Source organism: Chiloscyllium punctatum, chromosome 6 (assembly GCF_047496795.1).
Source record: "Chiloscyllium punctatum isolate Juve2018m chromosome 6, sChiPun1.3, whole genome shotgun sequence".
Lineage (NCBI taxonomy): Eukaryota > Metazoa > Chordata > Chondrichthyes > Orectolobiformes > Hemiscylliidae > Chiloscyllium > Chiloscyllium punctatum.
Genome location: NC_092744.1, coordinates 4,024,709 through 4,095,599, shown reverse-complemented (window position 1 = coordinate 4,095,599; position 70,891 = coordinate 4,024,709). Strand labels below are relative to the sequence as shown.

The window sequence follows — 70,891 nt, the reverse complement described above, 5'->3', positions numbered from 1 at the left end:
AGTATTGGGGTTATTAGAGTGTTAGGGTTGTTGGAGTATTTGGGTTGTTGGAGTATTGGGTTGTTGGAGTATTGGGTTGTTGGAGTATTGGGGTTATTAGAGTGTTGGGGGTGTTGGAGTATTGGAGTTATTCGAATATTGGGGTTATTGGAGTGTTGTTTGTGTTGGAGTGTGGGCTTACTGGAGTGAGGGTGAGGTTTGAGTATAGGGATTGTTGCGGTTATTGGAGTGTTGGGCGTGTTGGAGTGTTGGCGTTATTGGAGTGTTGTGGTTATTGAAGTGTTGGGTGTGTTGGATTATTGGGGTTATTGGAGTGTTGTGGTTATTGAAGTGTTGGGTGTGTTGGAGTATTGGGGTTATTGGAGTGTTGGGTGCGTTGGAGTGTTGGGGTTATTGGAGTGTTGGGGTTATTGGAGTGTTGGGGGTGTTGGAGTATTAGAGTGTTGGGGTTATTGAAGTGTTGGGTGTGTTGGATTATTGGGATTATTGGAGTGTTGTTGTTATTGAAGTGTTGGGTGTGTTGGAGTATTGGGGTTATTGGAGTGTTGGGTGCGTTGGAGTGTTGGGGTTATTGGAGTGTTGGGGTTATTGGAGTGTTGGGGGTGTTGGAGTATTAGAGTGTTGGGGTTATTGGAGTGTTGGGGGTGTTGGAGTATTGGGGTAATTGGATTGTTGGGGTTATTGGAGTGTTGGGGGTATTGGAGTATTTGTGTTATTGGAGTGTAGGGTTTTATTGTAGCATTGGGATTATTGGAGTGTTGGGTGCGTTGGAGTGTTGGGTTTTATTGTAGCATTGGGGTTATTGGAGTGTTGGGTGCGTTGGAGTGTTGGGGTTATTGGAGTGTTGGGGTGTTGGAGTATTAGGGTTATTGGAGTGTTTGTGTAATTGGAGTATTGGGGTTGTTGGAGTATTGGTTTTAATGGAGTGTTGGGGTTATTGGAGTATTGGGGTTGTTGGGGTATTGGAGGTGATGGAGTATTGGGGTTATTAGAGTGTTGGGGTTATTGGAGTGTTGGGATTGATGGAGAATTGGAATTATTGGAATGTTGGGGTTATTGGAGTGTTGGGGTGTTGGAATATTGGGGTTATTGGAGTATTATGATTATTGGAGTGTTGGGGTTGTTCGAGTTTTGGTATCATTTGAGTATTGGGGTTATTGGAGTGTTGGGGGTTTTGGAGTATTGGGGTTATTGCGGTGTTGGGGGTGTTGGAGTATTAGGGTTGTTGGAGTGTTGGGGTTTTTGGAGTATTAGGGTTGTTGGAGTATTGGGTTATTGGAGTGTTGGGTGTGTTGCGGAGTATTGGGGTAGTTGGAGTGTTGGGTTATTAGAGTGTTGGGGGTGTTGGAGTATAGGGGTTATTGGAGTGTTGGGGTTGTTGGAGTAATGGGGTTATTGGAGTGTTGTGGGTGTTGGAGTATTAGGGTTGTTGGAGTATTGAGGTTATTGGACTTTTGGGGTTATTGGCGTGTTGGGGCTGTTGGAGTATTGGGGTTATTGGAGTGATGGGTGCGTTGGAGTTGGGGTTATTGGAGTGTTGGGGTTATTGGAGTGTTGGGGGTGTTGGAGTATTGGGGTTATTGGAGTTTTGGGTGTGTTGGAGTGTTTCGGTTATTGGCGTGTTGGGAGTATTGGAGTGTTGGGGGTGTTGGAGTATTGGGGTTCTTGGAGTGTTGGGGTTGTTGGAGTATCGGGGTTATTGGAGCATTGGGGGTGTTGGAGTATTGGCGTTACTCGAGTGTTGGGGTTGTTAGAGTATTGGGGTTATTGGAGTGTTGGGGGTATTGGAGTGTTGGGGGAGTTGGAGTGTTGGCGTTATTGGAGTGTTGGGTGTGTTGGAGTATTGGGGTTCTTGGAGTGTTTGGGTTGTTGGAGTATTGGGGTTATTGGAGTATTGGGGGTTTGGAGTATTAGTGTTGTTGGACTATTGGGGTTGTTGGAGTGTGGCGTTGTTAGAGTGTTGGGGGTGTTGGAGTGTTGGGGTTATTTGCGTGTTGGGGGTCTTGGAGTATTGGGGCTATTGGAGTGTTGGGGTTATTGGCGTGTTGGGGGTCTTGGAGTATTGGGGCTATTGGAGTGTTGGGGTTATTGGAGTATTAGGGTTGTTGGAGTATTGGGTTATTGGAGTGTTGGGCGTGTTGCGGAGTATTGGGGTTGTTGGAGTGTTGGGACTATTGGAGTATTGGGACTATTGGAGTATTGGGGCTCTTGGAGTTTTGGGGTTATTGGAGTTTTGGGGTTGTTGGAGTGTTGGGGTTATTGGAGTTTTGGGGTTGTTGGAGTAATGGGGTTATTGGCGTGTTGGGGTTATTAGAGTATTAGGGCTATTGGAGTTTTGGGGTTATTGGAGTGTTGGGGGTGTTGGAGTATTGGGGTTATTGGAGTGTTGGGGGTGTTGGAGTATTGGGGTTATTGGAGTTTTGGGTGTGTTGGAGTGTTTCGGTTATTGGCGTGTTGGGAGTATTGGAGTGTTGGGGGTGTTGGAGTATTGGGGTTCTTGGAGTGTTGGGGTTGTTGGAGCATTGGGGTTATTGGAGCATTGGGGGTGTTGGAGTCTTGGCGTTACTCGAGTGTAGGGGTTGTTCGAGTATTGGGGTTATTGGAGTGTTGGGTGTGTTGGAGTATTGGTTTTATTGGAGAGTTGGGGTTGTGGGGTATTGGGGTTATTGGAGTATTGGGGGCTATTGGAGTATTGGGGTTGTTGGGGTATTGGAGGTGATGGAGCATTGGGGTTATTAGAGTGTTGGGGTTATTGGAGTGTTGGGATTGATGGAGAATTGGAATTATTGGAATGTTGGGGTTATTGGAGTGTTGGGGTGTTGGAATATTGGGGTTATTGGAGTATTGGGATTATTGGAGTGTTGGGGGTGTTGGAGTTTTGGTATTATTTGAGTATTGGGGTTATTGGAGTGTTGGGGGTGTTGGAGTATTGGGGTTATTAGAGTGTTGGGGTTTTTGGAGTATTAGGGTTGTTGGAGTATTGGGTTATTGGAGTGTTGGGTGTGTTGCGGAGTATTGGGGTAGTTGGAGTGTTGGGTTATTAGAGTGTTGGGGGTGTTGGAGTATAGGGGTTATTGGAGTGTTGGGGTTGTTGGAGTAATGGGGTTGTTGGAGTGTTGGGGTTGTTGGAGTATTGGGGTTATTAGAGTGTTGGGGTTTTTGGAGTATGAGGGTTGTTGGAGTTTTGAGTTATTGGAGTTTTGGGTGTGTTGCAGAGTATTGGGGTAGTTGGAGTGTTGGGTTATTAGAGTGTTGGGGGTGTTGGAGTATAGGGGTTATTGGAGTGTTGGGGTTGTTGGAGTAATGGGGTTATTGGAGTGTTGTGGGTGTTGGAGTATTAGGGTTGTTGGAGTATTGGGGTTATTGGACTTTTGGGGTTATTGGCGTGTTGGGGCTGTTGGAGTATTGGGGTTATTGGAGTGATGGGTGCGTTGGAGTGTTGGGGTTATTGGAGTGTTGGGATTATTGGAGTGTTGGGGTTATTGGAGTGTTGGGGGTGTTGGAGTATTGGGGCTATTGGAGTTTTGGGTGTGTTGGAGTGTTTCGGTTATTGGCGTGTTGGGAGTATTGGAGTGTTGGGGGTGTTGGAGTATTCGGGTTCTTGGAGTGTTGGGGTTGTTGGAGTATTGGGGTTATTGGAGCATTGGGGGTGTTGGAGTGTTGGCGTTACTCGAGTGTTGGGGTTGTTAGAGTATTGGGGTTATTGGAGTGTTGGGTGTGTTGGAGTATTGGTTTTATTGGAGAGTTGGGGTTGTGGAGTATTGGGGTTATTGGAGTATTGGGGGCTATTGGAGTATTGGGGTTATTGGAGTGTTGGGTGTGTTGCGGAGTATTGGGGTTGTTGGAGTGTTGGGTTATTAGAGTGTTGGGGGTGTTGGAGTAGAGGGGTTATTGGAGTGTTGGGGTTGTTGGAGTAATGGGGTTATTGGAGTGTTGTGGGTGTTGGAGTATTAGGGTTGTTGGAGTATTGGGGTTATTGGAGTTTTGGGGTTATTGGCATGTTGGGGCTGTTGGAGTATTGGGGTTATTGGAGTATTAGTGGTCTTGGAGTTTTGGAATTATTGGAGTGTTGGGGTTATTGGAGTATTAGTGCTCTTGGAGTTTTGGAATTATTGGAGTGTTCGGGGTGTTGGAGTATTGGGGTTATTGGAGTGATGGGTGCATTGGAGTGTTGGGGTTATTGGAGTGTTGGGGTTATTGGAGTGTTGGGGGTGTTGGAGTATTGGGGTTATTGGAGTGTTGGGTGCGTTGGAGTGTTGGGGTTATTGGAGTGTTGGGGGTGTTGGAGTATTGGAGTGTTGGGGTTATTGGAGTGTTGGGGTTATTGGAGTATTAGTGCTATTGGAGTTTTGGGATTTTTGGAGTGTTCGGGGTGTTGGAGTATTGGGGTTATTGGAGTGTTGGGTGCGTTGGAGTGTTGGGGTTATTGGAGTGTTGGGGGTGTTGGAGTATTGGGGTATTGGAGTACTGGAGTGTTGGGGGTGTTGGAGTATTGGGGTAATTGGATTGTTGGGGTTATTGGAGTGTTGGGGGTATTGGAGTATTTGTGTTATTGGAGTGTAGGGTTTTATTGTAGCATTGGGGTTATTGGAGTGTTGGGTGCATTGGAGTGTTGCGGTTATTGGAGTGTTGGGGTGTTGGAGTATTAGGGTTATTGGAGTGTTTGTGTAATTGGAGTAATGGGGTTGTTGGAGTATTGGTTTTATTGGAGTGTTGGGGTATTGGAGTGTTGGGGTTATTGGAGTGTTGGGGTGTTGGAGTATTGGGGTTATTGGAGTGTTGCAGTTATTGGAGAGTTGGGGCTATTGGAGTATTGGGTTTATTGGAGTATTGGGGTTATTGGAGTTTTGGGGTTATTGGCATGTTGGGGTGTTGGAGTATTGGGTTATTTGAGTATTGGGGTGATTGGAGTGTTGGGGGTGTTGGGGTATTGGGGTTACTGGAGTATTGGGGTTATTGGAGTTAGGGGTGCCTTCGAGTATTGGGATTGTTGGGGTTATTGGAGTGTTGGGGGTGTTAGGGTATTGGGGTTATTGGAGTGTTGTGCTGTTGTAGTGTTGGGGTTATGGGAGTGTTGGGGGTGCGGGAGTGTTGGGGCTATTGGAGTAATGGGATTGTTGGAGTATTGGGGTTGTTGGAGAATTGGGTTTATTGGAGTGTTGGGGTTATTGGAGTGTTGGGGGTGTTGGAGTATTGGAGTTAATGGAGTGTTGGGGTTGTTGGAGTATTGGGGCTATTGGAGTATTGGGGTTATTGGTGTGTTGGGGGTGTTGGAGTATTGGAGTTAATGGAGTGTTGGGGGTGTTGGAGTATTGGGGTTAATGAAATGTTGGGGCTATTGGAGTGTTGGGTGTGTTGGAGTATTGGGGTTATTGGAGTATTGGGGTGTTGGAGTATTGGGGTTATTGGAGTGTTTGGGTAATTGGAGTATTGGGGGTGTTGGAGTATTAGGGTTGTTGGAGTGTTGGGGCTATTGGAGTTTTGGTGTTATTTGCGTGTTGGGGGTGTTGGAGTATTGGGGTTATTGGAGTGTTGGGGTTATTGGAGTATTGGGGCTATTGGAGCTTTGGGGTTATTGGAGTGTTGGGGGTGTTGGAGTGTTGGGGTTATTGGAGTATTTGGGTTATTGGAGTTTTGGGTGTATTGGAATGTTGGGGTTATTGGTGTGTTGGGTTTATTGGAGTGTTGGGGTTATTGGAGTGTTGGGGTTATTGGAGTATTGGGGTTATTGGAGTATTGGGGTTATTGGAGTGTTGGGGTTATTGGAGTGTTGGGATTATTGGAGTGTTGGGGTTGTTGGAGTATTGGGGTTGTTGGAGTATTGGGGCTATTGGAGTTTTGGGTGTGTTGGAGTGTTTCGGTTATTGGCGTGTTGGGTGTATTGGAGTGTTGGGGGTGTTGGAGTATTCGGGTTCTTGGAGTGTTGGGGTTGTTGGAGTATTGGGGTTATTGGAGCATTGGGGGTGTTGGAGTGTTGGCGTTACTCGAGTGTTGGGGTTGTTAGAGTATTGGGGTTATTGGAGTGTTGGGTGTGTTGGAGTATTGGTTTTATTGGAGAGTTGGGGTTGTGGAGTATTGGGGTTATTGGAGTATTGGGGGCTATTGGAGTATTGGGGTTATTGGAGTGTTGGGTGTGTTGCGGAGTATTGGGGTTGTTGGAGTGTTGGGTTATTAGAGTGTTGGGGGTGTTGGAGTAGAGGGGTTATTGGAGTGTTGGGGTTGTTGGAGGAATGGGGTTATTGGAGTGTTGTGGGTGTTGGAGTATTAGGGTTGTTGGAGTATTGGGGTTATTGGAGTTTTGGGGTTATTGGCATGTTGGGGCTGTTGGAGTATTGGGGTTATTGGAGTATTAGTGCTCTTGGAGTTTTGGAATTATTGGAGTGTTGGGGTTATTGGAGTATTAGTGCTCTTGGAGTTTTGGAATTATTGGAGTGTTCGGGGTGTTGGAGTTTTGGGGTTATTGGAGTGATGGGTGCGTTGGAGTGTTGGGGTTATTGGAGTGTTGGGGTTATTGGAGTGTTGGGGGTGTTGGAGTATTGGGGTTATTGGAGTGTTGGGTGCGTTGGAGTGTTGGGGTTATTGGAGTGTTGGGGGTGTTGGAGTATTGGGGTATTGGAGTATTGGAGTGTTGGGGTTATTGGAGTGTTGGGGTTATTGGAGTATTAGTGCTATTGGAGTTTTGGGATTATTGGAGTGTTCGGGGTGTTGGAGTATTGGGGTTATTGGAGTGTTGGGTGCGTTGGAGTGTTGGGGTTATTGGAGTGTTGGGGGTGTTGGAGTATTGTGGTATTGGAGTACTGGAGTGTTGGGGTTATTGGAGTGTTGGGGGTGTTGGAGTATTGGGGTAATTGGATTGTTGGGGTTATTGGAGTGTTGGGGGTATTGGAGTATTTGTTTTATTGGAGTGTAGGGTTTTATTGTAGCATTGGGGTTATTGGAGTGTTGGGTGCATTGGAGTGTTGCGGTTATTGGAGTGTTGGGGTGTTGGAGTATTAGGGTTATTGGAGTGTTTGTGTAATTGGAGTAATGGGGTTGTTGGAGTATTGGTTTTATTGGAGTGTTGGGGTATTGGAGTGTTGGGGTTATTGGAGTGTTGGGGTGTTGGAGTATTGGGGTTATTGGAGTGTTGCAGTTATTGGAGAGTTGGGGCTATTGGAGTATTGGGTTTATTGGAGTATTGGGGTTATTGGAGTTTTGGGGTTATTGGCATGTTGGGGTGTTGGAGTATTGGGTTATTTGAGTATTGGGGTGATTGGAGTGTTGGGGGTGTTGGGGTATTGGGGTTACTGGAGTATTGGGGTTATTGGAGTTAGGGGTGCCTTCGAGTATTGGGATTGTTGGGGTTATTGGAGTGTTGGGGGTGTTAGGGTATTGGGGTTATTGGAGTGTTGTGCTGTTGTAGTGTTGGGGTTATGGGAGTGTTGGGGGTGCGGGAGTGTTGGGGCTATTGGAGTAATGGGATTGTTGGAGTATTGGGGTTGTTGGAGAATTGGGTTTATTGGAGTGTTGGGGTTATTGGAGTGTTGGGGGTGTTGGAGTATTGGAGTTAATGGAGTGTTGGGGTTGTTGGAGTATTGGGGCTATTGGAGTATTGGGGTTATTGGTGTGTTGGGGGTGTTGGAGTATTGGAGTTAATGGAGTGTTGGGGGTGTTGGAGTATTGGGGTTAATGAAATGTTGGGGCTATTGGAGTGTTGGGTGTGTTGGAGTATTGGGGTTATTGGAGTATTGGGGTGTTGGAGTATTGGGGTTATTGGAGTGTTTGGGTAATTGGAGTATTGGGGGTGTTGGAGTATTAGGGTTGTTGGAGTGTTGGGGCTATTGGAGTTTTGGTGTTATTTGCGTGTTGGGGGTGTTGGAGTATTGGGGTTATTGGAGTGTTGGGGTTATTGGAGTGTTGGGGGTGTTGGAGTGTTGGGGTTATTGGAGTATTTGGGTTATTGGAGTTTTGGGTGTATTGGAATGTTGGGGTTATTGGCGTGTTGGGGTTATTGGAGTGTTGGGGTTATTGGAGTGTTGGGGTTATTGGAGTATTGGGGTTATTGGAGTGTTGGGGTTATTGGAGTGTTGGGGTTATTGGAGTGTTGGGATTATTGGAGTGTTGGGGTTGTTGGAGTATTGGGGTTGTTGGAGTATTGGGGTTATTGGAGTGTTGGGTGTGTTGGAGTATTGGTTTTATTGGAGAGTTGGGGTTGTGGAGTATTGGGGTTATTGGTGTATTGGGGGTTATTGGAGTATTGGGGTTGTTGGGGTATTGGAGGTGATGGAGTATTGGGGTTATTACAGTGTTGGGGTTATTGGAGTGTTGGGATTGATGGAGAATTGGAATTATTGGAGTGTTGCGGTTATTGGAGTGTTGGGGTGTTGGAATATTGGGGTTATTGGAGTATTGGGATTATAGGAGTGTTGGGGGTGTTGGAGTAATGCGATTATTTGAGTATTGGGGTTATTGGCGTGTTGGGGGTGTTGGAGTATTGGGGTTATTGCGGTGTTGGGGGTGTTGGAGTATTAGGGTTAGAGTGTTGGTTTTGTTGGAGTATTGGGGTTATTAGAGTGTTGGGGTTTTTGGAGTATTAGGGTTGTTGGAGTATTGAGTTATTGGAGTGTTGGGTGTGTTGCGGAGTATTGGGTTTGTTGGAGTGTTGGGTTATTAGAGTGTTGGGGGTGTTGGAGTATTGGGATTATTTGAGTATTGGGGTTATTGGAGTGTTGGGGAGTTGGAGTATTGGGATTATTGCGGTGCTGGGGGTGTTGGAGTATTAGGGTTGGAGTGTTGGGGTTGTTGGAGTATTGGGGTTATTAGAGTGTTGGGGGTTTTGGAGTATTAGGGTTGTTGGAGTATTGGGTTATTGGAGTGTTGGGCGTGTTGCGGAGTGTTGGGGTTGTTGGAGTGTTGGGTTATTAGAGTGTTGGGGGTGTTGGAGTATTGGGGTTATTGGAGTATTGGGGTTATTGGAGTTTTGGGGTTATTGGCATGTTGGGGCTGTTGGAGTATTGGGGTTATTGGAGTGTTGGGGTTATTGGAGTATTTGGGTTATTGGAGTGTTGGGTGTGTTGGAGTGTTGGGTTTATTGGAGTGTTGGGTTTATTGGAGTATTGGGGCTATTGGAGTTTTGGGGTTATTGGAGTGTTGGGGGTGTGGGGGTGTTGGGGTTATTGGAGTATTTGGGTTATTGGATTTTTGGGGCTCTTGGAGTATTGGGGGTGTTGGAGTATTGGAGTGTTGGGGGTGTTGGGGCTATTGGAGTTTTGGGGTGTAGGGGTTATTGGAGTTTCGGGGGTGTTGGAGTATTGGAGTATTGGGGGTGTTGGGGCTATTGGAGTATTGGGGGTGTTGCAGTATTGGAGTGTTGGGGGTGTTGGTGCTATTGGAGTTTCGGGGGTGTTGGAATATTGGGGGGTGTTGGGGTTACTGGAGTTTCGGGGGTGTTGGAATATTGGGGGGTGTTGGGGTTACTGGAGTTTCGGGGGTGTTGGAATATTGGGGGGTGTTGGGGTTATTGGAGTTTTTGGGGGTGTTGGGGTGTTGAGGTTATTGGAGTGTTTGGGGGTGTTGGGGTTATTGGAGTATTGGAGTTATCGGAGTATTGGGGGGTGTTGGGGTTTTTGGGGGTGTTGGAGTGTTGGGATTGTTGAGGTTATTGGAGTATTGGGGGGTGTTGAGGTTATTGGAGGTTTTGGGGGTGTTGGGGTTATTGGAGTATTGGAGTTATCGGAGTATTGGGGGTGTTGGGGTTATTGGGGGTGTTGGAGTGTTGGGAGTGTTGTGGTTATTGGAGTTTTGGGGGTGTTGGGGTTATTGGAGTGTTGGGGGTGTTGGGGTTATTGGAGTTTTGGGGGCGTTGGGGTTATTGGAGTTTTGGGGGTGTTGGGGCTATTGGAGTTTTGCGGGTGTTGGGGTTATTGGAGTTTCAGGGGTGTTGGGGTTATTGGAGTTTTTGGGGGTGTTGGAGTGTTGGGGTTATTGGAGTTTTGGGGGTGTTGGGGTTATTGGAGTTTCGGGAGGGTTGAGGTTATTGGAGTTTCGTGGGTGTTGGGGTTTTTGGAGTATTGGGGGTGTTGGGGTTATTGGAGTATTGGAGTTATCGGAGTGTTGGGGGGTGTTGGGGTTATTGGAGTTTCGGGGGTGTTGGAGTGTTGAGGTTGTTGGAGTTTCTGGGGTGTTGGAGTGTTGGGGTTATTTGGAGTTTCGGGGTGTTGGGGTTATTGGAGTGTTGGAAGTGTTGGAGTGTTGAGGTTATTGGAGTATTGGGGGTGTTGGGGTTATCGGAGTGTTGGGGTTATTGGAGTTTCTGGGGTGTTGGAGTATTGAGGTTATTGGAGTCTTGGGGGTGTTGGAGTATTGGGTTATCGGAGTGTTGGGGGTGTTGGGGTTATTGGAGTATTGAGGTTATTGGAGTATTGGGGTTATTTGGAGTTTCGGGGGTGTTGGAGTATTGGGTTATCGGAGAGTTGGGGGTGTTGGGGTTATTGGAGTATTGAGGTTATTGGAGTATTGGGGGTGTTGCGGTTTTTGGAGTTTCGGGGGTGTTGGAGTATTGGGTTATCGGGGTGTTGGGGTTTCTGGGGTGTTGGAGTGTTGGGGGTGTTGGGGTTATTGGAGTGTTGGGGTTATTGGAGTTTCGGGGGTGTTGGAGTGTTGGGGTTATTGGAGTGTTGGGGGTGTTGGGGTTATTGGAGTGTTGGGGTGATTGGAGTTTCGGGGGTGTTGGAGTGTTGGGGTTATTGGAGTGTTGGGGTTTCTGGGGTGTTGGAGTATTGGGGGTGTTGGGGTTATTGGAGTGTTGGGGTTATTGGAGTGTTGGGGTTATTGGAGTTTCGGGGGTGTTGGAGTGTTGGGGTTATTGGAGTGTTGGGGGTGTTGGGGTTTCTGGGGTGTTGGAGTATTGGGGGTGTTGGGGTTATTGGAGTCTTGGGGGTGTTGGAGTATTGGGTTATCGGAGTGTTGGGGGTGTTGGGGTTATTGGAGTATTGAGGTTATTGGAGTATTGGGGTTATTTGGAGTTTCGGGGGTGTTGGAGTATTGGGTTATCGGAGTGTTGGGGGTGTCGGGATTTTTGGGGGTGTTGGGGTTATTGGAGTGTTGTGGGGTGTCGGGGTTTTTGGGGGTGTTGGGGTTATTGGAGTTTCGGGGGTGTTGGAGTGTTGGGTTATCGGGGTGTTGGGGTTATTGGAGTCTTGGGGGGTGTTGGGGTTTTTGGAGTATTGGGGGGTGTTGGGGTTTTTGGAGTCTTGGGGGTGTTGGAGTATTGGGTTATTGGAGTGTTGGGGGGTGTTGGGGTTATTGGAGTGTTGGGGGGTGTTGGGGTTTTTGGGGGTGTTGGGGTTATCGGAGTGTTGGGGGGTGTTGGGGTTTTTGGGGGTGTTGGGGTTATCGGAGTGTTGGGGGTGTTGGGGTTATTGGAGTGTTGGGGGTGTTGGGGTTATTGGAGTCTTGGGGGTGTTGGAGTATTGGGTTATTGGAGTATTGGGGGGTGTTGGGGTTTTTGGGGGTGTCGGGGTTGGCCGGGGCTGGGTTTTCTCTGGTCGGGAAAAGCGAGACGCTCCCTGTGCGCGCGCAGCGGAAACCGGGAGCCCGCGCGCTCAGGGAGCGTCTCACAACAAGACCCGGAGCTGGGACAGAGGGAGCAGGCCTTCAGGCCGGGACACAGGCCCCTCACTGCCGCTTCACAGGCGGCCGCAGAGACCGAGACCGGGACCGGGACCAAGGGACAGCCGCCGGGAGCAGGGGCTCGGCCCAGGCCCAGGCCCAGGCCCGGAGCAAAGGGACAGCCGCAGGGAGCCGGGGCCTAGGCCCGGGGCCGAGGGACGGCAGCCGGGCCGCTCCGCCATGAGTGCGAATGGCCAAAGGAAGCGGAGGAAGAGTTTAAATCCCTCCCGTTACTCGGGTAATGAAGGAGGAGGCTGTGAGAGTGAGTTATACAGAAACTGGGGACGAGGCAGCAGCGCCAACCAACTCAATAACCAGGATACACCTTCACTAACCATAACACCGTGTAAATAACCAGGATACAGCTTCACTAACCATAATCACTGTGTAAATAACCAGGATACAGCTTCACTAACCATAACACCGTGTAAATAACCAGGATACAGCTTCACCAACTATAAACGCTGTAAATAACCAGGATACACCTTCACTAACCATAATCACTGTGTAAATAACCAGGATACAGCTTCACTAACTATCAACGCTGTAAATAACTAGGATACAGCTTTACTAACCATAAACACTGTGTAAATAACCAGAATACACCTTCACCAACTATAAACACTGTAAATAACTAGGATACAGCTTTACTAACCATAACACTGTGTAAATAACTAGGATACAGCTTTACTAACCATAAACACTGTGTAAATAACCAGGATACAGCTTCACTAACTATAAACGCTGTAAATAACCAGGATACACCTTCACTAACTATAAACGCTGTAAATAAACAGAATACAGCTTCAGTAACTGTAACACTGTAAATAACTAGGATACAGCTTCACTAACCCTAAACACTGTAAATAAACAGAATGTAGCTTCACTAACACCGTGTAAACAACCGGAATACAGCTTCACTAACCATAATCACTGTGTAAATAACCAGGATACAGCTTCACTAACACGAACACTGTAAATAACCAGAATACTGCTTCATTAACAATAACACTGTATAAATAAGATACCGACTAAATAACTGTAACATTGTCTCAATATCCCCAGCTCTGTCTAAACTATAAAACTGTAAATAACTAGGAAGACTGTGTAAGTAAGCATAATGCTGTCTACAGTAGCTATAACCCTGTATATAGCCAAAACACTGTGTAAATAACTGGGCAGCAAGGTAATTCAAGAAAAATAATGATATTAACATTTTCAGTGTGGTACTTTATTGTGTTTTCAAGTAGATGATTGAATTGTTGTGTTCATGTCTGCTGTTAGGATTGTTTTCATTTTTATTTGTCATTGGGGTAACTTAAGAGCTTTCCCACTTTTAAAACTGTGTAATGGTTTGTGAGAAAGGAGATGGAGTTGTAAAGTCAACATAAGATTCACAGTTCAACGTCAGTGTCTGCGGAATGTTCAATTGGTGTCGTGTATGAGCTTTGTAGCATGTTGTGGCAGCGATGACTTTGGCCTTATTGAATTGTGACTTGAGGACTTTGGATGTCAGAGAAGTCTGTTAGTGCTGAAGGGCTTTTGCCCGAAACGTTGATTTCGAAGCTACTTGGATGCTGCCTGAACTGCTGTGCTCTTCCAGCACCACTAATCCAGTCATTGTTTTTACCCTACTAAAATACTTGGGAGAGCTTTCAAAAGTTGATGTGGGGGTGGATATTTGCAGGTAAAGGGGTGGCTGGAGAATGGGAAGCTTTCGAAGTGAGAAAGCGAGAGTGCACAGACAGTATGTTTCTGTTAGGGTGCAGGGCTGGTAGGCGTAGGGGATGCTGGATAACTAGAGAAATTGAGGTTTTGGTTGAGAAAATGAAGGAAGCAGCTGTCAGGTAAAGACAGCAGAGATCGAGTGAATCCCTAGAAGAGCATAAAGGCAGTAAGAGTATACTTGAGAGAACTCACGAGAGCAAAAGGGACATGAGACTGCTTTGGCAAATAGGGTTAAGGCGAATCCAAAGGAATTTTATAGATATATTAAGGACAAAAAAGTAACTAGGGATTGAATAGGGTGCGTAAAGTTTATCAAGAAATTATGTGTGGAGTAGAAGATGGGGGCAATACTAAATGAATATTTTGCATCAGTGTTTACTGTGGAGAAGGATATGGAAGGTAAAAAATGTGGGAAAATAAATAACAACATCTTAAAAGATGTCCATATTACCTAGGAGGAGTTGTTGAATTTCTTAAAACACGTAAAGGTGGATAAATCCCCGTGACCTGATCAGGTGTACCCTAGAATTCTGTGGGAAGCTAGGGAAGTGATTGCTGGGCCCCTTGCTGAGATATTTATCTCATTGATAGTCACAAGTGAGGTGCCGGAAGACTGGAGGTTGGTTAACGTGGTGCCACTGTTTAAGAAAGGTAGTTAGGAAAAGCCAGGGAACTATAGACTGATGAGCCTGACATCGGTGGTGGTCAAGTTGTTGGAAGGGATCCTGAGGAATAGGATTTACATGTATTTGGAAAGTCAAAGACTGATTAGGGATAGTCAATAAGATTTAGTGCATAGGAAATAGTGTCTCTCAAACTTGAGTTTTTTGAAGTTGTAACGAAAAGGATTAATGAAGGCAAAATGGTGGATGTGATCTGTATGGACTTCAGTAAGGCGTTCGACAAGGTTCCTCATGGTAGACTGGTTAGCAAGGTTAGATCTCATGGAATACTGGGAGAACTAGCCGTTTGTATATAGAAATGGGTCAAAGGTAGAAGTCCAAGAATGGTGGTGGAGGGTTGCTTTTCAAAATGGAGGCCAGTGACCAGTGGTATGCCATAACGATCAGAACTGGATCCACAGCTTTTTGTCATTTATATACATGATTTGGATGTGAGCATAGGAGGTATGGTTGGTAAGTTTGCAGATGACACCAAAATTCGAGGTGTAGTGGACAGCGAAGGTTACCTTAGTGCAACAGGATTTTGATCAGATGGATTGAGGAGTGGAAGATGGAATTTAATTTAAATAAATGTGAGGTGCTGCATTTTGGAAAGGCAAATCAGGGCAGGGCTTATACAATTAGGATTAAGGTCCTGGGGAATGTTGCGAAACAAAGAGATCTTGGAGTGCAGGTTCATAGTTCCTTGAAAGTGGAGTCGCAGGTAGACAGGATATTGAAGGCAGCATTTGGTATGCTTATCTTTATTGGTCAGAGTATTGAGTACAGGAGTTGGGAGGTCATGTTGCGGCTGTACAGGACATTAGTTAGGCCACTTTTAGAATACTGCATTCAATTCTGATCTCCTTCCTATCGGAAAGATGTTGTGAAACTTGAAAGGGTTCAGAAAAGATTTCCAAGGATGTTGCCAGTGTTGGAGGGTTTGAGCTATAGGGATAGTCTGGTAGTGTGGCCGAGCAGTCCAAGGCGCTGGATTAAGGCTCCCATCTCTAAGGAGGTGTGAGTTCGAATCCCATCGCTGCCATTCCTGAGAGTCACAGGTTGCATTTCAGTGTGTTATTGAGAAACAAACTTGGAAGGAGCTATCTTACAAGTTATCTGTAAGAATAATAGGGTGGTTATGGTAGGGGATTTTAATTTTCCAAACATCTATGGGACTGCCATAGTGTTAAAGGTTTAGATGGAGAGGAATTTGTTAAGTGTGTACAAGACAATTTTCTGATTCAGCATGTGGATGTGCCTACTAGAGAAGGTGCAAACCTTGGGAAACCTTGGGACTGAGGTGTCAGTGGGGGAGCACTTTGGGGCCAGCGACCATAATTCTAAATAATTTTAAAATAGTGATGGAAAAGGATAGACTAGATCTAAAAGTTGAAGTTCCAAATTGGAGAAAGGCCAATTTTGACGGTATTAGGCAAGAACTTTCGAAAGCTGATTGGAGGCAGATGTTTGCAGGTAAAGGGATGGCTGGAAAATGGGAAGCCTTCAGAAATGAGATAACAAGAATCCAGAGAATGCATATTCCTGTCAGGGTGAAAGGGAAGGCTAGTAGGTATAAGGAATGCTGATGACTAAAGAAATTGAGGGTTTGGTTAAGAAAAAGAAGGAAGCATATGTCAGGTAGCGACAGGATAGATCGAATGAATCCTTAGAGTATAAAGAAAGTCGGAGTATACTTAAGAGGGAAATCAGGAGGGCAAAACGGGGACATGAGATAGCTTTGGCAAATAGAATTAAGGAGAATCCAAAGGGTTTTTACAAATATATTAAGGACAAAAGGGTAACTAGGGAGAGAATAGGGTCCCTCAAAGATCAGCAAGGCAGCCTTTGTGTGGAGCCACAGAAAATAGGGGAGAGACTAAATGAATATTTTGCATCAGTATTTACTGTGGAAAAGGATATGCAAGATATACACTATAGGGAAGCAAATGGTGACATCTTGCAAAATGTCTGGATTACAGAGGAGGAAGTGCTGGATGTCTTGAAATGGTTAAAAGTGGATAAATCCCCAGGACCTGATCAGGTGTATTTGAGACCTCTGTGGGAAGCTAGAGAAGTGATTGCTGGGCCTCTTGCTGAGATATTTGTATCATCGATAGTCACAGGTGAGGTGCCGGAAGACTGGAGGTTGGCAAACGTGGTGCCGCTGTTTAAGAAGGGCGGTAAAGACAAGCCAGGGAACGATAGACTGGTAAGCCTGACCTCGGTGGTGGGCAAGTTGTTGGAGGGAATCCTGAGGGACAGGATGTACATGTATTTGGAAAGGCAAGGACTTATTAGGGATAGTCAACGTGGCTTTGTGCTTGCTAAATCATGTCTCGCAAACTTGATTGAGTTTTTTTAGAAAAGTAACAAAGAAGATTGATGAGGGCAGAGCAGTAGATGTGATATATATGGCTTCAGTGAAGCGTTTGACAATGTTCCCCATGGGAGACTAATTAGCAAGGTTAGATCTCATGGAATACAGGGAGAACTGGCAATTTTGATACAGAACTGGCTCAAAGGTAGAAGACAGAGGATGGTGGTGGAGGGTTGTTTTTCAGACTGGAGGCCTGTGACCAATGGAGTGCCACAAGGATCGGTGTTGGGCCCTCTACTTTTTGTCATTTACATAAATGATTTGTATGCGAGCATAAAAGGTACAGTTAGTAAGTTTGCAGATGACACCAAAATTGGAGGTGTAGTGGACAATGAAGAGGGTTACCTCAGATTACAACAGGATCTGGACCAGATGGGCCAAAGGACTGAGAAGTGGCAGATGGGGTTTAATTGAGATAAATGTGAGGTGCTGCAGTTTGGGAAAGCAATCTTAGCAGGACTTCTACACTTAATGGTAAGGTCCTAGGGAGTGTTGCTGAACAAAGAGACCCCTTGGAGTGCAGGTTCATTGCTCCTTGAAAGTGGAATCGCAGGTAGATAGGATAGTGAAGAAGGTGTTTGGTATGCTTTCCTTTATTGGTCATAGTATTGAGTACAGGAGTTGGGAGGTCACGTTGCGGCTGTACAGGACATTGGTTAGGCCACTGTTGGAATATTCCGTGCAATTCAGGTCTCCTGCCTATTGGAAAGATGTTGTGAACCTTGAAAGGGTTCAGAAAAGATTTACAAGGATGTTGCCACGGTTGGAGGATCTGAGCTACAGGGAGAGGCTGAACAGGCTGGGGCTGTTTTCCCTGGAGCGTCGGAGGCTGAGGGGTGACCTTATAGAGGTTTACAAAATTGAGGGGCATGGATAGGATAAATAGACAAAGTCTTTTCCCTGGGGTTGGGGAGACCAGAACTAGAGGGCATAGGTTTACTGCGAGAGGGGAAAGATATAAAAGAGACATAAGGGGCAACTTTTTCACGCAGAGGGTGGAACGTGTATGGGATGAGCTGCCAGAGGAAGTGGTGGAGGCTGGTACAATTGCACCTTTTAAGAGGCATTTGGATAGGTCTATGAATAGGAAGAGGTTAAAAATGTGTTGCTGGAAAAGCGCAGCAGGTCAGGCAGCATCCAAGGAGAAGGAGAATCGACGTTTCGGGCATAAGCCCTTCTTCAGGAATGCCTAAAGAAGGGCTTATGCCCGAAACGTCAATTCTCCTTCTGCTTGGATGCTGCCTGACCTGCGCTTTTCCAGCAACACACTTTTAAACTCCAATCTCCAGCATCTGCAGTCCTCACTTTCTCCTAAATGAGTAGGAAGGGTTTAGAGGGATATGGGCCAGGTGCTGGCAGGTGGGGCTAGATTGGGTTGGCATATCTGGTCTGCATGCGCGTGTTGGACCGAAGGGTCTGTTTCCATGCTGTACATCTCTTTGACTCTGAGAGGCTGAACAGGTTGGGGCTGTTTTTCCTGGAGCATCGGAGGCTGAGGGGTGACTTTATAGAGGTTTATAAAATCATGAGGGGCATAGATAGGGTGAACAGACAAGGTATTTTCCCTGGGGTGAAGGAGTCCAGAACTAGAGGGCATGGGTTTAGGGTGAGAGGGGAAAGATTTAAAAGGGACCTAAGGGGCAAAGTTTTCACACAGTGGGTGGTGCATCTATGGAATGAGCTGACAGAGGAAGTAGTGGAGACTGGTACAATTGCAATATTTAAAAGGCATCTTGGTGGGTATATGAATAGGAAGGGTTTAAAGGGCTATGGTTCAAATGCTGGTACATGGGACTAGATTAATTTAGGATATCTGGTTGTCATGGTCGAGTTGGACCAAAGGGTCTGTTTCTGTGCTGTACATCTCTATGACTCTATAACTGCTGGGAGGGAGAGCTCGGTGTCACCATCACAGTTGGTAAGCTGGACTCCATGACATGATGTGACATGTGTGACGTGACATGTCAATGAGGTCTACAGGGAGTGCGCAGAATAGATAAAGATGGGGCCAAAAGTGAATCCTCTATCCCCCAGGCTATGATATAGAGTGTGAGAGATGGATTTCATGAATGAAATTATATTGAAAAAGGCAAAAAGAAAGGAATAACCTGCAGTATGTAGTACTTTTCATGATTCCCTAATGTTCCCAAGCACTTTACAATGTAGTCTAACCACTTATAATGTCGGAAGGTAAATGTATTAGCCAATTTCACACAATTTTTCAGCATTAGTGCAGTAAAATGCCCTCAGATGCTTTGTCAAAATAGTATCAAACCATTTTAAACTGAGACACGGGAGGACAGACGACCAAAAACCTTGACCCATGAGAGATTTTCCTCCTCTTCAAAATGTCTCTCCTTCTGGAAGTGTCAGATGGGGTCACTTTTTTGTTTCAGCAAGTAACTTTGATACTGGGGAATAAAACTAGGCAAAAGTGAGGACTGCAGATGCTGGAGATTAGAGTCAAGTGTGTGGTGCTGGAAAAGCACAGCAGGTCAGGCAGCATCCGAGGAGCAGGAGAATCAACGTTTCAGGCAAAAGCTCCGGAATAAAAGTAAAGAGTACAAGCCAATCAGCTATGAGCCTGTTGGTACAAGTTGTTTGGTCTACTCCAAGTTCTTCTGATCATTGTTATAAATTGTTATTATTGTTCTCTTTTCTTAATTCTTTCAAATTCACCTAGTTCTGCCAATTCTAAGTGTACATCCCTCTATTGTTTCTCTTGCATCTCCAGCATACCTACTCAGTTTGTAACAATCTGCTCCAGTCAAAGTCAGAACTGACTCCAATGACTTGAGCATAAAGTATAGGCTGAAGTATTGGAGGAATGCTGAACTGTCAGGGTAACATTTTTGGATGAGATGTGGGAATTGAGAATAGGCTGTTGAGGGATTAGTTGCATTGGCAGCAGTTCAGAAAGGGTTAATAAGATTTCCAGAGATGAGGTGTTTGTCTCATGAAGAGAGATTGAGCTGTTGAGGCCTATATTCTGGAGTTTAGGAGAATGAGAGGAGATCTAATTGTGCTACATAAAGTGTGTAAGGGGATTGACAAAGTAGACTTGGAAAGGGTGGTCCCTTGTGTGTGGGCAATCTTGAATGAGCGGTCATAGTTTTAGGGTAAGGATTGGCAGATTTCAACAGGGATAAGGAGGAATTACTTCTCTAAGGGTCATGAATCTGTGGAATTCACTCCCCCAAAGTGCAGTGGATGCTAGGGCACTGAGTAAGATTAAGGAGGTGATAGATGTTTAATTAGTAACGGATTGAAGGGTTATTGAGAGTGGTCATGAAAACAAAGTTGACGGTGGCTGGTACAATTACAACATTTAAAAGGCATTTGGATGGGTATATGAATAGGAAGGGATTAGAGGGATATGGGCCAAATGCTATCAAATGGGACTAGATTAGGTTAGGATATCTGGTTGGCATGGATGAGTTGGATTGAAGGAACTGCTTCCGTGCTATACATCTCTATGACTCTAAGATCAGTCATGGTTGTATTAAATGGTTGAGAAGGCTCAAGGGACTGAAGGGTCTCCTCCTGCTCCTCATTCTCATGTTGTTGTGTTACCTTTTATAGGGTCTGATTCCACAGTTGAAGACAAAGAAGAAAAAAGTCCTGAACACTGTAACAGTTCAAGCGATTCACAAGGTAATTTTTCTTTTTAGTAATGAATTCTCGTATCTGTAAATCTTACCTTGTAATATCTATTTACTGAGATGAAAATGATGTATTGACTCATTAATTTGTTTCTTGAAGGTTGCTAGCCTGAGTGTGATTTTTCTTTATTAATGACAAAATCAAAACTTGTATCTTAACTGCAACCATTTGATAGGATTAGTTGATTGTAATACTGATGGGGCTGCCCTACAGACTAGAAGAAATTAAGACAACTCTGCTTTATTTTCTTTATTTACTGTTATTTTGCTTTATTTGCTCTCCTGTCTTTTCTCAACAATTTTCTCATCGTACCCTCTCCTTTAAAGCAGTCAATTGTGTTTGAGTACAAGTTTCAGGTGGTAGCAGCTTTCTGGGTCCTTAACCAAGTGACTATTCTTTATCTGAGTATCTGGACAGTGAGGGCTAGATTTTCATCTTGCTGCCCAAGTTCAGAACCATCTGTCTAGAATGACAACCTGTTATCAAAATTTTAATTTCTTGTTTTCTTATCTTTGACCCATTCCCTTGTGCCTAGGCACTGGCATTTGCCAAGGGGATATGCTAGAAAATTGTGTTTTCACACACTTGGGAAAGAGAAAATATGGTGGTTTCCAAGAATGTCTTAAATGTGTCAGTGCACTCTTTAAATTCGCTTTTTTTTTTCAGACCTTTGCATGGCCTTGAGACCAATAAACTCTGTTTTGAAAGGAACTAGCAAGAGACAAAGTGAATTTGATAACTGGAGTCCTTTAAATCGCCAAGTGAACAGATTTAACACACATCATCCTGAACATGGAGTTTCAACGAACAATAAACACCAAGACAACGCAAACGAAAGTTCAGTTGGTGATAGTTTGGAAAATCGGACCAAGTCCCCTTGCTCAACGGTTCTCTATCAGCATAAGTGGCCTCTTCGAAAACCATCTTGTGATGGGCTGTATAGCTGTGAGCATTGTGACTTCAACAGCAAGTACCCATCAGAGCTGAAGCAGCATGTTATTCTCAGGCACACAAACACTCTGCCGAACATCTGTCCAGTTTGTAAACATGAATTTCTAACGTATGATCTACTTCATAAGCACATGCAGATCCATGAAACAGAAGAGCCAAATGCTTGCCAGTTGTGTAGCTACAGTGCAGAAAACCCGAAGGAGCTGGAGTTACACGTGGCGGATGTCCACAGCACTGAGTATCTGTACTGGTGTGAACAATGCAACATCCACTTCTGCAGTACCAGTGAGCTGCATCTTCACTTGCAGCAGCATGATGGCGATGAACAGTACCTCTGCCAGTTCTGTGAATATGGCACAGATGATGCTGCTGAGCTACATAGCCATGTCCTTGCTGAACATGCATACAGCCTCATGGAGATGAATGACAGCTCCGAAGATGGACTTCAGGGACCTGCAGGCTTCTTAAGTAAAGTGAGCTTTGACCGGGAGAGAAATTTCTTTATCTGTCAGTCCTGCGGCTACAGGAGCCGGTTGTACGGCAATGTAAACCGGCATGTGGCAATTGAGCATGCCCGTTTTTTTCCATACGTGTGTGATGATTGTGGGAAGGGATTTTGCAACACAGCCGAATATAACAAACATTTGAACTTGCACTCTTCTCAGGAGATCTACTTGTGTCAGTACTGTGATTATTCTACTGAGCAAATTGCAAACCTCCGATCCCATATCGACATAAGCCATGCTGCAGCGCTTCCATACAAATGCGAGATGTGTATGTTGAGGTTTGCAAATGATGGTGACCTTATGTGGCATCTTGCTAAACACAAACAGAATAATGAGCTGCTATGGTATCAGGGATATGATTATTAAACATAATTTTAAACTTTGTTTCTGTGGCTGTGTCTTGTAGAATTCCACGAGTGTGAAACTACATTGTTTTTTGATTATTTGGAAGATGTTCCTGTGGAAGAGTGCCATGTAAGTCCTCACAAGCCTATCTGTCTGACTATAGAGAATCCAAAGTGGCTTAACTGAGTGTGTGAAGCGTTTTCTGTTGCTGTTCTATTTCGCCGATTGTAGCACTATGTGTGTGATGGCTGAGAACCAAGCAAGAAAGCATTCCAAATTCCAACCTGTCACAAACATCAATATTTTAAAGTAGAATGTAAACCATGACTATAAATGGGGGAAACTGTAAAAGCACAGTCTGTGGCCTGGTACCTGAAAAGTTAAAACAGCAAAAGGTAGACCTTCCCATTTGGGTGTTATCTGAGATCTGTGCACAAATTGTTTCCAAAATTGAAACTAGGTTTCCCTCATGCTCCCCCTCTCGCACTACCTCCTCTCTAAGTTTCTAAACTGTCTTATTTAGCCAATGTTTTTAAAAAACTTTTAAAAAATTTTACTTTCAGAAAGGTCCTTGATTTATGAATAACAATCTTGTGCAACGTGATCCATACAGCCAACATGGGTATATCACAAACGATTAGAAAGTGAATTAATGTCTAGTTCACCACCTGTGAGTAGTCAGCTTTGCAAATAACTAATTACCTTTAAAACAATTGCATTTGGTATTTATAATGGTTTGCAGAATTCAGTTTCTTAGTAAGTTTAAAATTTTACACTCAAAGCTTTTGAAACATGTTTGTCAGCACCTGGCACCCAAAGAGCTTTCTTAAATTTAAAAGTCTCCATGAATTTTGCAAATTAATACTATTAATGGAAACTTAATTCAATCTGCAACGTGTCAGGGTCAGCTTCCACCACAATGTTTTTCAAACTAGCGCAGAAGATAGCAGGAATTTAGTTTAGATCTGGATTTTTTTTTAGTTTTCTAACTGACTTCCAGAGAATTTCCAGTGAAATGCCATTTGGTTGCATGGTGCCAGAAACTACAGACTCCTTGGCTAAAAATCTTGTTTTCTTCAAGATTATTATCTAATCATAATTTTTGCAATGGCATGCTGGCGTTTTACAAGTCATGGTTGTTGCAAGAGGACCCAAGATAACAGGAGAGAGAGGAGAATCTTCTGCATTTCTAAACAGATCATTGAGGTAATATTGGCTGCATGTGTTGTCCACAGACTAGGCTATCCTAACCAAACTAGGTGTTGGGACAAGAATAAATTTAGCAAAATTACAGAGCCGAATTAAATTTGAATGCATCTCAGCAAAGGATAAATATCTCAAGATGGGGAATCAAAGAAAACCTTACTGCAGAAAACAATCCACAGGCCAACAATGCTGTTCTTTTTTTCAGACTTTCTTACATTAAAGATGATTTAGGAATGGACCAATGGCTTGCAATGTTTCTACTAGGTGTACAAAGAGATGCACTTGTACCTGTACAAGTGTACATTATATAAATACAAAATTATGCTTTCTTAACACAATTCCACTATGTCAGAGTACCCTTCAAGGTTGGATGGATGTGATAGTAATGTATATACGCAGAAGATGGTTCATATATTCAGAGTGTCTATAGTGATTTTGTGGATATCACCTGAGCACTGAAATCAGATTTACTGACATTTTATAGTTCACTGACTGTTATTTAGTATTTATTTTGAAGGCATCTTATCCATGGGTATGGTGCAGTATGACGGATCTCTTACCAGCTTTCTTGAAAGTGGTTTGGGCAAAGTATAACTCCTTTCTTTATAATGTATATCAATATGATTACGTAGGCTATGTAGAGCTGATTGTGCTGAAGATTGTGTCAATGTTATGGAATAAGTGACATCAATTTTGAAAATTAAAATAAACTTTGTCAGCTCAGTTGGAAATTATGGTTATCTTGTTTTATTATAGTCAGTGCGTTTGTGTTCCTAAATATGCAAAAACTCATATTTGGATTCTCGTTCAGCTCCTTGGAAAAGTGTCTTAATAATTAGCCTTGTGCATTAAAAACTGCTTAATATACACAGTTATACATTTGAATTGAACAGAATGATGCCTACTTATAAGTCATACTTGCTAAACTGCAATATTACATTGTGGGGCAGTTCCACAATGGCTTTTCTTCTATATCCAGAAGTGCTCTTACATACAACTGAACGTTTCTTTTCCAAAACTATATCACTTTTATTTTAAATGCAGAAGTGCTTTTACACAACTGAAAAGCTTTCCACCACCAAATCACAGGGACCTGTTTTGTTTTTAACTATCGACTGCCACCATTAATTCATCCATTTGGCCAAATGATCCCATCATGCCTTTTAGAATATTGTTTTCGTTGGGAAAACCTGGGATTAAGTCCGAGGTCGACCACCTATTTTTATGCAAGCTACAGGATGTTTTGGAACAGCCTTATCCAGCTCTTTGCACAATCTGCTCATTGCACAAGCAGACTCAGCATCTAATTGACATTCTGTCAAAGAGGTCATAGGGTAGCTGGAATCAAACATTACAGGAGAAACCAGGAAAATGGGGTTGAAAAACCAATCAGCCATGATTGAATGGTGGAGCAGACTCAATGGGCTAAATGACCTGATTTCTGCTCCTATGTCTTGTGGTCTTATAATAGAATATGGATCGCTGCTCTTTTAAGATTGAGAGAGTAGGCTTGGGGCTATCACAGGATACAACCAGGAGAAACTGATTGTCATTAATACTGACATCATCTAACTTGATAACCACAAAGTTCAAGCAAACATTTAATCCACGCGTTTTAACTTTTTGCATAATGCATTGCAGAATATCAATCCAAGCCACTTTCAGAGATTTCAAACCTATCATAGTTTTCACATTTTAAACCTGGTTTGATTGGTCATTCATTGTGTTTTTTCACAAAGGATAAAGTATTTATATTTAAAGGAGAATGAAACATTCAAAGCTGATATTCAACTGTTAATAAGACCCACAAAGAAGTGCAGAGTGTTGTTTTATAATACATTAGTATCTTTTGGTTGGGGTAAAAAGATGCAGCAAATTCTATGCTGGCAAGAAGTCTGTGTACCTTGCCCCAACTCTGAATTTCAGATTTTAATGTGTGCATGTTACAAATGTAATTTTATATTGCCAAATATAATTGTTTGAAAATGTGCTCATCTGTTAAATGTATCATGAAGAAATTATGTAACATTTCACACATGCAGGTATTTAGTGAAACCTTCACGTAAGTTCCTGTAGAATCCTATTTATCTTTGTAGGAGTCAAAAATAGTGTTTAAAGTTATTTTTGAAGTATTTGATAATGCAACACTTAGGATAATTTCTACATGCAACGTGGCTTGTCACAGTTTCTCGATGTTTGACAAATAATTTTGTATTTGCTTATTTTTGTATGCCTCTGATTTTGATGGAATTCTCAACTTTTGTTAAATAGAGAATACATTTGCATTCTTGTAACATTGCACAACACTGTACAAAAGTGACGTACAGCAAGTGATGGACTGTATACTGGGAGTATTTTCAGACATTTGAATAATGAGAAGAAAGTAATGCTGTACTTATGGGAACTAGTGCTATATTGTAAGATCATAGTATTAAAATGTAATTTTTGCACTTTGACATGATTCTTTGTTTTCATTACCATCAACTTCAAAAGTTCTGGTTAGAAATTGCAAAATAAAAAGCAAGTTTCAAAGATAACTTGATCAGAGTTCATGATCATAAATCAGTAATTCTTATGTGTGTTAGGTTGCTATTAGACTTTGCGGTGATTTTCCCACTGGTATCGTAACCAACTGGCAATTGTGGTTAAGATTTCAATGTGAATGATGGGTACCACTGGGGTCTCTATCCCTGTAACTCCAGCAAGGAGCTAACATCAGAATAAGTGGTGAGGGAGAAAAGTCCTGAAGTAAGAACATGAGGAGCCAGAGAGTAATGGAAAATGAGTTTAGGTTTGTGTTTCTGTAGATTTGGTTGAGGAGAGTGGTTCATTTCAGTCTAATAATATTTTTTTTGCTCAGCGTGACAGTGAAAGTGTGGGCATCCTTGGTGGAAGTCTGACTGAGAGGCTGAAGTTGTTACAGATCTTCTGACCTATTCAGTTTTCTGCACGTTGGATAACCAAAAGATGAACAGGGTAGAATTGAAGTGATGCCAGAAGTTGTGAAATTAATCCATCTTGTGTTTTTTTTAAAAAGACATCTATGAATTGTGCTAAGGGATGGGCATATGAGTGGTATTTAAAAATAAAATAGTTTCTTCCATTACAGGTGTGCTGCAGTCACCAGTAGCATTCTTGGCTGTAACCATCATCATTTCAGTCAAAATTTGGATATCAAATTTGGAACCTAGTAGTCAGTATAGTTGATCCATATGGTTCTCTGAGTGGCAAATTATTTTTAATCATGGAAGAGGCAAAACTTTTAAATGTGAAAAAATAGATGTCTGGGATTGCTGCAGCTTCTTCAATATTAACTAAACAAAAACAAATGTGTTATAATTCTTAACTTGGTAGAATCATTGACGTTACAATCTAACCACCAATAATTTGATGTCCAGCATCTTTTAACATTGTCATCAGCTGTTCCTCCTTTCAATATGACATCTACTTGGGCACAAGTTTCTGTTGTAATTCTTCACATGATTGAATAGGCTTAACTTCAACCCCAAATCTTTGGACACTGATTAACCAGTCCTGTGAGATGGTGGGATGCAGATTGTAGGGTTTATTTCCTTTTTATTGTCTGATACTGCTCTGCCTCATTGTTAAGGGATTTGAACTGAAAGTGTGATGCAACTTAGTTGATAAGTTGCCATTTTAAATGATTGGAAACCAACCAGTTCCTCCAAGTCATTAATGTCAATACTGTTGCACTTCAAGTAGAGCATTGGTGTGACTTTGTAGTATTTCCTTGTCCTTCCCTGGAATATTAGCTACTTGAGTGTTGATAAACAGCACCTGATTTGGGTGATGTCATTTAGCCATATAGATGGTGGCCAGTTTACTGTAACAAAGAAGGTATTGGAGAAACTCAGCAGGTCTGGCAGCATCTGGGGAGAGAAAGCAGGTTATTATTTTGAGTCTAGTGACCATTCTTCAGAATTGATCGTAGCTAGGAAAATAGGCATAGGGGCTGAAGGTTGGGGGGTGGGGGTGCGACATAGTGTGTGGAAAGGCAGTTGGACAGAGGAATGGATTATAGTATGTCGAAGAACAGGAAAATCTGATAATGGGGACCATAAGTAGGTGAAGATTGGCTGTGATGAAAGAACCTGAGTGATGACAGAGTCTGGTGTATGGGGTTTGGAGTCAGGACATGGGAGAAGGTGTTCAGGCCCTAAATTTATTGAATTTCATATCAAATTTGAAGGCTGCAGGTTCCTCAAGTGGAAAATGAGGTGGTGTTCTTCCAGTTTGCACTATGTTTTGGTGGAGCATGCAGCAAGCTTGACATGGAGATGTTGACCAGAGAACCATGTGTTGAGGTGCCAGGCAACTGGAAGCTGTCCATTTTTGTGGATAGAATTTAACTTCTGCAAAGCAGTCTCCCAGTCTGTATCATCTCCCCAATATCGAGGAGACCTCACTGTGAAGCAGAAGTAAATCATTGCTTCACCTGGAAAATGTGTCTGGAGCCTTTGATAGTGAGGAGGTAAACAGGCGAGTTTTGGATTTCCTGTGGTTGTATGGCAAGGTGCCTTGCGATATGGGGAGGTGTTGGAAATGGACCAGTTTATTAAATTAATCATCCAATTTATTGTAGCTAGATTTTTCCTGAATGCTAGTCGAACTGGCATTGAGATGTTTGTTAGGTCCTTGCATTAAATCTGGATGATGCAGCGGAGGAATTTTTGTTAGGGTTTTCTAGTTCTTATTTTGCAGGTCCAAGGTCCAGGGGATGATGACAACTGCTCTGTGAACCCCCAGGACTTTAGTTGACTTGTGGAGATCTTTGATGTCAAATACTCGTTGGTGTAGTGCATCTTCTGAGTGTGTCTGTCAGCACGTATGGGTGTTGGAATGTACAATGATCAGGTTTGGATTGATACAAGTCTTGGTCACGTTCAAGGACAAGTCTGATTGTCTTGAAGACAAAATTGAAGAGATTGAGAATGGCTTGCAAATTCATAATGGTTTAGTCTCCAATGGTCAGTTTAGTTTTAAGTAGTAAAAAGGATCTTTTAAAACTAAAGCAATGGTCTCCATTTTAAATGTAAATATAATGCTGAAGTGTATTGGAACAGCTCTTTTGCTAACTTGTGGCTTACTTGAACCAACTGTTTGACCTCTATGATTCAGAAACCTAAACAATAAGCTTACAATTGCAACAGTTACGCTATGCCTAGTCAAATTTTGAGAATAAATTTTTAAACTCTAGTTTTAAAAGCACTTTGTTTGTTTATTGCCATGATGATCTGGAGTTAGGTTAGTTGTGCAGCTAAAGCCATGTTAGCTGCTATGAGATGCACGCCCCCACCTCTGTTCATTGTTACATGGAGGATGAAACACATGGAATAATTCCACCTAATGTTACCTTCCCTAACCATCTCTGTAAATTGCATTGTTCTTCAACACGTGGCTTCTCTCCCTTTTGTGCCTTGAGCTTTCATTTTGGAAATTTCACAACTTCTGTTCTGCATGGAGGGACTACTAGTACAGGTTCCTCCTGCAGACTATTACATGACTTTGCCCAAGGCCTCTGACTAAATACACCATCCTGAAATGTCCTGCTGGAGGCATGTTTGAATGTATGGGATTCCCACTCCATGTGAGTACCTGTGTTGGGTAGTTCTCCAAAGAGCAGTCACAGCGGTTGTTATTTTGAACCGTTGTATGGATACCCAGGCCTTGTATCCAGCTTGCACTCCGAGGGAAACATTTTTCCACATTAATTTGTACATGGTTGTAGCTCTTTCCTTATTTAAATTATGTTTAATTAGCATTGTAGTTCAATGTCTGATTTTATAAAATCTGCAGATTTTGAATATGTGCCCTAACCAAGATTGGGTCACTGAATGGCATGGTCTGATGAAACAAGTAATTACCATACATTAATAATAATGATATATATATTTTTTTAAAAGCAATATTCTGCAACACTGCAGTGAGGCTAGGCCTTGCATTCTGTTTTGAAACATCTCAGCCACAGCAGCAGTGAGAAAGACAGAGGGGCAACCCTTAGAACCTGAACCCTTAAGACTAGGTTTGAAGTGCTCACTGTTTCTCTCTTATTGCAGATAGTGAGTTCCTCCAGCCCTTTCTTTGTTAGTTTCAGATATCCAGCAGCTTTTATTTGAAAACAGGATCAGGTATAGGCCATTTGGCCCTTCCAGCCTCCTCCTCCATGGCATATCATGCAGCTCAGTCCCGTCTGCTTTCTAGCAGGAACTATATAGAGCTCCTTCTGGAGGACAGCCAAAGCCCAAAGATGGGTGAGAGAAATGGGAGAGAATGTGGAAATGGGGGGGGGGGGGGGGGAATGAGGGGATTGGGGGAAGAGTGTGGAAATTGGGGGGAAGGAATGGGGAGAATGAGGGGTGGGGAATGGGATTGGAGAGAATGGGTGAGGGGATTGGGGCGATTTGGGAGGATGGGGGGGGAGGGGGAATGTTTGTGTCGGAGCTGGTTTCCAGCCGGACCTATTTGTCCGGGATACCGGCCGGAAGAGGAAATATGATCAGCGCCACAGGAGCCGTTGGCGGGAGTTTTAGCGGCGTCTTGGAACAGAGCGCCCAGAGACACAGACAGACAGAGACGGTGCGGCAGTGCGGGGGGAGGCAGTGTGTGTGAGAGAGAGAGAGAACACAGCGGGGCGGCTCCAGCTCAGATTCCCGCCCTCAGTGTGTCCGCGGGTGAACACTCCCCCCCCCCCCCCTCACTCACTTCCCCCCCCCTCACTCACTCCCCCCCTCACTCACTCCCCCCCCTCACTCACTCCCCCCCCTCACTCACTCCCCCCCTCACTCCCCCCCTCACTCACTCCCCCCCTCACTCACTCCCCCCCCTCACTCACTCACCCCCTCACTCCCCCCCTCACTCACTCCCCCCCTCACTCACTCCCCCCCCTCACTCACTCACCCCCCCTCACTCACTCCCCCCCCTCACTCACTCCCCCCCCTCACTCACTCCCCCCCTCACTCACTCCCCCCCCTCACTCACTCCCCCCCCTCACTCACTCCCCCCCCTCACTCACTCCCCCCCCCCTCCCTCACTCACCCCCCCTCACTCACTCCCCCCCTCACTCACTCCCCCCCCTCACTCACTCACTCACTCCCCCCCCTCACTCACTCACCCCCTCACTCCCCCCCTCACTCACTCCCCCCCTCACTCACTCCCCCCCTCACTCACTCACCCCCCCTCACTCACTCCCCCCCCTCACTCACTCCCCCCCCTCACTCACTCCCCCCCCTCACTCACTCCCCCCCCTCACTCACTCACTCCCCCCCTCACTCACTCCCCCCCTCACTCACTCACTCCCCCCCTCACTCACTCCCCCCCCCTCACTCACTCCCCCCCCTCACTCACTCCCCCCCCTCACTCACTCCCCCCCCTCACTCACTCCCCCCCCCTCACTCACTCACTCCCCCCCTCACTCACTCCCCCCCCTCACTCACTCACTCCCCCCCTCACTCACTCCCCCCCCTCACTCACTCCCCCCCCTCACTCACTCCCCCCCCCTCACTCACTCCCCCCCCTCACTCACTCCCCCCCCCTCACTCACTCACCCCCCCTCACTCACTCCCCCCCCCTCACTCACTCACTCCCCCCCCTCACTCACTCCCCCCCCCTCACTCACTCACTCCCCCCCTCACTCACTCCCCCCCCCCTCACTCACTCCCCCCCTCACTCACTCCCCCCCTCACTCACTCCCCCCCCTCACTCACTCCCCCCCCTCACTCACTCACCCCCCCTCACTCACTCCCCTCACTCACTCCCCCCCCTCACTCACTCCCCCCCTCACTCACTCCCCCCCTCACTCCCCCCCCTCACTCACTCCCCCCCCTCACTCACTCCCCCCCTCACTCACTCCCCCCCTCACTCACTCCCCCCCCTCACTCACTCACTCCCCCCCTCACTCACTCCCCCCCCTCACTCACTCCCCCCCTCACTCACTCACCCCCCCTCACTCACTCCCCCCCCTCACTCACTCCCCCCCCTCACTCACTCACTCCCCCCCTCACTCACTCACTCCCCCCCCTCACTCACTCACCCCCCTCACCCCCCCTCACTCACTCACCCCCCCTCACTCACTCACCCCCCCCTCACTCACTCCCCCCCCTCACTCACTCCCCGTCCTCTCTGAATCACTTTCATTCCCTAACCCACCCCCCCCCCAAAAAAAATCCTCAATACGTTTAATATTTGCAATTTGTATTGGAAGGTGGAAAATGCAAGCTTTTTTAAAAGGACCTGGAGTAAACAGCTCAAAACCAGTGAAAGAAAAAGCTGCAGCAGGAACCAGTGGAGAGAACAAAAAGCAAAAACCAGTTCCATGGGTGGAGAAATAGTAAGAAACTAACTCCAGATGATGTTTTGTGTAGTGCCATGTGTCCTTTTCTCTCAGGATTATCTGGGTGATTAGAAATGCTGGCTGTGTTTCTGAGTCTGTAATCAATCAATTGTTATAGTTTGAGGTGATTGTCTTTTTTTTGTCCATGAGAGAGAGTCAGAAGTTAACCTTCACAGTTGCTTCCCCTGCTTGTAGAGATCTTAAAAGCACAGTTCTTAGCTGTTACCTAGTCTCCTAAAATATGCCAAGTACTAAACCATCGGAAATCTTTTGCTTCAGGATTGTAATAAAGGCTCTCATGATTTTACTCTCTTTTCACTTGCCCCTCTTGGGTCACACTGTAGGTCAGAAAGTTGGAGTTGTGGGGGGTGGTTGCCTGCAGTCAAATGCCAGGCTCAAGCAGGTTCCAGAGGTGTGCACAAGAAGATCAAGATGCTCGGTTGTTACTCAGTAACTGGTTCTGATAGTGGTCACTATGGGAACCTGTTGGGAACCTGTTGTGTGGATTACGAGTGCAAGCATGCTTTCTGTCATTTTGTTTTTTGTTGACATTTAGGCATCCTGCACCAAAATCAAACGTTTACATGTGAACGATGTGAAGTTGACATTTCATATGAGAATAATAAAAATTGGGAAATTTTGGACAAGAGTAGGTTTCAAAAATTATATTGTGAAAACCTTCATAAATAGCCAATGTTATAAAATTGATTACGTTAATTGTGATTGCTTTTTCAAAAACTGCATTTCATTTATATTAACACTGTCCTCTGAAATAAAATGTCTGTTCAGTATTCATAGAGTGATACAACATGGAAACAGGCCCTTCGGTCCAACCATGTTCCTAAACTAAACTAGTCCCCCTGTTTGCGCTTGCCCATATCCCTCCAAACCTTTCCTATTCATGAATTTATTCAAATATCTTTTAATGTTGTGAGTGTATCTGCATCCATCACTTCTTCTGGCAATTCATTCCACACAAGAACCACTCTCTTTAAAAAAAAGTTGCCCCGTGTCCTTTTTAAGTCTTTCTCCTCTACGTTCCCTTGTTTTGAACTTCTCCACCCTAGGAAAAGCCCCTTGACATTCACCTTATTTATTCCCCTCCTGATTTATAAACTTCCATAAGGTCACCCCTCAACCTCCTACACTCTGGTGAAAAAAGCCCCAGTCTGCTTTTAAATCTCAAACCCTCCAGTCCTGGTAAATCTTTTCTGAATCCTCTCTAGTTGTAATATAACAGGGTGATCAGAACTGCACACAGTATTGCAGGAGATACTTCACCAACATCCTGTACACCCACAAAATGATATCCCAAAGATCTGAGCAATTCCTTAGCCTCTTAAATATGAGTTGCCCTCGCACTCAATTCTGTGGGTTTCTCTGAAGGATAGTGGAAGCTTCTCATCAGGTAAAGTGAGTAAAGAAGGAATGCTGAGACATGACTGATTGCTTTGCACCTGAAAAGAAAATATTTGTCTTTTCCTTGATTGCATCACGATGCATGAGAATTACTCATTAATTTCTTTTCATGATTTGGTAGATGGATGCAATTCGTACCAAATAAATTTGTGTGTTTGAAGTGAGATTCTGCTCGAGTCTGTCTTCTTACTTGTCTTTTGCCTGCAGCCGTCCAAAATGTGTCTCCGAAGTGGCCTTTCAGGAGGAGGTTGTGGCTGTGCTAAAAAAGTCACTCGAAGGAGCAGATGTGAGTGTCCAGTCTACTGCAAATACTTATTAATTCCCAGCTCAGTACCTTTTCAAATAGATGTATCACGATATTAAAAAATTATTCCTGCTCCTCTTCCTAAACTGCAGTTCTTTCAGAATTAAATTGTGAAATCTGTTCACTGTATGTATCAGTGATTTAGATGAGGGAACTAAATAATATCTCCAGTTTGCAGATGACACAAAGGACTGGAGCGTGAGCGGTAAGGAGGATGTGGTGATGCTTTACTGTGATTTGGACAGGCTGAGTGACTGGGTAAATGTATGGCAGATGCAGTATAATGTGCACAAAATGTGAGGTTAGCTACTTTGATAACAAAAACATGAAAGTAGGTTATTATCTGATTGGTGATACATTGAGAAAGTGGGAGGTATAATGAGACTTTGTTCACCAATCACTGAAAGTAAGCACCCAGGACCGACAGGTGGTGAAGAAGGTAAATGGTATGTCGGCCTTCATCGTGAGAGGATTCGATTACAGGACCAGGGATATCTTGCTGCAATTGGATGGGGCAGTGGTGAAACTGCACAAAACTGCAGTTTTGGTCTCCTTATCTGTGGAAGTATGTTATCTTGATGGAAGGAAAGTTTCCCAGACTAATTCCTAGAATGGCAGGGCTGACTATGAGAAGAGACTTGATTGGTTAGGACAGTATTCACTGGAGTTTAGAAGAATGAGAGGGGTATCGGAAAGATGTTGTGAAACTTGAAAGGGTTCAGACAAGATTTACAAGGATGTTGCCAGGGTTGGAGGATCTGAGCTATAGGGAGAGGCTGAACAGGCTGGGGCTGTTTTCCCTGGAGCGTCGGAGGCTGAGGGGTGACCTTATAGAGGTTTACAAAAGTATGAGGGGCATGGATAGGATAAATAGGCAAAGTCTTTTCCCTGGGGTCGGGGAGTCCAGAACTGGAGGGCATAAGTTTAGGGTGAGAGGGGAAAGATATAAAAGAGACTTAAGGGGCAACTTTTTCACACACAGGATGGTACGTGTATGGAAAGAACTGCCAAAGGAAGTGGTGGAGGCTGGTACAATTGCAATATTTAAGAGGCATTTGGATGGGTATATGAATAGGAAGGGTTTGGAGGGATATGGGCCGGGTGCTGGCAGGTAGGACTAGATTGGGTTGGGATATCTGGTCGGCATGGACGGGTTGGACCGAAGGGTCTGTTTCCGTGCTGTACATCTCTATGACTCTAAGACTACTGTTTTACAATTGGAGCATAGAGAAAATGGGAATTCTGTTCTGGGGGTAGTAAGATTTATTAAATATTTTCAAGGCAAAGGTCAATAGATTCTCATTAGGCAATAAAATCAAAGATTATTGGGGTCGAAGGAAACCTGGAGTTTGAAGCAGGCAGCTGTGATCTTATTGAATGGGGGAACAGGTTTGCAGAATTGATTGGCTTACTTCTCCTAAATCATCTGTTTGTAATTTAGTGTCTAGTTTAAGTGAAGATATTCCTGTAGATTTATTTTGCAAATGCTTTTGTTTTCTTTTGCAGCTTCCTAACTTGCTTTTTTATGGACCTCCAGGCACAGGGAAAACTTCCACAATACTTGCTGCAGCAAGAGAACTCTTTGGGTAAGTTAGCATGATCCTGTTTCAAAAAACAATCAATTTCAAGTTGGATTCAGCTAAAAGGAAGCAGTTTTCAAATGTCTTATGCCACAATTATTGCCACCTCTAAATTACCCTAACCATCAATATACTGGAGTTAGGAGGGTTGGCTCCCTATTGAGCAGAAACCTCACTGGACCAGTTGTGTTAACACTGGCAAGAAGGGTGTCAGAGACTGGATTTTTCTTTTTACAGAGGATGCCTCACCTCCTGAATTCCAAAAGCCTTTCCATTGTACAACTCAGGGCCAGTCAAGACAAGTGTAGCTCCAATAATGCTCAAGATGAAGGCACCCTGAAGTGCAAAGTAGCTGTTAACTGACACCTTGTCCAACACCTTAAACTTCTGCCTCCTTCATCATTGACGACTGGTAACAGTAGTGAGAACCATCTGCAAGAAGCACTGCACCAACTTCAATACTTCTTTGACAGCTGCTTAGAAACCCACGATATCTACAGTACTTAATGACTTATTGAAATGCACATATTCCATGGCTGCTTCCCAACAAAAAAAAACTGAAATTCTTTAAAAACATTGAAGATCTGATTCTTCAAAACTTTGTAACCTGTTGGAAATGCGTAGCCTTAGAATGTGGCTTATTTGACCTTATATACTGACATTAATTCTGTGCCACATTTGCAGCCCAGAGTTATACCGGAAGAGAATTCTTGAGCTAAATGCCTCCGATGAACGTGGTATCCAGGTTGTTCGAGAAAAAGTGAAAAATTTTGCACAGTTGACTGTAGCTGGCTCTCGCTCAGAGTAAGTAGCAACCTTTCTGTGAGAGTTAGAGTTATTTTGAAATGTTATTGTGAATTATTTTATTTCAGGTTGGAACAGAACAAAATCACGCATTTTTTATTTGTTTACTAAAGCCTAATGACTGGAGAGAATGTAGAAGGCGGAAATCAGTCATTTGGACAACTGGACTGTGCCAGTCTGAGTTCCACAGTGGCCCTCTCCCACCTGACATCGTCCAACCATGAATTTGCTATTGGGGTAGTAAGGCTCATAGTATATCCTTCTTATTGTTGTTTGTCAACTTGAGGTCTAAAGTGGCGAAATTAGTAAAGCTAAAGCATTATTTATATTTATTTATTTATGTGTTTTGTGTGTTAAAGGAGGGAGGAGAAAACAATTCTTTTAGTTTCATTTTTGTGTTTCCAGGTTTTGTGAGTCATTACACCTTCAGCTGATCATCCACAGTCTCAAGGATCGTTAGAAAAATTACAGCAAACTTTAAAGATCATGATGAGAGTTTATTCTTAGGAATTTGATTAGGATGAAGGAGTTTCTTTTTACTGTTTTCCATTAGGGTTGTCCCTCATAAGTCCACAGGATTCAGTCCTTTTGAATTGATGTACGGGCAAGAGGTGAGAGGACCCCTTACGTTATTTTCCGGAACATTATAAATCAAGTGCTCAGAAACTGTGTATGTCAAGTTTCCAAGAAAAATTAACCAAAACATGCGAGTTGTCCAAAAAAATTTGAAGATTACCCAACAAACTGAAAACCTGAGCATAAAGAAAAGCCAAAGCTTGAAGTTTGTTGTCGGGAGACGTGGTCTTATCCAGTCAAAAAGAAACTCAATGCTGTGAATCCAACAGGAGGAAAAATCAGCAAGTCTGTCATGTCAATATATTGAAACAATGTTATAAGGAGGATGGTCAGGAGGAACGGTATTTAGGGTAGTAAAAGGAGTAGAGAGTGACATAAAAATATTGAAGCAATTTGAGAATGAATCAGAAATTGAAAATTTCAAAGGTAATCCTCAGTAGCCAGGTTGGATAATATGGAGGTGCTTAAAAAGTTAGATGGAATATTATGCTATCTCATCTAAATCTATTAAGGTGACTCATGGTCTTACAGACTCATAAGGTGATTTGAGTATATAGGTCAGGGAAAGTATCTTTGGCCATGTTAATGCAAGGGATGTGCTAGCATAAACAACATTGTTACAGAGTCAACATAGAGAAGTTAACCCATGAGGGAAGAGATTAGATTCATGACTGTACACGGATTTTTTTAAAAATGTAGTCAGAAATTAAAACTGTTTTAAAATCAGGAATTTGCAAGGATTGCTACATGTTTTGAAAAGCAAGTAACCTGGCAGCACACAGCTGATTGAACAGGCACTAATTGATGTGTTAGTAGTCGAACTGGAACTGAGGTCATCGTTTCCAGATGGAGCTTTGGTTGGCATCAAGAATGTTATCTGTCTGTGAACTAGTGACTCATGATTGATGGCAAGGGTGTTTTGCCTGCTTACAGCTGTGTAATTGGCTGTCTTGTAACTGAGCAGTTTGAGACTGGGTACGAGATGTAGAGAAGTGATCAAATCCCACCTGTCGAGGAGCTGTCTCTCAGTTCTCTGCAGTCAAAACCCACTTTAAACCTGAAGAATGCCAGTCTATCCCTCCTACAGGGATAACCAATAAGTTGGAGACTTGTTATAGGAGAACACGCCACTCTGCGTCTTTCAAATCAATGGAAGCATTCAGACAAGGCAAACCAAGAAGAAACCTTCTGATCAGCAAGGACCAGCTGAACAGATCATTTTAAAAAAGTCTCCTGAACTGTGTTTCCAGTTTTGCTGCTCTATTCCTTTTATATTTTTATTCCTGTCAGTGTCTGTATTGTCTGTTTAAGGGGAAAGTTTAGATGGGGATTAGAGTTTTAATTAGTAGTGTTACATGTTGAGGGTTATAACTGTTTACCTGGACCTAGAGTCTAATTATTTGTAATAAATGATAACTCTTGTTATGTACAGGAACCTGATCTATGTTCTTGATCAACCTGGGTCTGGAAATTGGGAGAAGTAGAGTCACAGAGTCATACAACACAGAAACAGGGCCTTCAGTCCAACTTGTCCACGCTGACCAGACACCCCAATCTGACCTGGTCCCATTTGCCAGCATTTGGCCCACATGCCTCTAAACACTTCGATTTATATGTCAGAATGTCTTTTGAATGTTGTAGTTTTACCTGTCTTCACCACTTTGGCAGTTCGTTCCATGCACATACCATCCTCTTTGTGAAGAACTTACCCCTCAGGTCTTTTTTAAGTCTTTCACCTCTCACTTTAAAAATATGCTGTCCAGTTTTGGACGCCCCCACTCTAGGACCAAGATCTTAGTTATTCACCCTATCCATGACTGTCATGATTTTACAAATCTTTGTAAGATTGTCATTCAGCCCCTGACTCTCCAGAGAAAAAAGCCTCAACTTGTTTAGCTTCTCCCTATTACTCAAACCTATCAGTCCTGGCGATATACTTGTAAATCCTTTCTGCACCCTCTCAAGTTTAACGGCATCCTTCCTGTAGTAAGGCGAACTGAATGCAGTATACGAACGGTTGCCTCACCAATGGCCTGTACAGCTGCAGAGTGACATCCAACTCTGACACTGAATGTTCTGATCAGTGAAGGCAAATTGGGTATTTCTGCATACTTTATAAGTTTTAACTGTTAGGATGACTGGGAAAGCAGGATTAATTGTCCACGTGAACCCAATGTGTCATGCCATGATTGACAATGACATTACTGAGTCGAGTCACAGTAACTGGAGCTCACCTGTTGTGATGTATCACAGTGGTTGTGTATAGTTTATTGCACAGTCCATGTGCATGACTAGATTCATAGCATATTTCAGGAGGACTGTATTGAGAAGACTGGGAATGTACAGTTCATTATGAAAAGACTTGTCAAAGGGATATTGGCAAGTTCCAAAAATAGCAAGGGGCTTCTGGAATACTTACCTATTAAAGAATATCCTCATCACACAGTGAATGCAGTGAAGGATGACCAGCCTGGTGCTGGGCTGGCAGGTTTGTTATATGAGCAAAGATTGTGTAAGCTGGGCCTGTATTCACTGGAGTTGAGAAGAATGAGAACGGATCTCAGTGAAACATGTAAAACTCTGACAGGGCTGGACCAACTGGAGGCAGGGATGATGTTTCCCCGGCTGGGATTTCTAAAGCAAAGGGCCAAAGTCTTAGGGGACAGGACAGGCCACTTTGTACTGGGACCTGGGGTAATTTCTTTACTCAGTGGCTGATGAACTTAGGAAATTGTTGACCATGTAAGATTGTGGAGATCAAGGCAGGGAATATAAATAAGAACAAAATAGACGGGGAAAGAGCAGCAGTACGATGTGGAAATACAGGATTAGTCATTATTACATTGAATGAAGGAGTGAGCTCAGAGGGCTGAAGGATCTACTCCAGCTCCTATTTTGTATGTTTCTGTGATTAATGTCTTCAAGGGTTGCGGAGTGTGGTAAAAATGCACTGAGGAGATGGTCAGACATGAACTGGATTGGGGGATGGGTGGGGGGGAAGGTTCAGTGGGTTGAATGGTCTCTTCCTTTCTGTGTAGTCTGTGGGAAAGCTCTGTAAATGTTGTCACAAGCTCTGAGAGTGGCACGGGTAGGTCAGTGGTTAGCACTGCACCCTCACAGCACCAGGGACCCAGGTTCAATTCCCTCCTCAGGCGACTGTCTGTGTGGAGTTTGCACATTCTCCCAGTGTCTGCGTGGGTTTCTCTGGGTGCTCCGGTTTCCTCCCACAGAGCAAAAGATGTGCAGGTTAGGTAAATTAGCCATAGTGTTGGGTGCATTAGTCAGGGGGGAATGAGTCTGGGTGGATTAATCTTCGGAGGGTCGGTGTGGACTGTTGGGCCGAAGGGCCTATTTCCATACTGTAGGGAATCTAATCTAATCCATGTTAGGGAGGAGGTTTCCTCAGGGTGGATAAGACTGGGTTTGTCGTTCTCTTCCCGAAGTACAGGTTGGTGCCTGGTATTCTGTTCAGTTTCATCCTTTTAGACCTCGGAGCAGGTTGATTCAGTAATTTCAGAGGGCATTTCGAGTTAGTGATATTTCTGTGTGTCTGGAGTCGCTTTCAGACCAGACCAGGAAAGGATGACCAATTTACTTCCTGAAAGCACATTAAGGAAGCGAGTTGGTGCCTACAATTGGCATTTGTTTAAAGGTTACTATTACAGAGATCGCATTTCAAATCTCAATAAATCTCAATATTTTAATCATTGTTTTTAACTTCCACCAGCTGCCAGAGCATTAGCCTGGTCTGAATTAGTAATCCAGTGACATTTCCACAACAGCACCATCTTCACACGGGGACCTATCGGAAACCACATTGAGCAGGTCATTTCAATGTAGGTGCTGCCTAACAGTTCTGTCAAAGAGCGCTTCCACCAATTTGACTATCATAGTTGGTAATTGATCATTTTGGAGTTATCCTCCGCTTGGGGAACTGAGCAGAACTGGGCCTTTTCCCACCTGGTCAAGCAGATAGAGTCATAGAGATGTACAGCATGGAAACAGACCCTTCGATCCAACCTGTCCATGCCGACCAGATATCCCAACCCAATCTAGTCCCACCTGATAGCACCCGGCCCATATCCCTCCAAACCCTTCCTATTCATATACCCATCCAAATGCCTCTTAAATGTACCAGCCTCCACCACATCCTCTGGTAGCTCATTCCATACACGTACCACCCTCTGTGTGAAAAAGTTGCCCCTTATGTCTCTTATATCTTTCCCCTCTCACCCTAAACCTATGCCCTCTAGTTCTGGACTCCCCAACCCAAGGAAAAGACTTTGCCTATTTATCCTATCCATGCCCTTCATAATTTTGTAAACCTCTATAAGGTCACCCCTCAGCCTCCTACGCTCCAGGGAAAACAGCCCCAGCCTGTTCAGCCTCTCCCTGTCAACATCCTTGTAAATCTTTTCTGAACCCTTTCTAGTTTCACAATATCTTTCCAATAGGAAGGAGATCAGAATTGCACGCAATATTCCAAAAGTGGCCTAACCAATGTCCTGTACAGCCACAACATGACCTCCCAACTCCTGTACTCAATACTCTGACCAATAAAGGAAAGCATACTAAATGCCTTCTTCACTATCCTATCTACCTGCAACTCCACTTTCAAGGAGCTATGAACCTGCACTCCAAGGTCTCTTTGTTCAGCAACACTCCCTAGGACCTTACCATTAAGTGTACAAGTCCTGCTAAGATTTGCTTTCCCAAAATGCAGCACCTCGTATTTATCTGAATTGAACTCCATCTGCCACTTCTCAGCCCATTGGCCCATCTGGTCAAGATCCTGTTGTAATCTGAGGTAACCCTCTTCGCTGTCCACTACACCTCCAATTTTGGTGTCAACTGCAAACTTACCAACTGTACCTCTTATGCTCCCATCCAAATCATTTATGTAAATGACAAAAAGTAGAGGGCCCAGCACTGATTCTTGTGGCACTCCACTGGTCACAGGCCTCCAGTCTGAAAAACAACCCTCCACCACCATCCTCTGTCTTCTACCTTTGAGCCAGTTCTGTATCAAAATGACTAGTTCTCCCTGTGTTCCATGAGATCTAACCTTGCTAATCAGTCTCCCATGGGTAACCTTGTCAAACGCCTTACTGAAGTCCATATAGATCACATCTACCGCGCTGCCCTCATCAATCTTCTTTGTTACTTCATCAAAAAACTCAATCAAGTTTGTGAGACATGATTTCCCACGCACAAAGCCATGTTGACTATTCCGAATCAGTCCTTGCCTTTCCAAATACATGTACATCCTGTCCCTCAGGATTCCCTCCAACAACTTGCCCACCACCGAGGTCAGGATCACTGGTCTATAGTTCCCTGGCTTGTCCTTACCACCCTTCTTAAACAGTGGCACCACGTTTGCCAACCTCCAGTCTTCCGGCACCTCACCTATGACTATCGATGATACAAATATCTCAGCAAGAGACCCAGCAATCACTTTTCCAGCTTCCCACAGAGTTCTCGGGTACACCTGATCAGTTCCTGGGGATTTATCCACCTTTAACTGTTTCAAGACATCCAGCACTTCCTCCTCTGTAATCTGGACATTTTGCAAGATGTCACTATCTATTTCCCTACAGTATATATCTTCCATATCCTTTTCCACAGTAAATACTAATGCAAAATATTCATTTAGTATCTCCCCCATTTTCTGTGTCTCCACACAAAGGCCGCCTTGTTGATCTTTGAGGGGCCCTATTCTCTCCCTAGTTACCCTTTTGTCCTTAATATATTTGTAAAACCCCTTTGGATTCTCCTTAATTCTATTTGCCAAAGTTATCTCATGTCCCTGTTTTGCCCTCCTGATCTCCCTCTTAAGTATACTCCTACTTTCTTTATACTCTTCTAAGGATTCACTCGATCTATCCTGTCTATGCCTGACATATGCTTCCTTCTTTTACTTAACCAAACCCTCAATTTCTTTAGTCATCCAGCATTCCCTGTAGTTACCAGCCTTCCTTTTCATCCTAACAAGAATATGCATTCTCTGGATTCTTGTTATCTCCTTTCTGAAGGCTTCCCATTTTCCAGCCGTCCCTTTACCTGCAAACATCTGCCTCCAATCAGCTTTTGAAAGTTCTTTCCTAATACTGTCAAAATTGGCCTTTCTCCAATTTAGAACTTCAACATTTAGATCTGGTCTATCCTTTTCCATCACTATTTTAAAACGAATAGAATTATGGTCACTGGCCCCAAAGTGCTCCCCCACTGACACCTCAGTCACCTGCCCTGCCTTATTTCCCAAAAGTAGGTCAAGTTTTGCATCTTCTCTAGTAGGTACATCCGCATACTGAATCAGAAAATTTTCTTGGACACACTTAAGAAATTCCTCTCCATCTAAACGTTTAACACTATGGCAGTCCCAGTCGATGTTTGGAAAGTTAAAATCCCCTACCATAACTACCCTATTATTCTTACAGATAATTGAGATCTCCTTACATATTTGTTTCCCAATTTCCCTCTATAATACAATCCCAATAAGGTGACCATCCCTTTCTTATTTCTCAGTTCCACCCAAATAACTTCCCTGGATGTATTTCCGGGAATATCCTCCCTTAGCACAGCTGTAATGTTATCCCTTATCAAAAATACCACTCCCCCTCCTCTTTTGCCTCCCATTCTATTCTTCCTGTAGCATTTGTATCCTGGAACATTCAGCTGCCAGTCTTGCCCATCTCTGAGCCATGTTTCCGTAATTGCTATGATATCCCATTCACATGTGCCTAACCATGCCCTGAGTTCATCTGCCTTCCCTGTTAGGCCCCTTGCATTGAAATAAATGCAGTTTAATTTATTAGTCCTACCTTGTCCCTGCCTGCCCTGACTCACTTCAGTTCTAAGCTGTACCCGTCTCAGATCTCAGATCGATCTCTTTCCTCACTATCTCCCTGGGTCCTACCCCACCACCTTACTAGTTTAAATCCTCCCAAACAGTTCTAGCAAATGGCAGAGTTGGAGCTGTCTTGAAACAGCTTGCCCAGGGGCACAGCTTGCTGTGCACTTCAAGTCTTCAGGCCGATTGTCGGAATGCTGTCAGGCCCTGTAGTCATTGTTATATCCCCTGTGTTGAGCTGTTTCTTGACGTCTTAGGGGTGTGGTCCAGAGGAAGTTCATAAGGTTGGTCACAGGCATATGAGGAGCAGTTCAGGATTTCTTGTTGGGCGTGGTTGTGGGTTTGGGTGAATTTCTGCAGTGCATCTTTGCCTGTGGAATGTTTGATACTTCAACCAATTTATTATTCATAACAATGTGTTTACCCAAGTACTCTTCTTCGCAACAAAGGACTGTGGTTCAAACTTAGTTTTATTAAAACACTCTTAAGTTAAAGAAATGGCTCTTACACAACAAATTAATATTTTGCCTATATTAGGCTGACTGCCTGCCGTGATTGAGCTGCTAGGTCCAATTTCCTGAGCTCCATCAAGGGGTGCATTCAGGGTCGTCTTGGTATAAAGATAGGTCTCAGTCGGAGTCTTCACTGGCTGAATCTTTGCTGAGGGAAAGGCCGGCAGGCATCCCTTTTTATTCCCCCCTTTATGAACGGGTGGCACATTGGTTAGCACTGCTGCCTCACAGCGCTAGAGATCCGGGTTCGATTCCTGCCTCAGGTGACTGACTGTGTGGAGTTTGCACATTCTCCCCGTGTCTGCGTGGGTTTCCTCCGGGTGCTTCCCACAGACCAAAGCTGTGCAGGTTAGGTGAATTGGCCATGCTCAATTGCCCATAGTGTTAGGTGAAGGGGTAAATGTAGGGGAATGGGTCTGGGTGGGTTGCGCTTCGGCGGGTCGGTGTGGACTTTTGGTCCGAAAGGCCTGTTTCCACACTGTAAGTAATCTAATCTAATCTAAAAAAAACCCTTCTGGAATGTTCTCTTCAGGTAGTGGGGGTCACGGGGCAGATGTCACAGTGCCCAGTGAGAGTTATCCCAGGTTTATCCATCCACTTTCCAAGATCTGATTGCTATATGGTGCCAGGGGGTCTGGCCCAGATACACTAACACTCTCTCCCTATTGTTATGGATGAATGAGTTCCAGCTCATTATAATTCTCCCATTGCTCAATAGCACGACAGGGTTGGGCTGACCGTTGCTTGCGAGGAGGCAGCTGAGGACTGCAGATGCTGGAGATCAGAGTCAAGAGTGTGGTGCTGGAAAAGCACAGCAGGTCAGGCAGCATCTGAGGAGCAGGAGAATCGACGTTTCGGGCATAAGTCCTTCATCAGGAAGGATGATCCTTGCTTGCATTTGACCTGTGGTAACCTTGGCCTCTTTGCATTCTGTCAGACCTTGCTTGCACAAGTTATTTAGCCAATTTTATAATGCGCCTAGCTGCTTTGGCCCCAGGTTACTATCTTGTAGATACACACAGCTGTGGTGTGAGTGGTACTTGCCACATGTCAGCCCGAGCCTGGATATTGCTCAGATCTTGTTGCATTTGGACATGGACTGCTTCAGTACCTGAGAAGTCGTGAATGGTTTACATTGGTGAGCGTCCCCACTTCTGACCTTATGGAGGGAAGGTCATTGATGAAGCAGCTGAAGATGGTTGGGCCGAGGGCACTACCCTTAAGAACTCCTGCAAAGATGGCCTGGAGCTGAGATGACTGACCTCCAACAACCACAGCTATCTTCCTCTGTGTCAGGTATGACTCCAGCCAGCTGAGTGATTGCCCCCTGATTCCAGTTTTGCCTGGGCTCCTTGATGCTACACTCAGTCAAATGCAGCCTTGATGTTGAGGGCTGTCCCCCTCCCCTCCCCTCTGGAATTCAGCTGTTTTGTCCATGTTTGACCCAAGGCTGTAATGAGGTCAGGAGCTGAGTGACCCTGGGGGAACCCAGACTGGGCGTCACTGAGCAGGTTATTGCTGAGTAGGTGCTGCTTGATTGCATTGTTGATGACACCTTATTGATGATCGAGAGTAGACCAATGGGATGGTAATTGTCTGGGTTGGGTTTGTCCTACTTTTTTATGGACAGGAGATACCTGGACAATTTTCCATATTGTCAGGTAGATGCCAGTGTTGTAGCTGTACTGGAACAGCTTGGCTAGGGGAGCAGTAAGTTCTGGAGCACAAGTCTTCAGTAATAATGTTGGAATGTTGTCAGGCCCCATAGTCATTACAGTATCCAGAGCCTCTAATTGTTTGTTGATATCACATGGAGTGAATCGGATTGGCTGGAGACTGGTCTCTGTGATGCTGGGGAGCACTGGAAGAGGCCGAGATGGATCATTCACTTGGCACATCTGGCTCAAGATTGCTGCGAAAGCTTCAGCCTTATCTTTTACATCGATATGTTGGGCTCTTCCATCTTTGAAGATGGCGGTATTTGTGGAGCTGCCTTCTCCATTGAGTTGTTTAATTGTCCACCACCATTTATAACTGGGTGTGGCAGGACTGCAGAGCTTCGATCTGATCCTTTGGTTGTGTGATCTGTCTATCACTTGCTGCTTATGCTTTTGGCATGTATGTTTGGAAGCTTCACCACCTCTCCATTGAACCATGCTTGATTCCCGGCCTCATTGTAATGGTTGACTGGGGATATGCTGGGCCATGAGGTTACAGATTGTGCTGGAGTACAATTCGACTGCTGTTGATGGCCCAGTCTTGAGTTGCTAGATCTGTTTGAAGTCTGTCCCATTTAGCACAGTGATAGTGCCACACAGCACGATGGAGGATGTTCTCAGTGTGAAGGTGGGAACTTGTCTCCACAAGGACTGTGCAGTGATCACTCTTACCAATACTGTCTTGGAGAGATGCATCTGGTAAGGATGAGGTCAGATATGTTTTTCCCTCTTGTTGGTTCCCCCACCACCTTCCACAGACCCAGTCAAGCAGCTATGTCCTTTAGAACCCGACCAGCTCGATTAATAGTGCTGCTACTGAGCCACTCTTGGTGGTAGGCACTGAATTTCCCCACCCAGAGTACATTTAGTGCTCTTGCTATCTTAGTGCTTCCTCTGAGTGTTGCTCAACATGGAGATGTACTGATTCATCAGCTGAGGGAGGACGGTGTGTGGTGATCAGCAGGAGGTTTCCTTGCCCGTGTTTAGCCTGAAGCCATGAGACAATGGTGAGGACTCGCAGGGTAACTCCCTCCTGGCTGAATCCCACCTTGCCACCACTTCTGCTGGGATGTCTTGTCAGTGGGACAGGACATATCCAGGGATGGTGAAGGTGGGGTCTGGGACATTGTCTGTAAGGTGTGATACTGTGAGTATGACTGTGCTCGGCTGTTACCTGACTGTTTGTGAGACAGCTCTCCCAGTGTTGGCACTAGCCCACAGATGTTAGGCAGGAGGACTTTGCAGGGTCAGCGGGCCTGTTTCTGCCGTTGTCTTTTCCAGTGTCAAGGTTAATGCCAGGTGGTCTGTCTGGTTTCATTTATTTCTTGAGACTTTGGAATGATTGATACAACCGAATGGCTTGCTAGGCCATTTCAGAGGGCAGTTGAGAGTTACCACACTGCAGAACGTTTCAGAGAACACCTCTGGGACACCCAGACCAGCCATCCCAACGACCCCGTGGGTGAACACTTCAACTCCCCCTCCCACTCCTCCATCGCCAGACCATAGCAACACGACGGCTGGAGGAAGAGCGCCTCATCTTCCGCCCAGGAACCCTCCAACCACAAGGGATGAACTCAGATTTCTCCAGTTTCCTCATTTCCCCTCCCCCCACCTTGTCTCAGTCCCAACCCTCCAACTCAGCACCACCTTCCTAACCTGGAATCTTCTTCCTGACCTCTCCGCCCCCACCCCACTCCGGCCTATCACCCTCACCTTAACCTCCTTCCACCTATCGCATTTCCACCGCCCCTCCCCCAAGTCCCTCCTCCCTACCTTTGATCTTAGCCTGCTGGACACACCTTCCTCATTCCTGAAGAAGGGCTTGGATGCTGCCTGAACTGCTGTGCTCTTTCAGCACCACTAATCCAGAATCATGCCCGAAACGTCGATTCTCCTGTTCCTTGGATGCTGCCTGACCTGCTGCGCTTTTCCATCAACACATTTTCAGCGAAGATCTCATATAAGCCTGTAAAATTCTAACAGACTTAAACAGGTTAGATAAAGCAAAAAATGGAAATTGCTGGAAAAACTCAACAGGTTTGGCATCATCTGTGGAGAGATGGCAGAGTTAATGGTTCAGGTCCAGTGACCTTTCTTCAGAAGGTCCTGATCGCCTGCCCTGATGTTTAACATGGTCATCTCGGTTGAAGCAGATTCAGTGATGGGTGCTTCACTGAGCAATGGAAAGGAAATCAAAAATGTTCTGAGGAAGGGTTACCTCTGCTTTCTCTTCACAGATGCTACCAGACCTACAGAGCTTTTCTAGCAATTTCAGTTTTTGTTTCTGATTTCCAGCATCTGCCGTTCTTTCATTTTTCTTTTATGAAATTGTAGGAACGATGTTCCTGATGACTGGGGTGACCAGGGGTCACAGCCTGAGGAATACAGGGCAGGTAATTTTGGACTGAGATGGGAAGTGTTTTAGAACATAGGACAATATAGCGCAGAACAGGCCCTTCGGCCCTCGATGTGCCGACCTGTGAACTAATCTAAGCCCATCCCCTTACACTATCCCATCATCATCCATGTTTGCAAGGATTGTTTAAATGCCCTTAATGTGGCTGAGTTAACTACGTTGGCAGGTAGGGCATTCCACACCCTTGCCACTCTGAGTAAAGAACCTGCCTCTGACATCTGTCTTAAATCTATCACCCTCAATTTGTAGCTATGCCCCCTTGTACACACTGACGTCATCATCCTAGGAAAAAGACTCTCACTGTCCACCCTATGTAATCTCTGATCATCTTGTATGTCTCTATCAAATCCCCTCTTAACCTTCTTCTTTCCAATCAGAACAGACCAAAGTGCCTCAGCCTTTCTCATAAGACCTTCCCTCCAGACCAGGCAACATCCTGGTAAATCTCCTCTGCACCTTTTCCAATGCTTCCACATCCTTCCTGTAATGGGGCGACCAGAACTGTACACAATATTCCAAGTGTGTCCGCACCAGCGTTTTGTATAGTTGCAGCATGATATTGCGGCTCCGGAACTCAATCCCCCTACCAATGAAGCCTAACACACCATATGCCGCCTTAACAGCACTATCAACCTGGGTGACAACTTTCAGGGATCTATGTACATGGACTCCAAGATCCCTCTGCGCATCCACACTACCAAGAATCTTTCCATTGACCCGGTATTCTGCCTTCCTGTTATTCTTCCCAAAGTGAATCACCTCACATTTATCTGCATTGAACTCCATTTGCCACCTCCCAGCCCAACCCTACAGTTTATCCAAGTTCCCCTGCAACATTCTTCCACACTGTCCACTCGTCCACCAACTTTAGTCTCATCTGCAAACTTACTAACCCATCCACCTATCTATGCCTGACAAACAGCAGTGGTCCCAAAAAGATCCTTGTGACACACCACTAATGACTGGACTCCAGGCTGAATATTTTCCAACAACCACCACTCGCCTTTTTACTGAAAGCCATTTTCTAATCCAAACTGCTAAATCACCCTCAATCCCATGCCTCTGCATTTTCTCCAACAGCCGACCATGTGGATCCTTATCAAAGGCTTTACTGAAGTCCGTACACACCACATCAACTGCCCTACCCTGATCCACATGCTTGGTCACCTTCTCACAAAACTCAATGAGGTTTGTGAGATATGACCTGCCCTTGACGAAACCATGTTGACTATCTGAAATCAAATTGTTGCTTGCTAGATGATTGTAAATCCTATCTCTTATAATCCTTTCCAAAACTCTTCCTACAACAGATGTAAGGCTCACTGGTCTATAATTGCCTGGGTCATCTCTACTGCCCTTAAGCAAGGGCACAACATTTTGCAATCCTCATGTCCTCTGGTACAAAACCTGTAGACAATGACGACTCAAAGATCAAAGCCAAAGGCTCCAACACCTCCTCCCTAGTTTCCCAGGGAATCCTTGGATAAATCCCTTCCGGCGCCCAGAGGATTTGTCTACTTTCATTCCTAGAATTGATGACACCTCCTCCTTAGTAACCTTGATCCTTTCTAGTCTAATACCTGGTATCTCATTCTTCTCCTCAACAATATTATCCTTTTCCTGAATGAAAACCGATGAGAAATATTCGTTTAGCACCTCTCCGATCTCAACAGGGTCCACACTCAACTTCACACTTCTGTCTTTGACTGGCCCTATTCCTACCCTAGTCATCCTTTTATTCCTCACATACCTATTTTCACCCAGAGAGTGGGGAGCCTGTGGAATTTTCTGTCACAGAGAGCAGTTGAGGCCAAAACATTGAATGTTTTCAAGAAGGAGTTAGAGGTAGATCTTAGGACTGAAGGGATCAAAGTCAATGGGAGACAGTGGGAACAAGCTTTTGGAGCTAGAGTAAGTGACTCCCTTTGTGCCTTTTTCTGAATGTAATCCAGTTTAGACCTCTTCCTTAGGTCATTGCAATCTTTGTTATTTCTTCCAGTGGAAAGCCTGCTCCACCATTTAAAATTGTCATCTTAGATGAAGCCGATTCCATGACGAATGCCGCACAAGCTGCTCTTCGCCGGACAATGGAAAGAGAATCGAAAACCACCCGCTTCTGCCTCATCTGTAACTACATCAGCAGGTGGGAGACTGGCAACTATCTAAAGGCCACAATATTCGATTCCGTTTCATATCACACTAGGCTATAGGAGAGTTAATTTTGGATACATTGCTTATTTATTAATGAATAAGTAATTATTCAATAACAATATAATATCCTATCGAAGAGATCAAATTTTAATTGACATATGTATTAAAACCATTTTTTGGAATCAAAATAGTTAATTGGACCGAACAGGGTGGGTGGCATGGTGGCACAGTGGTTAGCACTGCTGCCTCATAGCGCCAGAGACCTGGGTTTAGTTCCCACTTCAGACGACTGACTGTGTGGAGTTTGCACATTCTCCCCATGTCTGCGTGGGTTTCTTCCGGGTGCTCCAGTTTCCTCCCACCAGTCCAAAAATGTGCAGGTCAGGTGAATTGGCCATGCTAAATTGCCCATAGTGTTAGGTGAAGGGGTAAATGTAGGGTAATGAGTCTGAGTGGGTTGCGCTTCGGCGGGTCGGTGTGGACTTGTTGGGCCAGAAGGCCTGTTGCCACACTGTAAGTAATCTAATAGAATGACTAGTTTGTCTTAACTACTTTTCAGTCAAGTTTTTTAATCTAGAATTTGAATGTTGAATATAGTAATTGTATATCGTAGGTGGTATGATATTTTAGAGTGCAGAACCCTGCCTTTCAGGCCACTTGATGCAGGCCAGTGTTTATGATCCACACAAGCTGCCTCCTGTATCTCTCCATGTAACTGTATCAACATATTCTGACATTAAATGTTACTGACAGGAGGCACAATATTGAAGCTTTTTGTGTTACATTCAAGCAGCCTAGGATCCAAGAACTAAACTGGAAGATTATTCTTCAAGCCTGTTTCTTGTATTCTAGTCCTGATAAGTACAAGATGAAAAATATTGACTCTCTGGTGTCTCCAGTACTCTCAGAATCCCTACAGTGCGGGAAGTGGATTTCGGCCCATTGAGTCTTTACAAATCCTCTGAAGAGCATCCCACTCAGACCCCAGCCCCCAAGCCTATCCCTGTAACCCTGCATTTGCCGTGGCCAATCCACCTAACCTACGCATCTTTGGAGGAAACTGGAGCACCCAGAGGAAGCCCACACAGATGGGGGGAGAATATGCAAATTCAACACAGCCAGACAGTTGCCCAAGGCTGATATCAAACTCTGGTCTCTGGTGCTGTGAGGGAGCAGTGCTAACCACTGAGCCATCATGCTGCCCCAGGCAATTGTTTAGATTCTTGGGTTCCTCTTCCTTCCATATGTTGATATAGCTTTTCTTTAAATGTATCTATACTAGTCGCGTCATTTCTTATGTCGAATTGAGTTCTACATTCCACTGCTGTAAGGGTAAAGAGGTTTCTACTGAATTCTCTCAGATTTATTAATGACTGATTTGTTTTGATAGTCTCTAGTTTTGTTTCTCCAGCAGGTGGAAACATCTATAAAACTACCCTGTTCAACTCTTCCATAATCTACGAGACCTATACGAGCCACCCCTCACTTTGTTTTCAAAATTGTTTTCCAGTTGTGACCTAACAAAGATTTTGTGTACAAGTTTAACAAATTCTTTTATTTCAGTTCTCCCTTAGAAATGAGCTGTTATTTTTATTGTGACTTTATTTATTTTGATTTGAATGATTTGTGTATCTTTAACTCCAAGTCTGCTACTCTACATCAGCTGAATGTTCTTTGTTTTTCAAGCAGTTTGAGTTACTTGAGTTAGATTTGCTTGAACCCCTATGTTTTAATTAAAATATAATTGTTGTGTTTGGTTAATCTATTTTGCACTTAAATCATCTTCATCAGAAGATTTATCTCCCTGTTGGATAAATGGTTTCAGAATGATTCCTGTTTCCTAGACTTTGATAAGTTTAAAAAAAAATTGACCTTTAATTACTTGTAAAAATCTGTTTCTAACAGCAGACAAGATGGGTAATGTTAGACCAGGATTTTAATTCAGCCTGTTTATCTCATTGATCTTGTTTGTATGGGGAATTGGTTTAATTGTTTTCCATGAGATGGAGGAAGTGTTTTACCCTCCCCCGACCTGTTATTTTGGTGTGTGAAGTATTGATCCCTGTCTTAGGTGGCAGATATAGCAATTTAAAAATTACGCAGATCAGGTAGTGCAAAATTAATCCCTCACCTTCTGCCTGTTTAATTAAATACAATGGTGTGTTCACACATAGAACACAAAAGATTTGCAGGATAACTGTGTTGCTGTGGAGTGGGATTGTGGAGTCTGGTTTTGTACAATGTTAAGAATGTCAATGGAATATAAAGCTGGCTCCATTGTGACAGTGATATCAAGTCACTGGCAAGAAAGTGTGTACAATTGATCTGTTTGCTCACATGTGATTCTTTTGTCTGTCTTTTCAGGATAATTGAACCACTAACATCTCGATGTTCAAAGTTCCGTTTTAAACCTTTGACAGATGATATACAGCTGAAAAGGTTGCTGGCCATCTGTGCGAAGGAGAATATACAGTGCAGCGATGAAGTAAGTTTCTGGTGTTGTGTGGAATATTTGGAGTTCAAGTTTTAATCAGAATACCAAATGTAATTTTGACCTGGTTTGGGCCCACTACACTGGCACTATCTTTCTGTTCTGATGACAATAGCACCCCCTTGTCTGCGCAGATAATGGGTTACACCCAGGGTGTATGCTGTTTCTGGGTTCAGCGTTGCCTGTTGTAGCTAAAGAGGCTGATTCACGAGTGGCATTCCCACAGTGTAGTGTTTTTTTTTCATTCAGGGTGTTGCTGTCTAGGCCCAGCATTTTTGCCCATCCCTAATTGGCCAGCGGACAGTTATTGGTCAACCACATTGCTGTGGGTCTGGAGACACATGTAGGTCAGAACAAGTAAGGAGGGCAGTTTCCTTCCCTAAAGGACATTAATGAACCAGACGGGGTTTTTGCAACAAGCGACAATGGATTCCTGGTTATCATTAGATTCTTAATTCCAGATTTTTATTGAATTCAAATCCCACCATCTGCTGTGGCAGGATTCAAATTTGGATCTGCAGAACATTCCCTGGGTCTCTGAGTTAACAATCTAGCAATAGTATCATGAGACCAACTCCTCCCTATCCTGCTGGCCAAATGTTATCTGATGATTTATTTTTCCCCCTTGTGAGCTCTCTCTTTTCCATCTGGTTATCTTTCCACCAGCTTTCTATTCACACCAGCCTAAACCATCTCAAACTGCTTTGTACTCCTTGGGGTTGCTTAAGTTTTTGGAAATTTCCTAACGTATTCTTTCTCTCCTGGCAGCATGAGCTTATATTAAAGTCTACATGAGAATGATTAGAGTCTGTTTTTGCATGCTGACTGATTCTGTGTCCAAGCAACCATTCTCACGGTGAGCTTGCGAGCACAGACAGTGTGTGGGCCATGGATTAAGTTGTTGGAGCAGCAAGGCTGAGTCTGCTGATGAGTCAGTGTGATGCTGGAAAAGCACAGCCGGTCAGGCAGCATCCCAGGAGCAGGTGTGTCGATGTTTCGAGCATAACCTCTTCATCAGGAATATGGGGAAGCCCAAGGAGGCTGAGAGATAAATGGGAGGTTGGGTGGAAGGTAGGTGGGAATGCAATAGGTAGGTGAAGGTGGTGGGTCAGAGAGGATGGTGGAGTGGCTAAGTGGGAAGGAAGATGGACAGGTAAGACAGGTCAAGAGGGCAGTGCCAAGTTGGAGGGTTGATCTTGGATAAGATAGGGAAATGAGGAAACTGGTGAACTCCACATTGATCCTGTGTGGTTAGAGGGTCCCAAGGTGGAAGATGAGGCATTCTTCCTCCAGGGGTTAGGTGACTAGAATTTGGCGATGGAGGAGGCCCAGGACTTGCATCTACTTAGTGGAGTGGGAGGGGGACTTGAAGTGTTCAGCCACAGGATGGTGGGTTTGTTTAGTGCGTGTCCCCCAGAGATGTTCTCTGAAATGTTCCGTAAGTTGGCGTCCTGCCTCCCCAATGTAGAGGAAACTAATTTGAGAGCAACGGACACAGTAGTTGATGTGTGTGGAGGTGCAGGAAAATCTCTGCTGAATGTGGAAAGATCCTTTGGGACCTTGGATGGAAGTGAGGGGGGTGGTGTGGACGCAGGGTTTGCAATTCTTGCGGTGGCAGGGGAAGGTACAGGGAATGGGGTGAAGGCTGGTGGGGGGGGCGCAGACCTAACAAGAGAGTCACAGAGAGAATGGTCTCTGTGGGACGCAGGTAGGGGTAGGGAGGGAAATATAACTGGTGGTGGAATCAGTTTGCAGGTGGCGGAAATGGAGGATGATACGATGTATACAGAAGTTGTTGGGGTGGAAGGTGAGGACCGGGGGTTCTGTCCTTGATGTGATTGGAGAGGTGGGGTGCGAGGGCGGAGGTGCGGGAAGTGGAGGAGGTGCGCTGGAGGGCATCATCGACCACGTGGGAGGGGAATTGCAGTCTTTGAAGATGGAGGCCATCTGGGGTGTTCTGGGGTAGAATTAGTCCCTCTGGGAGCAGATGTGGCAGAGGCGGAGGAATTGGATGTAATGAATAGCGTGTTTACAGGAGGTGGGGGAGGATGAGGTGCAGTCCAGGCAGCTGTGAGAGTTGATGAGTTTGTAGTAGATGTCTGTGTTGAGTTGGTTGTCGGAAATGGAAATGGAGATGGAGAGTTCCAGGAAGGGGAGGGAGGTGTCTGAGATGGTCCAGGTGAACTTGAGGTCAGGGTGGAAGGTGTTAGTGAAGTTGATGAACTGTTCAACCTCCTCGTAGGAGCACGAGGTGGCGCCGATACAGTCATCAATGTAACGGAGGAAAAGGTGGGGAATGGTGCCGGTGTAACTGTGGAAGATGGACTGTTCCACGTAGCCGATAAAGAGGCAGGCATAGCTGGGTCCCATGCAGGTGCTTATAGCTACTCCTTTCATCTGGAGGAAGTGGGAGGATTCGGAGGAGAAATTATTGAAGGTGAGGACCAGTTCAGCCAGTCAAATGAGTGTGGAAGGGTACTGGTTGGGTCGGCAGGAGAGGAAGAAATGGAGGGAATGGAAACCTTCGTCATGGTGGATGGATGTGTACAGGAACTGGGTGTCCATGGTGAAGATGTGGCATTGGGGTCCAGGAACTGAAAGTCATGGAGGAGGTGGAGGGCGTGGGTGGTATCCAGAATGTGTGTGGGAGGTCCTGGACCAAGGGGGACAGGATGGTGCCAAGGTAAGGGGAGATAAGTTTGGTGGGTCAGGAGCACGTGGAGGTGATGGATTGGCCAGGGCAGGCAGGAGTCATGGGCTGCCTCTACCTTCAGATTCTAGCCACCTGCCGCCTGAACGAAGCACATCTCATCTTCTGCCTTGGGTTCCTTTAACCACATGGGATCAATATGGATTTCACCAGTTTCCTCATCTCCCCTCCCCCCACCTTATCCCAGATCCAACCGTCTAATTCGACACCTCCTCTTGACCTGTCCTACCTGTCCATCTTTGTTTCCACCTGTCTGCACCACCCTCCCCTCCAAGCTATCACCATCAGCCCCCAACTTCATCTACCTATCACATTCCCAGTTACCTTACTCCAGCCCCAGGCCCCTCACATTTATCCCTCAGCCCCCTTGGGCCTCCCCCACATTCCTGATTATGCCCGAAACATCGATTCTCCTGGTCCTCGGATGCTGTCTGACCGGCTGTGCTTTTCCAGCACCACGCTGTTCGATTCTGATCTCCAGCATTTGCAGTCCTTCCATTCCTGTGAGTCTGCTGATAGTTTTACCACGTGGACTTTCCTTCTTTCTCCCTAGCTTCACATTGGTTTTGTGGTTAAGGCACGTTACTGAGCAGAGGGAGGGAAGCTTTATCCTGGAACTTGTGTCCTACATAACCTGGGTATGCTCAGTGCCAGCATTGATTATAGAAACATTCTAGTGCTCCTTTCTCAGTATTTTTCAAGCACCAACATTTATCCACAAAGTATAAATTAAGAAGTGGGAAGAAAAGGGCGGTATGGGGCTTAATGCTGCCTCACAGCACTAGGGACCCAGGTTCGATTCTGCCCTTGGATGACTGCCTGTGTGGAGTCTGCTCATTCTCCCCGTGTCTGCGTGGGTTTCCCCCAGGTGCTCCGGTTTCCTCCTACAATCCAAAGATGTGCAGTTTAGGTGGATTGGCCATGTAAATTGCCCGTAGTATTTCGGGAGGTGTGAGTTAGGTGCATTAGCCATGGGAAATACAAGGTTACAGGGATAGGGTGGGGGAGATGGTCTGGGTGGGATGTTCTTCAGAAGGTCAGAGTGGACTTGGGCCAAATGTTTCCACACTGTAGGGATTCTATGAAAAGGCAGTCTGTTTTTATTTAATTATATTCAGTTGTGCTTAGTCTCTTGTCATGGATTACTTGGTAGAGTGAGCACGAATATGTGGAACACAAAAATAGTCCTTTTAATGATACATGTTTCACAAAGTATTTTGAGGGGGAAACCGATTTTCTGTTTCTCTTATACGTTTCTTACATTTTGTGTTCAAACTGTTATTTTGCTTAATCTGGCCATCAAAATACTTCAGTTTGAAATATTCCTACAGTGAAGACTTAGCCTATCACAGCTCTTAATGCTTCTGACAATGGGCAAAGAGATGTTTTTTTATAACGAAGCAGGTGAAGAAAGCCCTGTACCAGAGGACAAAGCAATAGCCCCGTTATTGCCCTGATCAGGGCAGGTGGACTGAGAGGGTGCTTCGTTTTGGGACTGTTGCTAGTTTCCCCTTTGGTGCAGAGTATATTGTCTACAGTATGTGATCATCAAAGCTATTACAGAGCAGCCAGGAACCTTTATAAACAGGACGGGGTTCCACTTGGTACGTGTTCACTTAATCTGTATCCAATCCAATGATCCTGGATTCTGACACCTCAAAGCCAGTCCACTATCGACAAGGTACAAGTCAGGACTGTGATTCAATACTCCACACTTGTCTGGACAGTTGTAGGTCCAATTTCACATGGTTCAGGACTCTTACATACCTTTGTGTGTGGATTCAGGGTGACAGAATGCTAAATGCGTGGCTACTTTCATGTATGTGGAACAACTCCAAGCCCCACACCACTGTTGTTGAGAGTATAAGGACAACAAAAGAAAGTTCAGATAACTGATTGGTATGGGGGAATCCCTTTAAGAGGCCCAACCCAAGGCTTTGCATATTGAATTAGTTTTAGCTTTATTGTCTCATGTACTCACAGGAAGGCAGTGGAAAGTTAACGTTGCCACTATTGGTGCCATTTTAGGTACCGAGGTCCCTTGGTACAGATTCTTGAGTATACATTCTTAGGAAAAATTACAGACCTTCAAAAGTATAAAATCATAGTAAGAAATTTTAAAAAGTAGAGATAATAACAGAGTAACAACCTTTCCATTATAAAATAAAGGGGGAGAAAGAAATTTAAAACGTCCACTTAGTCAATTTCCTGCTGTCGGTTTGAGGACCTGTAATCCCAGGCTGGACCCACTACAATGCTGAAGGAAACACAATGCGCTGAGCTGATGCTGTGCTGAGCCGTTCATAGCCCATTCCTCTGGAGCTTCAGGTTATCACATTTACCACTTTGCCTCCAAAGGAGATTTGGACAAGGTTTGGGACCAGATGGAAATGTACCCATCGGTCAGTGGGCATTTACATATGCACCAGGATTACAGTAGGATCACTCGTAAGCACATCTCTCTCATTTTACAGTTAAATGCCCCTGGAGCTGAGTCCATCTTCTCCTGAGGTCAACACTAAAACACAATCCTGAAAATGGAGAAACTCAACAGGTCTGGCAGCATCTCAAGAGTCAATGTTTTGGGTCCGGTGACTCTTTTCCAGAACATTAACTGTTTTCCCTGTGCAGATGCAGTCCCATTATGTAGACCAGTCTAGGTAAGGATGGCAGATTTCATTCCCCAAAGGATATTACTGAATTCAGTTGGGTCTTACTAACTATTGACAATGGTTTCATGGGCATCGTCAGACCCTGATTCCAGATTTATTATTGAATTCAAATTCCTCCATCTGCCATGGTGGGATTTGAACCCAGCTCATAGAGTTATAGAGTCGTACAGCATAGAAACAGGCCCTTTGGCCCAAACCGATGAAGAGCTTATGCTTGAAACGTCCACTCTCCTGCTCCTCAGATGCTGTCTGACCTGCTGTACTTTTCCAGTACCACACTTTCTGACTCTGATCTCCAGCATCTGCAGTCCTCACTTTCTCCAAATTGGTCCATGCTGCTCATGGTGCCCACTCAGATGGCTCCAGCTGCCCACATATCCCTCTAAACCCTTCCAATCCATGTACCTATCCAAATGTTTTTAAAATGCTGCTATTGTACCTCCCTCAATCATTTTCTCTGGCAGCCCATTCCATATCCGCACCACTCTCTGTGAGAAGAAATTGCCCCTCAGGTCCTCCTTAAATCCTTCCCCTCTCACCTTACACCAATGCTCTCTAGTTTTCAATTCCCCATCCCTGGGAAAAAGACTGTCTATGCCCCTGATGATTTTATGTACCTCAATAAGGTCACCCTCATTCTCCTACGCTCCAATGAATAAGGTCCTACCCTGGCCAACCTCTCCCTGTATCTCAGGCCTACTAGTCCTGGCCACATCCTCGTAAATCTCCTTTATACTCTTTCCTCTTTAACTATGTCTTTCCTCTAACAGGGTGATTAAAACCGTACACAATACTCTATGGTCTTCAGAACATTACCTGAGTTCTTGGATTAACAGTCTAGTGATAATATCACTTGGCTATTGCCTCCCCACAAATTAATAAAATATAAATTTCAAGTTTACTGGGTTCTTGTTTTTAAAGCTTAATTTGTGCTTTGATTATTGAAATCTTCTGTAGAGATTAGATCACAAAACAAACTACAGCTGATGTAATTTTTGAGTTAAGGTCATCTCCGTCTGTGTTGACGTTACTGTGGTTGACTTGGATTTTGCTTCTGGTTCGATTCCTTCCCATTGAACATGAACTTTGAGTTGCAGTTGGTGTGTGTGATAAATGTTTTTATTATATCATGTTGTATTTGATCATATCTAGATCCTCGCTCTGCTTATCAATGTGTCTGAAGGAGATTTGAGGAAGGCAATAACTTACCTGCAGTGTGCAACAAGACTCACAGCAGGAAAAGGCATCACGGAGCAAGTCATCATTGAAATTGCTGGGGTAGGAAAACCTTTTCTGCGTACATACAAAGCGTAAGACAGTTGTTGGCAGCAGTGGATAAGCCCTTTCCTAGAGTGATTTGACTGATGGTTTTCTGTCAATCTGATACTGTACTGCACTTTCAGCCTTGGAGTTTTCACAAAGAACTCTTTGTGATGATTGGAGCTGAAAGGCAACAATGAATTCTCCTAGAGGGCAAAGTGAAACTCAGGAGAAAGAGGTCAGCATAGGAGCAGCTGGATGATAGATCTGACAGAGTGGGGTCAGGCTGTGAGGACATTGGCAAGGCATATGAGTCTGAACATGGCATGGCAGGAGATTTCGGGTAGGAGTAGCCACAAACATTTCTGGTAGGATGTGGCCAAATAAATGTTTGACGTCCAATTCTTCTTGACTCATTTAAGAGTCAATCTCATTGGGTTTTTAATTTAAAGTTCTCTTTAGAGAAAACATATCCCTAATATGAGGTAAATACATTAGCTCCACCTTGGTATAAGATGAGCTTAACCAAGCATTACAATTTTTTTCCCTGCCTTGAAGACAGTATATTTCTTCCCTTTCCTCTAAGCGAAAAGGCAGATGTGTCAGTATGTTTGTGGGAAGTGGTGGGGCAGTGATGTAAGAATGCTACATTACTAGCAGCCCAGAGATTGAGCATTGAAATGGCATCATGGCAGAGGAAGTAAATTCATCAATGAAAACAATAACAACTGCCACATTGCCTGGCATATGGGATGGCATATGGGACACTTGTTTTGTCAGTCATGGCACAGATTATAAGAGTAGAGAGGTGATGTTGGAGCTGTGCAGGACTTTGGTTTGGCCACAGCTGGAGTACTGTGGTCAGTTCTGGTCCCTGCACTGTAAGAAGGATGGGATTGCCCTGGAGGCGGTACAGAGGAGCTGTTGCCTGGGAGGGAGCGGTTTAACGATGAAGAGAAGCTGGATAGAGGAGAGAAGGTTCAGGAAGTCCTGATAGAGCTGTATAAGACTGAAGGTTATGGACAGGGTGGATGGAAAGCAGCTGTTTGTCTTAGCTGAAGTTAGTAACAAAGGGACATAATATTAAGATGAAAGGCAGGAACTTTAGCGGGTATCTGAGGGAAACCTTTTTCACCCAGGGGCTGGTGGGGGGTTGGAGTGTACTATCTGGGAAGGTAGGTGAGGAGGGAAACCTTACAAACTTGACAGTGGACTTGGATGAGAACTTTAACTGTCATAACATTCAATGCTATAGACCTCATGCTGGTAAGTGGGACTAATGCAGATAGGACAGCACAGACATGATGGGCCAAAGGGCCTCTTCGGTATTGTATGAGTGTATGACATCTGCTGAGTTGGGTCATAGGATTTTTTTTTGTATCTACCTGAGCCACCACAGAGAATTTTGGTTTAAAGCCTTGCACAGACGATGCCTCTAACAATGCAGTAACTGCAGTGGAAAATCAGTCTAGTGTCTGTGCTGAAGTTTGTAGGGATTGAGATCTGTAATCTTCTGACTGCAAGGTGAGTATGTTGGCAACTGAGCTAAACCAACGAAGGGCTTATGCCTGAAGCATCAGTTTTCCTGCTCCTCTGATGCTGTCTGATCTGCTGTGCTTTTCCAGCGCCACACTTTTCAAAATTGAGCTAAACTGAAAACTTATGGTTTACTTTAAAAATTTACATTACATTGGAGAACAGACATAGAAAGGTGAGGGTGGCATGGTGGCTCAGTGGTTAGCACTGCTGACTCACAGTGCCAGGGACCTGGGTTCAAATCCAGCCTCAGGCAACTGTCTGTGTGGAGTTTGCACGTTCTCCTCTTGTCTGCATGGGTTTCCTTTGGATGCTCCGCTTTCCTCCCACAGTCCAAAGATGTACAAGTTAAGGTGGATTGGCCATGGGAAATTTCCCGTAGTGTCCAGGGATGTGCAGGTAGATGAGTTAGCCATGGGAAATGCAGGGTTAAAGGGAGAGAGTTGTGGTTGTGGGTGGAATGCTGTTTGCAGGGTCAGTGCAGACTCGATGAGCTGAATAGCCTGCTTCCATGTTGTAGGGATTCTGTGAAGGGGAGTTTTCCAGATTTCAGGAAATGTTAGGTTCAAATCTTTTTGTAAATCTTGAAGCTTTTGTTTGTTTTTATTGTGCTCTCCCCTGCATTTTCCTAACTGCCTCATCCCAACAGTTTGTGAGGGAACTGAACTGTTGTTTATATTATTTGTCTTTCTCCCCATTTCTAGGTTGTGCCATCGGAAATAATTGACAGTTTGTTAGCTGCTTGCCATAGCAGCTCCTTTGAAAAACTGGAAACTGTAGTAAAAGTAAGGATAAATACTCTTATTAACAATACACTAGGCGAGACTTTTAACAACTAGGTGTTAAAATGTAACGGTAGATCATTAACTGAGAGGAAAATTGGGTGGATCTATATTGGGGAGGGGAGGGGGACAATCAACTCCTGTTCATTTTTCATCCCTAAATTTTCTTCCAGTATCATTAGACCATAAGACATATGAGCTGGAATCCGGCCATTCAGCCCATCAGCCCAGCTCCACCATTCAATCATGGCTAATCAGTTTCTCAACCCCATTCTCCCACTTTCTTCCCGTAATCTTTGATACTCAGGAACCTATCTATCTCCGTCTTAAATATACTCAATAACCCGGTCCCCACAGCCTTCTGTGGCAGTGAATTCCATAGATTCCCCACTCTCTGGCTGAAGAAGTTTCTCGTTATCTCTGTTCTAAAGGGTCTTCTCTTTACTCTCTAAGGGTTTGCCCTCTGGTCCTAGTCTGTCCTACCAATGGAAACATCTTCGCAATATCTACTCTGTCCAGGCCATTTAGTATTCTGTATGTTTCAGTTAGATCCCCCCGCCTCATTTTTGTAAACTCCATCGAGTATAAACCCAGAGTCCTCATATGTTAAGGTTTTCATTCCTGGGACCATTCTCATGAACCTCCTCTGAACTTGCTCCAGGCCCAGTATATCCTTCCTGAAATATGGGGCCCAAAACTGTGCACAATACTCCAGATGTGAACTGCCCATTCTGGGCACTGAAATCTATTTAGTACTTTGTAAAATTGTATCAGTTAGGCATGCCAAACTATTCTTTCGGACCTGATGCAGGGCTGATATTGGATTCATGTGAAGAATTAGGTAAAAATCCCTTTTCTACATTTCATGCAACAGTATTCTATTCATCAAATAAAAATCAAAAGCACTGCAGATGGTGTAAACCAGAAACAAAAAAACAGAAGTTGCTGGATCAGCTCAGCAGGTCTGGCAGCATCTGGAGGGAGAAATCAGAGTTAGCATTTCGAGTCCAGTAATCCTTCCTCAGAAGTAAGTCAGCAGACCCTTCCTCAGAAGGCTCACCAGACCTGAAATGTTAATTCTGATTTCTCTCCACAGATGCTGCCAGACCTGCTGAGCTTCTCCAGCAATTTCTGTTTTTCATTCTATTCATCAAGTTGTGTTGGTCTGTGCTAGAAATGATTGAGTGGAGAAGAAAATTGTCGAGACAGTCCAGATTAATTGACTGGGTGAGCAGTTCTTTTCTGGTAAATATTTGGTAAGACAGATGTTAAAAATTTAGATTAAAAGACTCCCTTAACTCAGAAAATTTTGTATATTGTGTAAAATTTACATGTTTCATATTAACTACTCTTATGGCTGCATGGTGAAACTGTTGTTATCTGTCCAGATTTATTGAAATGTTAGGGCACCACGGCATATTAATCTTGTAAAACTGCAGTAGTTCATCATGTATGCACTGCAATACTTCACCAAGCCTCCTTGGAGAGTCATGATTTGGAGATGCCGGTGTTGAACTAGGGTGTTGAAAGTTAAAAATCACACAACACCTAGTCCAGCAGGTTTATTTGGACGCACTAGTTCCTTCATCAGGTGGCAGTGCTCCAAAAAGTAGTGCGTTGGACTGTAACCTGATGTCCTTTGAGAGTGGGTTCTGAATCTATGTACCCTTCACCTGGAAAGACATCAGGAGATGCACAGGAAGGTTCCTTCCAGGTTGCACACCAGCTTGACTTGTGACTATATTGCAGTTCCTTCACCAGTGGTGGGTCAAAATCTGTTCTCCCCCCTCCAAACACAAAACCCCAGGACTGCCGCAGATAAAGGCTGCTTATCATCACCACCCTGTGGTCAGTTAGAGGTGTGCAATCAGTGCTGTGCCAACCAGTGATTCCCACATCCCATGAAAGAATTTTTATGAAATTGGACTTTTGTTTTAATAAATATGCTTCATGCTGCTTGATTCAAGCCGTAATGCTGGCTTCACTGACGAATGAACTATCAGATAGGTTGGAAAGCTGAGCCTGGCCAACAGCTCCAATTAGCTTCTACATGGACATATAAGGAGACAAAATATTGGCTAACGTTCCTGCACCTTTTGTGTATGTATGCTGAAAAATACACGTTTGTGCAGTGGTAACAGATCTGACTCAGTGGTGCCCTCTCTGATAATAAGCATGCCAACAATCACAATATGAGCAAGCCTTTGAATAATTGCATATAGTGCCTGGCATGGTGCAACACTTCAAAAGGAACAATACTGAAGTGGGGACATAAAAATATGAATGTGTCGCTGATGTAGCAAATGTCCACTATTAAATATGTTACTGATGTGCTATCTAATCAAATTGATTCCAAACATGCGTGCAGAGGGTCAGTCCATGGGGAAAGGAACTGCTTTTTACAGTTTGCCATCTCGTGGAAGTATGAAGTGCTTCTATTAATCTCTGGCTGTATTTTCTGTCAGAATATGATTAATGAAGGCTATGCTGCAACACAGTTAATCAATCAACTACATGACGTCATTATTGATAAAGAGGATCTTAACGATCAACAGAAATCAGCAATCACGCTAAAACTGGCAGTAAGTATGCCTTGAGCTATGTTTTACCTTTTTCTGCTTTTAAACTATTACAAATTCATTCACCTAACTCCATCTCGCTGCATGCTTTGGTATCCTGACCTTTGAATCTTGAAAACCATTTGTTTTTACCCCCACTCGACATTAGTTGGCTAAAATGCCAGTGTAATACAGAAGTAGTAAGTGGTTCACTAGCCATTGTGGACTCTTTTGGTGGTAATTGTAGTCTGATAGTGGGCGGAACGGTGGCTCAGTGGTTAGCACTGCCTCTCAGCATCAGGGAGCTGGGTTCAATTCCCACCTCCGGCAACCATCGGTGTGGAGTTTGCACATTCTTCCCGAATCTACGTGGGTTTCCTCCAGGTGCTCCAGTTTCCTCCCACAATCCAAAAGATCTGCAGGTTAGGTGAACTGGCCATGCTAAATTACCCATAGTGTTAGGTCCATCATTCAGGGGGAATGGGTCTGGATGGGTTACTTTTTGTAGGGTCACTGTGGACTTGTTAGGCTGAAGGGCCTGTTTCCATACTGTAGGGAATCTAATCTCACAATGAATCCGATTCTATTTAAGAGTACTTGTTATATTGGTTAGACATGTTGTAATGCCTTTCCCCTGAAGGCTGAGTACGTTTGAAGTGCTTCAGTGATATTGAAGTATCTATTTGCTTGAGGGAAAATTCACAAAATTATTCCTAGCAAACATTTTGTATCTTTTTAAAAATATATAGCATTGCTCTCCATCTACTTATCCTTTCTGCATATTTCCAAATTCAAGTTACCATGACTGAGCTTCACTTTCTATGACAGATTTACACCTTAGCAGAATGGTGCACCTTGAATGGTATTGCTAATTTTATTCATCAGTATTCTTGAAAATTTGTTGTCAGTATTGAAAGATTTTCCATTTGGAGAAATTCTTCATTTTTAGGATAGAAATACAATAGTCTTGAAAATTGGCCGTAAATGCGAATTCAGTTAATCTTGAGGAAGTTACTTGTCAGTCTATCTTTGACAGTTATATAGTTAGCTTTAAAGAATGTTAAAATGTTGCATTCATTGTAAAAATGGCCTTTTCTTTTCTCCCCAGGAAGTTGACAAGTGTTTAATCGATGGTGCTGATGAGTATCTGCAGATGATCAGCCTTTCTGCAGTTATTATGCAACAGTTTACACAGACCACTTAATCAAACTATAGATAAGCAGTAGTTGAAAAAAACAATTACTCTCCATTATTTAGTCCCCCAAAGGCCTGGAAGATCTATATATAGTCTAAAGCCCTCAAGCCAAGTGTTGACTTTTCTACAATGCTTTTAGATCAGTGCTTCATACAAAATAAAGTGTTTTCAAATATGTTTGAAGTGTAATAATTTGTTGACCTTGAGTATTTCAGCAAATCTAGTCAAACACATGTGCAAGCAATTTTAAATCATCACTGACTTGAAAAGGGGTCATCCCTTAAAATTACTTTTTATGCATGCTGCTGGGGCGAATTCAGACATAACCTGAAATGATGCAGAACGTTCTGCTACTCTTGGTCTCCAGAGAAAGGTATTAGAGCCAAACGCTGATGTGTACCCAGAACCATGGCTGCATGATTGATGTATATGCCTAAACTGTCCAAAGTTTCTTGAAAAGTCTGATGCTGTACTGACAGCTATAAAGTTTCAGGAAGGGCCATGTAACGTCTCTGATTTATAAGTGGGGGAGACACAAAGAAAGAAGCCATAGGCCAATTAACCTAACATGTGACATGAGGAAGTTGCCAGAAACCCATAAGGAGATTACAGCCAAATACTTTGAAAATTGATGTGATCAAGCATTGTGAACAAGATATTTTGTACCTTCCTTCCATTTGCGCCTGTTAAGTATCTTTGGGAAGTAATGAGGTGGACAAAGGGGGACCAATAAACATAAAGCGATTAGATTTCCAAAAAGCTTTTGATAAATTGTTGGGGCTGCGGGCTTATAAGTCCCTAATTTCCTGATGGACTTCACCCTAAAGTTTTAAAAGTAGCAGCTAGTGAGAGTTTTGTGCGTTGGTTTTAATTTTCCAGATCTCCTTCGATGGTCCCATTGGATTGAAAGATAACAAATGTAACTTCTTTGTACAAGAAGTGACAAAAAGCAGGAAACTACAGACCATTTAGCTTAACATCATTTCATGTGGAAAATGTTAGAAGCTACTAAGAAAGTAGTAAAAGTTCACGGTAACAAAACAATGTGTTTTTGCAAAAGGGAACTTATTTGACTGATCTCTAAGTTCTTTGTGGAGGTAATATGTGCTGTGGATAAAGGGGAACCATTAAATGTACTGTAGTTAGTTTTTCAGAAGGCATTAAGTGCCATATCAAACTCTTATTGCAGAAAATAAATGTTCAGTATAGAGCCAGCATATTGGCAGAGATAGAAGATTGGCTGGCTAACAGGAAAGAGACAGTAAACATAAATCTTTTTCAGTTTGGTAAGATGTAACAAGTGGTGCACCACAGGAATCGGTGCTGAGACCTCAACTGTTTGCAACTTCTAGATTAGATGAAGGATTAAAGGTATGGTTGCTAAATTAGCTTGTGTCACAACTAGGTAGGAAAGTATGTTCTGAAGAGGACATAAGACTGCAAAAAGAAAGGTTTAAGTGAGTGAGCAAAGATCTGGCAAACAACGTGATAAAAACTGTGTCCCCATTTTTGCAGGAAAATTCTAAAGCTCTATATTTAAATTGAGAGATTATAATTCTGAAATGTAGAGGTCTGGTTATCCTTGTAGATGCTTTGCAAAATGTTCATACGGATATACAGCTTGTGATTAAGAAAGTTAATTAGAATGTTATAATTTATCATGAAGGGAATTGCAAAGTAAGGGAGGTTACAAAACACTGGAGTAGTATGCAGTGGTTCGCAAAGCATATAAATGTGTTGGATGGAGTTCTGAAGATTACATTATCATTACCTGAAACAACAGTTATACAGTAGAGAAACATCAACTCATTAGCAAGTTATGAGATCGACACAGCCATGCCAACCAGATAATAAGGTGATCTAGTCTCGTTTGTCAGCATTTGGCCCATATCCCTCTAACGCCTTACTATTTATGTATCCATCTAGATGCCTTTTAAATGTTGTACCAGTCTCCATAACTTCCTCTGGCAGCTTGAACGCCTCATCTTCCACCTCGGACTACTTCAACCCCAGGGCATCAATGTGGACTTCACCAGTTTCCTCATTCCCCCTCCCCCCACCTTACCCCAGTTCCAACCTTCCAGCTCAGCACCATCCTCATGACCTGTCCTACCTGCCAATCTTCCTTTCCAACTTTCCGTTTCACCCTCTCTGACCTATCACCTTCATTCCCACCTATTGTACTCTTGGCTACCTTCTCCCCTGCCCTATCCCCCCTCCCATTTATCTCTCCAACCCAGAGAGAGGCTCCCTGCCTCATTCCTGATGAAGGGCTTCTGCCCGAAATATCGATTTTCCTGGTCCTCGGATGCTGCTGTCCTCACTTTTGCCTAGCTGGTTCCATACACACACCATCTTCTGCATGAAAAGGTTACTCCTTAGGTCACTTTTGAATCTTTCCCCTTAAACCTATGCTCTCTCGTTTAGGACTCGCCTACCCTTAGAAAAAGATCTTGGTTATGCACCTTATCCACATGTTTTTATAAACTTGTTAAAAATTTGGACATGCAAAGCTTATATTCTTTAGATTTGAAGAGAATCATATTGAAATGTAAGATTTTAAAGGGTCTTTTGAGATAATCTATAACTAGGGGTCAGTCTTCAAAATTCAGGTATGGCCCATCTAAGATTAGATGAGCTGCAGCACTCTTGAAAAGATGGTGACTCTGCTTGAATATTTTAAGGCAGAGGAATTGACTTTTGGAGTTGTACAGCATGGAAACAGACTCTTTGGTCCAACTCGCCTATACCAACGAGATATCCTAAATAAATCTAGTCCTGTTTGCCAGCATTCGGCCCATACTCCTCAACCCTTCCTTTTCATATAGCACCCCAGATACCTTTTAAATGTTGCAACTGTACCAGCCTCCACCACTTCCTCTGGCAGCTCGTTCCATACACACAGCACCTTTCCCATCTCATCTCGAACCTATGTCCTGTATGTTTGGGCTCCACCCCCTCACCCAGGGGAAAAGACCTATTCACCCTATCCATTCCCCTCATGATTTTATAAACCTCTATAAGGTCACCCCTTAGCCTCTGGCAATGTTCTTGTAAATCTTTTCTTAATCCTTTCCAGTTTCACAATATTTTTCTTATAGTAGGGAGACCAGAATTTTCCGTAAGTGGCCTAACCAACGTGTTGTACAGAAAGGACATCTCTGCAGGATTTCTCAGGATAATACCCTTGGCCAACTATCTTCAGCTATTTTATCAGTGAATTACCTCCACTTCATCATAAGGTCAGAATTGGGGATGTTTGCACAACGTTCAGCACCACTTGCAGCTCCTCAGATACTGAAGCACCCAGTGTTCAAAAGCAACAAAATCTGAGCAATGTCCAGGCTTGGGCTTACAAACAGCAAATAACTCACTACGCAAATGCCAGACTATGATTATTTCCAATAAGAGCAAATCTAACCACCACTCAGCAAGTTTGCAGATGACACAAAGATTGGTGGAGTAGCAGAAAGCATAAGGGACTGTCAAAAGAATACAGGAGAATATAGATAGACTGGAGAGTTGGGTGGAAAGGTGGCGGATGGAGTTCAATCCAGGCAAATGAGAGGTGATGCATTTAGTGTTTAGATCAGAGTGGTGCGGGCAAAGCACAGCAGGTTAGGCAGCATCCAAGGAGCATGAAAATCGACGTTTCGGGCAAAAGCCCTTCATCAGGAATAGAGCTCTATTCCTGATGAAAGGCTTTTGCCTGAAATGTTGATTTTCCAGCTCCTCGGATGCTGCCTGAACCTGCTGTGCTTTTCCATCATCACTCTGATCTAAACTCTGGATTCCAACATCTGCAGTCCTCACTTTTGCCGAGGTGATGCATTTAGGCAAGTCCAATTCTAAAGCGAATTATACAATGAACGGAAGAGCCTTGGGAAAAGTTGCTGAGCAGAGAGATCTGGGAGTTCAGATCCATTGTACCCTGAAGGTGGCTACACAGGTGGATAGAGTGGTCAAGAAGGCATATGGTATGCTTGCCTTCATCAGACGGGGTATTGGGTATTTTTTCTTTGTTATCCTGACCAGTGTTGAATCCCCCACCATCACCATCCTGAGGGTTACTATTGACCTGAAGCTAAACTGGATCCACCATATAAATACAGGAGCAGGTCAGAAGCTTGGAATACTACCATGAGTAACTCAACCTTTCAACACTACAAAATGTGTTGACCATCCATAAGGCAGGAGCGTGATGGGAATACTCCCTACTTGGCCTGGATGGGGGCTGCTCCAACAATTGAAGAAGCTTTACACTATACAGGATAAAGTAACTTGCTTGATTAGCATCACATGCACTCTCTCCACTACCAATGTTCAATAGCAGCAGTGAATGGTTAGTGACATGTTGAATGAGAGTCTGTGCTGATAAAAGTTTGACAAGAGAAAATCAATACTTTAGTGAGTCTGTAACTCATGTCCTGTCTACAGGTTTATTTTGATAACTGGAAAGTTTAGTAGTTGAGCCAAATTCTCTGCGTTCAATCTTGGGATGAAGGGATTGTCTTAAAAGCTGAACCTATTAGAATTCAAAAAAATAGTATCTTTACTGCATCAAGATTCAGAAGGAATTTAGTTGGTTACCAGCAGATTGTTTAAGTGATGCCCTTTCAAGGCAGATGCATGATATCTACAAACAACTTAACAGATTTTTCACCACGTCAATGATCATAATTCACTCAACAAGTGGTGGGCATTAGTAATCTAAGAGGTATATTAAAGATGCCAAGAACTTACTGTGAAGTGATTAGTGGACTCATTATTGATAGACATCATGGGTTTGTGTGGGGGAGGTTGTATCTCACTAACGATCCAGAAATGAAAGCATTTGTTGTCAACAGACGTCAGTAAAGCCTTTGACATGGTCCCTTGTGGACAGGTACAAAAGCTGAAGTCATATGCTATCAGTGTTGTAACCACTGCTGTTCATAGTTTATGTAAATAATTTGGATGAAAATGTAGCTGGTCTAATCAGTGGTCATACGATACAAAGATTGGTGGAGTTGTGGATAGTGAGGATTGTCAGAGGATACAGATCAGGTGCGCATGGCAATTTAATCCAGATAAACATGATGTAATGCATTTTAGAACATCAAGTACAGGTGGAAATTATATAGTATAAATGGCAGAACCCTTTGTATTGATACAAGTTGGCAGCACAAGGAGATAAAGGTAGTAAGAATGGTTTACACCACACTTGCCTTCATTGAAAGGGGCATTGTATAGAAGAATAGATAAGTTCTGCTGCAGCTTTATCGAACTTTAGATCAGCCACACTTGCAATATTTCATTAGCAGAATGGTGTGAATGGTTTGTAGGGGATGAGGGAAAGGTTGTGTGTTGCCTGCCTGATTTAAACAGTTTTAGCTGTGAAAAATATAGAACAAATTGCATTTGTTTTCAGTCTAACAGTTGTTGAAGGGCAACCTGAAAGTTTAAAAGCTTGTGAGGGAATAGGGAGGGTAGATTCTGTAGGTGAAGCACCATAGAATTCCTACTACAGCATTTGATGGAATTTGAATTGCAAAAAAAATCTGGAATTTAATTAATGTCTAATGATGATCCTGAGTCCAATAAAGAACAAAGAAAATTTTAAGCCTAGTAGCAGGCCCTTCAACCCTCCAAATCTGTGCCAATCCAAATCCACTGTCTAAACCTGTCAATTCCCAAGCATCTGTATCCCTCTGCTCCCCACCTACTCATGCATCTGTCCAGACACATCTTAAAATGAATCTACTGTGCCTGCACAGAGGGTGGTAGGCATCTGGAACATGTTGCCAGCAGAGGTGGTAAGTACTTGCCACATGTAACTTCCTTAAACTTTTCTCCTCTCACCTTGAAAACATAACCTCATTATTGAATCCTTCACCCTGGGAAGAAGCTTATCTACCCTGGCTGTGCCCTTCAT

General features: G+C 44.0%; 2 protein-coding genes across 4 annotated transcripts; both read left to right on the top strand.

Annotated features, from left to right (window-relative positions):
- The first annotated feature begins 11,561 nt into the window (after positions 1 to 11,561).
- LOC140478672 (zinc finger protein 639-like) lies at positions 11,562 to 25,509 on the top strand. Of its 2 annotated transcripts, none has more exons than XM_072571917.1 (3): positions 11,562 to 11,887; positions 20,002 to 20,073; positions 20,749 to 25,509. In XM_072571917.1, the coding sequence occupies exons 1-3, from the start codon at positions 11,830 to 11,832 to the stop codon at positions 21,903 to 21,905; spliced, it is 1,287 nt and encodes a 428-aa protein (XP_072428018.1). In that variant the 5' UTR covers positions 11,562 to 11,829; the 3' UTR covers positions 21,906 to 25,509. The 2 variants fall into 2 exon arrangements, with proteins under 2 accessions (XP_072428018.1, XP_072428017.1); XM_072571916.1 differs by having other exon boundaries at positions 11,562 to 11,911.
- Positions 25,510 to 29,582: 4,073 nt separating this feature from the next.
- Positions 29,583 to 65,154, top strand: rfc4 (replication factor C (activator 1) 4). 2 transcript variants are annotated; one of them, XR_011960840.1, is made up of 11 exons: positions 29,583 to 29,687; positions 31,312 to 31,437; positions 33,067 to 33,145; positions 34,670 to 34,749; positions 35,428 to 35,547; positions 49,622 to 49,765; positions 52,138 to 52,258; positions 58,799 to 58,924; positions 61,147 to 61,227; positions 62,321 to 62,451; positions 63,690 to 63,806. XR_011960840.1 is itself a non-coding variant. In XM_072571915.1 (11 exons), exons 2-11 carry the CDS (start codon positions 31,319 to 31,321, stop codon positions 64,984 to 64,986), a joined length of 1,083 nt encoding a protein of 360 aa, XP_072428016.1. In that variant the 5' UTR covers positions 29,583 to 29,687; positions 31,312 to 31,318; the 3' UTR covers positions 64,987 to 65,154. The 2 variants fall into 2 exon arrangements, 1 of the variants encoding a protein (XP_072428016.1); XM_072571915.1 differs by lacking the exon at positions 62,321 to 62,451 and adding an exon at positions 64,891 to 65,154.
- The last annotated feature ends 5,737 nt before the right edge of the window (positions 65,155 to 70,891 follow it).

What these genes read in the sequence shown, in the direction of transcription:
- LOC140478672 (XM_072571916.1), top strand. Translation starts at nt 11,830, where the DNA reads ATGAGTGCGAATGGCCAAAGGAAGCGGAGGAAGAGTTTAAATCCCTCC. An exon ending in TGAAGGAGGAGGCTGTGAGA is followed by an intron (nt 11,912 to 20,001) that starts GTGAGTTATACA and finishes TACCTTTTATAG; the next exon opens with GGTCTGATTCCACAGTTGAA. An exon ending in CAGTTCAAGCGATTCACAAG is followed by an intron (nt 20,074 to 20,748) that starts GTAATTTTTCTT and finishes TTTTTTTTTCAG; the next exon opens with ACCTTTGCATGGCCTTGAGA.
- rfc4 (XM_072571915.1), top strand. Translation starts at nt 31,319, where the DNA reads ATGCAAGCTTTTTTAAAAGGACCTGGAGTAAACAGCTCAAAACCAGTG. An exon ending in GTAGCTGGCTCTCGCTCAGA is followed by an intron (nt 35,548 to 49,621) that starts GTAAGTAGCAAC and finishes TATTTCTTCCAG; the next exon opens with TGGAAAGCCTGCTCCACCAT. An exon ending in CAATCACGCTAAAACTGGCA is followed by an intron (nt 63,807 to 64,890) that starts GTAAGTATGCCT and finishes TTTTCTCCCCAG; the next exon opens with GAAGTTGACAAGTGTTTAAT.